The 72,089-nt window shown below is 41.5% G+C and overlaps 2 protein-coding genes and 1 long non-coding RNA gene across 4 annotated transcripts in view; 2 read left to right on the top strand and 1 right to left on the bottom strand.

The window, feature by feature from the left end:
• LOC139752609 (probable glutamate receptor) overlaps positions 1-9,383 on the top strand; it is a 17,499-nt gene extending 8,116 nt beyond the window's left edge. The window contains exons 6-11 of the mRNA XM_071668367.1: positions 6,767-7,076; positions 7,344-7,564; positions 8,162-8,342; positions 8,606-8,705; positions 8,846-8,975; positions 9,148-9,383. Coding sequence (XP_071524468.1) covers positions 6,767-7,076; positions 7,344-7,564; positions 8,162-8,342; positions 8,606-8,705; positions 8,846-8,975; positions 9,148-9,291 — 1,086 coding nt within the window. The 3' untranslated portion in view covers positions 9,292-9,383. The remainder of the gene's footprint in view (positions 1-6,766; positions 7,077-7,343; positions 7,565-8,161; positions 8,343-8,605; positions 8,706-8,845; positions 8,976-9,147) is intronic.
• A 17,323-nt stretch (positions 9,384-26,706) lies between these two features.
• On the top strand, positions 26,707-67,623 carry LOC139754153 (uncharacterized). Its single transcript, XR_011713841.1, has 4 exons — positions 26,707-29,236; positions 54,904-55,042; positions 66,700-66,830; positions 67,127-67,623. It is a non-coding gene; the product is annotated as an uncharacterized lncRNA (long non-coding RNA).
• Positions 34,777-67,781, bottom strand: Cda4 (chitin deacetylase Cda4). Of its 2 annotated transcripts, none has more exons than XM_071671300.1 (11): positions 67,638-67,781; positions 49,022-49,104; positions 48,541-48,658; positions 47,472-47,599; positions 46,447-46,652; positions 45,339-45,495; positions 44,525-44,666; positions 43,277-43,433; positions 42,102-42,194; positions 35,837-36,034; positions 34,777-35,311 (listed from the first exon to the last, which is right to left on the bottom strand). In XM_071671300.1, the coding sequence occupies exons 1-11, from the start codon at positions 67,678-67,680 to the stop codon at positions 35,173-35,175; spliced, it is 1,464 nt and encodes a 487-aa protein (XP_071527401.1). In that variant the 5' UTR covers positions 67,681-67,781; the 3' UTR covers positions 34,777-35,172. The 2 variants fall into 2 exon arrangements, with proteins under 2 accessions (XP_071527401.1, XP_071527390.1); XM_071671289.1 differs by having other exon boundaries at positions 34,777-35,314; positions 67,638-67,779.
• Positions 67,782-72,089: the final 4,308 nt, after the last annotated feature.

Genomic DNA, 72,089 nt, shown 5'->3' with positions numbered 1-72,089 from the left:
ATCAAACTTTCGCCTTCACAGAGGCATCATCAGATATCTACAAAAAAAGAGAGAAAAACTGCGTCACAAACCTTGGATATGAAATTTAAATCGTAAATAACATGTATATAAGAAACAAACTCGGAAAAAGAACACACTCCATTGGGCATAAAATGCATTGGAAAACACCCTGAGCGAAACAAAATAATAATATTATGAAGGGTAGGATGAGCTACAACCTAGATACAACATATGGATACAGAAATATAGAAAGGCTTACTGTACAGGAAACGCAAAAAAAAAAAAAAAAAAAAGTTCTAAAGAACATATAAAGAACAATCACGTCTAAGATTGTTCTTCTATGTTTCAAGTAAAGAAATTATGTTACGATTACCAGAAGAACTTTATCATTCATTATTAATGAAAGTTATGATACAACGATATTGAGGACGAGGTATCTACGCCTAATAATCTATGGATCACTACTTTGGTCGCGTAAAAGTCTCCTTCGCTCTCTATGTATGTATTTAGTGTATTCTCCTCCATGCGTGTGTTTTCAACTCCCATGATTTAACTCTGAGATGAATATTCTATTCATGCACAGCTATTCACAATGGAGTCTTCGTGATTCTCAACTTCTTTCTTCTCTCTTCCAGAGGAATATCATGGAACACCCGAGACTATTCACGCACACGATCTTCGCGGACCGCGCGAGGTTCGTCCAGATGTGGTTGTCTGGCATGTCCGTCCGCGACATTGGCCTGGTGACTGGCGCCAGCATGACCACCGTGTACAGGTGGATACACCGCTGGCAACGAGACGGACACGTGAACACTAGACATCACCGGTGCAAACCCCGTCTGGCGCGTGAGGTGGAAGTCTCGACATCCGTGCCATCGGCGATGCTATCCAGCTCGAAGAAGACACCAGCAGACATCTCTGTCAGCTCTCTTTACGCCGGGAGACTACCCACGCCTTTGGCCCATCCTCTGCCCAGGAGGAAGGAAATGGTGCTCAAGCCTTCGTATAGTGATGCTTTAAAGCTGTTTGCAGTGATCCAAAACCACAACCTCCGTTAAAAGTTTTGTATACCTTCAAAGCTTTCATCAGATCAGAAATAAAGAACATCTAGGCATAGAAATCACAGCTTAAGGTGTCGAAAATTTGGCCGTAGGTACTCAGTGTGCTTGTAGTGTAGGTCCTCTGTCATCAGAACTTGTAGCCACGACCAGCACCCGTTATGGACCACTAGTCGTAGCCAGATCGTACGACCAAGTACCCTAACGACCAGATACCCCAACAGCCAAGTACTTTAACGACCAGGTACCTTAAAATTCACAAAGAAGAATCTATGTAGCCTTCATTCTATAGCCATACTGACACTGACTATGGGTGACGAAGAAAAGTAGAGATCAGAGCGGAGGCAAGACATATGATTTCTTATGAAGACTTGTTTTAGGTGAAGGAAGGTGATGTGGCTTGTTGATCATAAGAAATCAATGTGTGTATCTATCTCTACTGAAATCTTTAGGGAAGTTTAATCAATAATAGGTATTCGTTGATGAAACCATTAAACCATTTTTAATGTTAAGAGTATCTTATTAACCTCTACCTTTAGACTCTACGGCAAAGCAAATATACATTAATTGTTACAAGCAAATGGTCGATATAAAACGGTGACAATAAACAACATGAGTAAGGGCTCCATCAAACAAAAGATTGTCATATTAATCATCACATTGATCATCTTAACCTTATGAATGGCATGATGTCCACATCACTCAGATCTCCCACAACAGCGGCTGCAGTGCCATATCTACGAGAACAAACTGCATCATCAGCTTATACTCTTTTACCACAATTTGTTTCCATTTCACAGGGAAATTAGCTCCTCCTTCCATCGTCCATCCTACACCAGCGGGTCGCAATATGCATTAAGAAAGCGACCAGTTCGTCTACCGCCACTGAGCTTCGGTTCTCAAATGATTCATCTGAATCTTCCTCTCAGTACAATGATTCTAAATCACAAGAGACATAACTGAAATCTTAGCTCAAGTAGTTTTGTTAAAGTATAATGGGCTAGTGAATGTAACAGTGTTGGAGATTCTTCACACAATGATCTTATCCTTAGAATATCGAATGGGCAAAGTCATCTAATTGTGTTAAATGTATGACAGTCTGTCAGTGTCTTAACACAAGTTATTCAAATAATTTGCACCTACGAATTTTATGTATCAGAAAACGTATTCTGAATGAAGATAAAGGAATATGTTATATGTCAGGGAGTGGCAAGTTTTTTTTTTTTCTATTAAATGAGAGGTTTTATCCAAATCAAAATGATACATACTTCAGTGCTGATGTTTGCTTTGAAAAACATACATTTAAACATCTCTTCCTCACTATCGTTTATCGGAACTTAGGAAATATATCGAAACATATGTTCACTTTTCGTATATGTCATTTAGCTTAAGGCGAAATTTTACGGTGAGATAATGGAAAATTCGATATGTTTCTGGTATGTCTATAAAGTGTTTATCAGTTTCTTATGGTAGGCGTTAGAGTATTACTTCATAGTATACCGCTCTCGGCACATCTACCCGTGTATCACAGAATCTACAACCCGCGACACATCTACCCGTGCATCACATAATCTACCAGCCGCGACACATCTAATCGTGCATCACATAATCTACCACCCGCGACACATCTACTCGTGCATAATCTACCTCCTGCAGCACATCTACCCGTGCATCACATAATCTACCACCCGCAGCACATCTACTCGTGCATCACATAATCTACCACGTGCGACACATCTACCCGTGCATCACAAAACCTACCACCCGCGACACATCTACCCGTGCATCACATAATCTACCACCCGCGACACATCTACTCGTGCATCACAAAGGTTTAATGATTTGTGAGTGTGTCTGGCTTTTATGTCGTTTTTGTATATATGAAGTTAAGAATTTGAGTCCTTCTACATTTTGTAGTAGACCTTGTCGTTGTCGGGGTAGATCACATGACGAAAGAAATATGAAACGAACGACATTAGAAAAAAGAAAAGTCAAAATAAGAAATACAAGGGGTACTGGTAGCAAATTTTGTGAATATTATGAAACAGAGGAATTCAGACAGCAACAGACCACTGAGTCCATTCGAATCTTTCTATAGTTGACGATCATTCACAGATACGCAATGTGTGTAACTGCAATATCATTCGTGTGGATTAAATCAGCCTCCTGCTTTAGTGGTGTTTGAATCAACAAACTCTAAGATAGTTCTGTTCGAAGCCTAGTCATATAGTATCTAGTAAGGAGTATCAGTACAACAATGAGAGAAGTGTTTGGTGAGAGTTCATATGTCATCACATCAAGAATTCTCATACTGATCATGTTTCTCCTCTCAGATTTTATCTATGGATATGTTGGTGACTCTGCCGTTACTGCTGATACTCCAAGCTGTTCCTATCAACCCGACGGTAGCACAACGACCGCATCGTCATGGTAAGTAGAAAGTCTTTAAAAAAAGAAAAAAAAAACAGACCTGTGATCCAATATTTTACCTCGGGACTTGCCTGCTGTGGGTAAGTCTGTCGTTGCATTTGATTGAGAATGTCGAGGCTGAGATCCCTCTCGACAAATGGTGTTAATACAAGCTACACTGACTTCAGCTACGATGATCACACACACTGAAGTGTTTTACGACTGTCCAACAGAGGAATGATAATGATGATGATAATGATAATGATAGTGATAAAAATAACAATAATAATGATAATGATAATAATAATGATGATAATAATAGCAATAATAATAATGACAATAATAATAATAATAATAATAATAATAATAATAATAATAATAATAATAATGATAATAATAATAATGATGATAATAATGATAATAATAGTTATAATGATAATAATAATAATAATAGTAATAATAATAATAATAATAATGATAATAATAATAATAATAATAATAATAATAATAATAATAATAATAATGATAATAATAATAATGATAATGATAATAATGATAATAATGATAATGATAATAATGATAATAATGATAATGATAATAATGATAATGATAATGATAGTAGAAATAATAAAGCTTTGACGTACCATGTAACACCTATTGTCTATAAGTGACAGCAAAAACAGACTCCATAATGTCTAGAGTTGTGCTTCAGGCCTCGCAATCACAACCACGGATATAACTGCTGTGCCGAATCTTTGTCCCGGCAACCGGTCCTCAGTTAACCCAGCTGTTCATCCTCCCCCATTTTCCTAACAGGTGAGCACGAAACACTGACATTAGCTGGAGAGGCGGTGGAAAGCGTCCTAGTAGCAGTATCATATCCACACTGCTCCATTTTCCTCTTCACAGAAGGCAGTACTTCACCCCCAACTGTCTTTAAGGTTCGTCTGTACAGACCTTATCATAACTATTTGCTAAACCTTCTGTCTGTGAGCATGAGATCTCTTTTGTCATTCATGTGAGTAGGTATTCTGTGTATAAGTATGCCACTTCTAGTATTTGATTCCCTTAAGGGAATCAGTCAGCTTCGGGCTCCGTGGGGAGTTGCGGTCTTCGAAGTAGTAGTGGACAGCCAAAACGTCAACGGTACGCAGGAGCAACTCTCCCTGGTGGTCGACGAAGCTTGGAGAGTAAGTCACTCTCATGTTCTTGACTAGGGTTCGTAAATCATTCGTGACTACGTAAGGTGTAGGTTATTCATGATATGGATGAGGAGAGGTCACTCATACATTGTATGAGATGAGTAGAGAATGCTTACGTTATTTCCAAGGCGAGAAAACTCCTTTCAAATCACTGGTAAAGAAATTACATCCATTCTCACATAACTGCCAGGGAAATGAGGACACACTTGCATAACAGCTGATGTAAACATCTCACTTATACATACTTGCTAAGATAGGTGTTATTGACGTACGTACTAATAAGGTTTATAGGTTAGTACGTCATTCGCACAACAGTTTTACGTCACCAGTTGCGTCAGTCGTTATGGTGTGTGACGGTGGTGGTGGTGAGCGACGACCCAGGCTTCCTCGCCGCCTTCGCCGACTTCTCCCTCAATGGCCGCCTCCTAGTGTGGCAGACGAGACTCCTCGTCGTCACCCGCCTGCCACTCCCGGAGCTGCAGGACCTGCAGAAGACCTTCTCGATGACGAATTCCATGTTACTCATCGTGGACAACACCACAGGGTATTGCAGATTACCCCCCTACGATAGTTATACAACCTCTAGATATATAAATAAGTAAATGAATCAAGAAACAAAAAAAAGACGTGAGGATGAATATAGTCTTGATATAATCTAAGAAAGAAATGTACTCAAGCGATGTTTATTTTCCCGATGCAAATTTGAGGATCATTATCTCGCAGGTGCAGTCTATATATACACCTGCCATACACATCTTACGATACCCCGGCATCGTATGTTGCCTCCTGGAAGCCCCGTCGGGGCCTCAGTCACGTCCATCTTCCACTCTTCCCTGAGAAGTTCGCCAAGTGAGTCAGCCCAGCTACAGGTTGCACTGATCACCAGGAAATTTCTTCGTGTATCATGGTGATAGGACAATGAAGATTTGCCATAGACACTGGAGCTTGCATTTTTTTTCAGAGTTACCATCCCAGTTCGCAACCGTAGCTGCTTTCATCGAAATGTACCGATAATGTTCACTAAGAATTATATATACAACGTACATTTCTATAAACAATATTACTCATTTCAGAAGGTGGACGTTTAACGAAGATTTTTTTAAAAAGTTTTGTCCATATCTGTTAGTTTTTCTCGGAGGATTAGGTTTGTATCATGGCCTTTGATAAGGATCTCTCCATAGTATGACATGTGTTTTTCTGCGCTCATGTCAATATCAACTTAATCAGCATTATTGATTAAACAACTCATTTATGAGTTCAGTTTCAAGTTCCGTTACCGCTCAAATTCTGTCAATCTTTGCCCCGTCTAGGAATCATCTAGATATACTACACCACTTCTCATATTTACCATTAACGCTAGAAATCTGTGAATTGAACTGCAGTCGATAAGAACTGTCACTCGACCTCAACAGATTTATCCAGCGTCCGACCTTGACAGTGACGATGCTGGAGTCGGTCATAGAGAGAGCAGTGATGAAGCCGGACCCGTCAGCTCCTGGAGGTCAGCGGCTGTGGTTCACTGGACCTATGGCCAACCTGCTGGGGGCAGTAGCTGAGAACATCAACTTCTCGTAAGACTTCAGTCTAGTAGAGTCAGGGTAATAAACGTAAGGACAGAAATGCTATGTTTCATGGTTCTGAGTGCGCAGTTTCGATTCCTTTGAATAGACATTCCCTGTACTGTTTTCACTTACCAGATTCGTGTATGTTCGTCCTCCTGATGGCACGTGGGGCATCAAACAAGCTGATGGATCCTGGTCTGGCATGATGGGAGTAGTGAGCAGGAAGGTAGGTTGTCTGGGACACACAGTGGGGCAAAGTGTCCCACTCACAGCTCACAGGCTGAAGTAAGCCTGACGTAATGTACCAGGCAGGACAAGCAGAGCAGGTGCTGTGTGGCAGTAATATGCGAAATGTCTGAAAATAATGATCATGATTCATAGCTAAAGGACCCTTGTAATGATTGTCTGTAAAGCCAAATTTCACCAGCTTTGAAGTAAGAGCCAAGGGTCCATGTATAGAGAAGCAGTACAACAGAGATGCTCTCCTTACTTCCTCTCTCTAAAATGATGCCCTCCATGTGACGGATGCCAACAGGAAGCAGACATCGGCCTTGGCCCCTTTGCTACGACTGAGAACCGGGCGGAGGCTGTCGACTTTATGTGGCCCATAAGGATTTGCAAAGCTAGGATAATGGCCGGCCGAGGGCGGCCAGAGGTAGACCCGTGGGGCTTCTTGTTGCCCCTGGCGCCCCTGGTGTGGGTGGCCATCCTGACGGCGCTGCTGCTGGTGCCGGCTACGATGTTCCTCTTGTCCTCCTGCTCCTCCCGAGAGAATAATTCTCCTGGTCGAGGTGGATGGAAGGTGGAGGACGCCTTCGGTCTGCTTCGTATACTGTTGCAGCAAGGTAGGGTTGTGCTGCCGTCCCTATCGTGTTTGTATACTTTGGTGAAGTATATCTGGATGTTTATATGGGTTTAATTTGTATATACATACCCAATTTATCGACGAGCTCGTAGGCAGGACGAATAGCTGGGTTGACTGCAGGCCGACAGCCGCGACCAGGATTCGAACCCATGTGGGTTCGACCCCGGGTGGCCCGTGAATGTGTTACAGTCAGCATTGCTAACCAAGCATGTTTTCATCTTGATTCCAGAGTTATCCTTTTCTTCAGACATCTCTGTGGCTGAGGGCTGGTGGTCGTGGGAGCAGCTGGTGTTGGGGGTGTGGATGATGATGACGCTGGTGTTAACCCGGAGCTACGCCGGTAACCTCATGTCCCTCCTGGCAGTGAGGCACATCCCCCATCCTTACCAGACACTTCAAGATGTGGTGGATGACCTGTCTGTAAATATGATATGGCAGACCAACTCAACCAGCAGGGAGTATTTTCGGGTATGTGACACTTTCCTCTAAATTTCTTAGGAAACCAGCTATCGAAGGCTACTGTGATGCTTTGGATTCTGACAGCAGTGAACGAGTAAGAATCAGAAAGATATACAGAGAGAAAATGAGTTTTTGTACCATTGAATCTAGCCAGGTTAATGCAGCCCCCCCATTCCGAGATTTTGCACAGGTTCCAAATAAAGAAATGGAAACATGTTCAGTGCGAGAAAGAGAATAAACACTGGAGAGGAGTGGAAGTGAATTCAAGTACAAAGCAAAAGAATAAATTGGCATAAGAGTGAGTAAGGTTGGGGAGTGATTAGAATTCATTTATGGAGGGAAGAATGAGCGTAGGTGATAGGAGAAATCCCTTAGGGTCGCCACTATTGACAAGGTAAGGGGGGATGTCCCACCATCTATGACTATCTATCGCGCCAGTTCATTATCAGCGGGTGTACCCGATAGAAAGAAATAGATACCATTGCTCTCTATATCGGCAAATGATTGCATGCTGATAAGCACTTGTACAACAATAAACGAATGAATTATGAGGAATAACCAAACGTCAGTAAGTAGTTCTATGAGCTTACAATGACCACTTTTAAGTCTGCAGAGTCTGGCATCTTCCGTGAGGTGGCCGAAGCAGAGACGGCAGGACGAGTCAAGTACCGGAGGCTGGCGGAGTACCCGAAGAGCGTGGACACCCTGGTGAGGCGGGGCGACCACGTCCTTATCGAAGCCGAGGCCGTCCTGACCATGATGACTGCTCAAGACTTCTCTCAAAAAGGTTCCCTCTTTGTTGAAGTGTCATGTCTATTATACGTACGTCGCGGGGATTAAGTATCACTGGTTTAATTGTCATACATTCACCTTTTTTCTACGGATGTTGATGGAATTCGGGCGATGTCGGAGACAACCACCGTACAAAACAGAAAAGCTGTAAGCGAAATCATGAATATCCGCTTAGATCCAGTTCCATATTAACCTCCCAGACCGTCAGTGATGCTCCTGTCATCTCATGCACACAAACTTCCCTCCTTCCTCCGCCAGGGCGCTGTGACTTCTACACGTCCCGAGATGGGATCTTGTCCTGGCTCATAACTGTGATTGCCCAGAAGGATAGCCCTCTTGGCCCTGCCTTAAGTGAGAGGTACTTGTCCCTCCCCACCCCAAGCGCAGCTACACATTGTGTATTTTGTTATTATATTGTGTGTTAGATTGTAATGTAATATACCTAGCACCTAATATACCCATGGGGGTATATAATGTATATGATATATATGATTACAGGATAATGCGAGTGACGGAGGCCGGGTTGTTTGAGCAGTGGCTTAGAGAATTCATCCCAAACTCTACCTCTTGTCTTCAGCCGCCGACTAAGATTCTGGTCAAGACTTCCCTCTCTGTCTCCAACATCTGGGTAATAACAGCCCCCCTCTGGCACAGTTCATTTGATCCTTCGATTGATTAACATCAGTGCATAAAAGAAACCTCGCAGATTAACTCCAGCTTTCACGGAGCTCCTCAAGTGACTCATTTCCCGGCCTTTCCTTTTGCAGTTGTGCCGGCTCATCTGTTTTCATCACTTTCAGGGAATGTTTGCAGTTCTTGCCGCTGGGAACGTGCTCGCTGTGTTGTTCCTGGGCCTGGAAATTCTCATCGATCGCATTCTTCTCTCTGAAAACCCCTCAACACGCGATTCGAACACCAGTGAACCAGTTTTGAATAAGGAGTGAATGAATCCCTGTTTAATCTGCAGATATAGACGCACTGTTTCTAAGAATGTCATTGCTCTCAAAATGTGTACAAAACCATAAAATAAAATAAAGATTCGGATATAATCCTTTGTGTTAATATAGTCACCATACCCCTGATTATTTATTTTCCAAAATAAAAGTTTCGTCTCCGATCACCTGTTGTTGTCTTTCCTCGTTTTGTTTTCCCACAACGAAACGAAAAACACTCCCTGGCAGGCAGGCAGCTACACGAGAAGGTAAGTGCTTTGAACCAATCACAGAATGGGTGAGGATTCTCCATGGAAAACATAACATTGGGCCACTGAGGTAGGGCAACTTCTTGACAATATGGACGTCATTGTTAGTGAGACGTTAAAGTGCTGGTACCTCCATAAACAAAGTAGCCAGTAGCCCCATTTCCTTGTCAGAGCCGTCTTGTGATTCCAGTCAAATGCAGATTCTCTCTCTCTCTCTCTCTCTCTCTCTCTCTCTCTCTCTCTCTCTCTCTCTCTCTCTCTCTCTCTCTCTCTCTCTCTCTCGTGCTTTATTGCTAGACCTAATGAACTGTTCCTGCGTCGCCGTGAACATCTCACATTGGCCCATCCACCCTATAAGCTTTGTGAACGAGAGTCAGCTTACCTTCCGGAATTCATTTCCTTGTGCCTGTTACACGTCTACTGCCGAAGAATGCTAAGCATGTTATACAAAATGCTTTGTACACTTTCATCGTCCTAAGGACGTTGAAACACGATAAGTTCCCAAGTGCACTTTCGTGTGATTATCACATCATCAGGGGAGATACAAGTAATATTACAGTCATTTGTTGTACAGGGAAGAGATAGATAAAAGAGTATAGATAAGAAAATATATATATATATATATATATATATATATATATATATATATATATATATATATATATATATATATATATATATATATATATATATACATATATATATATATATATATATATATATATATATATATATATATATATAGTTGTACTGGCCTACACACATGAATAAAAGTCATATATGACTACTGGAAACAAAGAATGCGTGACACGTAAAGAAACACTATGGAACTTTTTTTAATCTGCACACAATATACACATTCGTTGTCTATGGATGATAAATCATTTGGATTATCATATACGCATGATTTATATAATTCCTTCGGCAATAAGCGTAATTATAGTAGGCTTAATAAAATCTTAATGTAATCAGACTCACGTATAGGATATTCATTCTCTCTTCGGGTTATATGTATTTTGACAGATACTCAATTTCCTGAACATGTTAATTCTAAGAAAAACCCAAGACTGAATAGGTGAAGGTACTTTAAACCTTTTCCTTTCTGTGTGTGTATGTGTATGTCAGATGACCAGATGTGAAGCACATAGGGCTCATTGTTCATTCATAAAAGAACTGTTAATATTCGTATTTACGTAAGTACAGAACATCATCTGGTACCAGCTGCTAAAACCTCCGAGGCATATCCATAAGGTTACTGAGCGACATTCTTAAAATATTACCACTGACTTTTGTTTCGACACTCGGTATTGACTAGGATGCGTCATCAAAGCCTCACTCGCACAACGTGTCCAACTTAAATCCAGTAAAACACTCGAGCACGCGCTGGGAGGAGGAGATATCCAACTTTGTGATATTTAGGTTAAGCGACAGCACTCCCAATTACCTCGAAATACCAAGTGAAAGGTTTTTTTTGTTGTTGTTGTTTCTGTGTTTCAAAGAATAAGGTAGCGCCCCTGTGTTTTGTAGTAGTCTGTCAGTGATCATTTTCCAGATGAAAAAGCAACACTACAACCCCGCCTCAAGTTTGCTCAAACAAAGACATTTATAACATGTTATAACACAAGATTCTTTTTTCTTGTTTCGGAAGTTCGCTGCCGACGGAGAAAGTAGACATGCGTTGCCTCACTTTTTCCTTTAGAGGAAGGGGGGTCTGGAAACTTCAAACGCTATTGAGATTAAACGAAATTTTGCTATAGTAATCTGGCTCCAGTCAACAATGGCGTCTTGGGGATGGAATCAATAAGAAGTCTTAAGATGATAATGGAATGTATTATCCAAGAAATGCAACATCCGGATATCGAAAGGAATTTCGCACAAGATCCTCAACTATCATAGCTAGGTGGGCAATCTCCTTCAAGAAGGTGGAGGCCAACTAAAAGAAGCTGGTAGAGGTCTAACTTCCTTCGGGAAGTCGAGCTGACAGAGGTCTAACTTCCTCTGGGAAGTCAGTCTGATTGAGGCCTAACTTTCCTCTGGAAGTCAAGCTGATGGAGGCCTAACTTCCCTCGGGAAGTCAAGCTGATGGAGGCCTCACTACTTCCGAAAAGTCAGGCTGATGGAGGCCTAACTTCCTCCGAGAAGTTAAGCTGATGGAGGCCTGACTTTTTCCGGGAAGTCAAGCTGATGGAGGCCTAAATTCCTCCGAGAAGTCAAGCTGATGGAGGCCCAACTTCCTTCGAGAAATCGAGCTGATGGAGGCCTAACTTCCTCCGAGAGGTCAAGCTGATGGAGGCCTAAATTCCTCCGGGAAGTCAAGCTGATGGAGGCCTAACTTCCTTCAAGAAAGCAAGCTGATGCCTACTAGGTCTTTGTGATCCTTGACTGCGGGATGACCATGTCAAAATTCTCGTCAGTTTTGAAAACTTCATTTCAGAAAATAATTCCTCCCCTGAAAAACAGTAATGACAGCAATTGAGGGACAATGGTAGTTAATGACAAGTGGTGTTAACTATAGTAAACATGATAGTAACGACGATTGTGATGGCAATGATAATAATAATAATAATAATGATAATAATAATCATAATAATAATAATAATAATAATAATAATAATAATAACAATGATAATGATAATAGTAATGATAATAATAATGATAATAGAAATAAAAGTGATAATGATAACAATTATGATTATAATGGTAATGTAATAATGATACTTTCTTATGCTTGTTCGCAGTTTCCCACGTTTGTAAAGTAGCGTCAGGAGTAGAAGAACAATAGCCTCATTTTCTCGTATCTTCGGACAAGCATCATGCAGATCCTTTGGTGTTTCCCATATGTCATGGTTTAATTCACCAGCAGCGCGTCGCCCCCTGTGTACCACATCACCCTTGATCGTTCTATCAACTGCATGCAGAGCATCTCTCACTCCATCCTTCATACTCCACCACAGCGTCTCCATTTATGTCACGTATATATATTTTTGATAAATCACTCATCACTCATCCTTCTTCACATGTCGACACCATTTCAACACACACTGTTGAGCTCTCTTAATCAGAGCCTATGTGATACCTAGCCTAGCCCTTAATGCTGTCATTACTTTACACTTATAAATCTTTCCTCACACCCGAGATTGTCTACAAACAATTCTGTTCCAACACATTCGTTCATTCTTTTGCACTAGGTTCCATAACTCTCACTCATACACCTCCGTCTGGACTATTACACCTTCAAACGTATCTATCTAATTATAGGAATGACACTAATGATAATGATAATGATAATAATGATAATAATAATAATAATGATAATAATAATAATAATAATAATAATAATAATAATAATAATGATAATAATAACACCAACAATAATGGCGATAATGAAAATAGCAATAGAAATAAATACCTCACAATTACCACCACATCAAACCTAAAGTCTATGTTTTGATGGATATGTATATTCATAGTTATTCTCAGGACACTCTTTTTTTTTTCATACATATTCGCCATTTCCCTCGTTAGCGAGGTTTCCGTAAGAAGAGAGGACTTAGCTTTAGAGGGAATATCCTCACTTGGCCCCCTTCTCTGTTCCTTCTTTCGGAAAATCAAAAACGGGATGGAGGATTTCCAGCCTTCTCCGACACGCAAGGAATACATGAGAAGTATTCTATCTCCCTGTGCCCTGGAATAATCCTTAAGACACATGCCCAATAAAGTCCTGTCTATATTATCTCTCTAATCGCCTACTAGTAAACCAAGGGCATTGTGGTTCCCGTTCTTTGTGTTAACTCCTTACACCATCACTTCGTTTTCTCCTGCCCGCCACGTACTACACAATAGGTCACACTCAGTTTTGAACACATTTCCTACTTCTCTGTTGGGCGACGCAAATGTCATGTCATTCACGTAGGAAGAGGGGGTGGAGGGGAGGGGGGGCTTACTCTGGGCGATAATTTGCGGTATTGTCAGTTACCTGAAATATCACCTTAATGTTCTGTTCTGTTCTGTTCTCGCTGGGATTTTTTTATCTTTTTTTTTGGAGAGAGAGAGAGAGAGAGAGAGAGAGAGAGAGAGAGAGAGAGAGAGAGAGAGAGAGAGAAGGGGTAGGGGTGTGAGTACTTCATCTCACACTCTTCTCCTTCGCCTTCCTCGAGTGCTGCGTCAGTACAACCGAATATCAAGCTTTGGAGAAATATGTTCACCAGTGGAAGTAATGTGAACACGTTCACCCTCACCTGGGTTAATGATGTGGCCCGTCGTCCACCTTAGTAATACCGAGTGGTATCCACACCTCCTGGTATGCGTTCTGATACATATCTGCCCAACAGGTCTTCTTCAGATACGTGCCTAAACCCTGTGATGTTTATAGATGTGTTTGAACAAGGTATTGTTTACCAAAAGGCGTCCTAGCTACGTCTCTTCGTTGTATATTAACTGACTGATATATTTCTTTCTTGTGTCTTCCCTGATGATGTGATCATTACACGAAAGTGCACCAGGGAACTTCTCGTGTTTCACTTCTAAGTGGATGAAAAGGAATATATATATATATATATATATATATATATATATATATATATATATATATATATATATATATATATATATTCTTTTTCTTTCAAACTATTTGCCATTTCCCGCGTTAGCGAGGTAGCGTTAAGAACAGAGAACTGGGCCTTTGAGGGAATATCCTCACCTGGCCCCCCTCTCTGTTCCTTCTTTTGGAAAATTGAAAAGAAATAATGAGAGAGGAGGATTTCCAGCCCCCCACTCCCTCCCCTTTTAGTCGCCTTCTACGACACGCTGGGAATACGTGGGAAGTATTCTTTCTCCCCTATCCCCAGGGATAATATATATATATATATATATATATATATATATATATATATATATATATATATATATATATATATATATATATATCAGATTTGGGAAGAGCAGTGTGGTTTCAGAAGTGGTAGAGGATGTGTGGATCAGGTGTTTGCTTTGAAGAATGTATGTGAGAAATACTTAGAAAAGCAAATGGATTTGTATGTAGCATTTATGGATCTGGAGAAGGCATATGATAGAGTTGATAGAGATGCTCTGTGGAAGGTATTAAGACTATATGGTGTGGGAGGCAAGTTGTTAGAAGCAGTGAAAAGTTTTATCGAGGATGTAAGGCATGTGTACGTGTAGGAAGAGAGGAAAGTGATTGGTTCTCAGTGAATGTAGGTTTGCGGCAGGGGTGTGTGATGTCTCCATGGTTGTTTAATTTGTTTATGGATGGGGTTGTTAGGGAGGTGAATGCAAGAGTTTTGGAAAGAGGGGCAAGTATGAAGTCTGTTGTGGATGAGAGAGCTTGGGAAGTGAGTCAGTAGTTGTTCGCTGATGATACAGCGCTGGTGGCTGATTCATGTAGGAAACTGCAGAAGCTGGTGACTGAGTTTGGTAAAGTGTGTGAAAGAAGAAAGTTAAGAGTAAATGTGAATAAGAGCAAGGTTATTAGGTACAGTAGGGTTGAGGGTCAAGTCAATTGGGAGGTAAGTTTGAATGGAGAAAAACTGGAGGAAGTAAAGTGTTTTAGATATCTAGGAGTGGATCTGGCAGCGGATGGAACCATGGAACCGGAAGTGAATCATAGGGTGGGGGAGGGGGCGAAAATTCTGGGAGCCTTGAAGAATGTGTGGAAGTCGAGAACATTATCTCGGAAAGCAAAAATGGGTATGTTTGAAGGAATAGTGGTTCCAACAATGTTGTATGGTTGCGAGGCGTGGGCTATGGATAGAGTTGTGCGCATGAGGGTGGATGTGCTGGAAATGAGATGTTTGAGGACAATATAAGGTGTGAAGTGGTTTGATCGAGTAAGTAATGTAAGGGTGAGAGAGATGTGTGGAAATAAAAAGAGTGTGGTTGAGAGAGCAGAGGAGGGTGTTTTGAAATGGTTTGGTCGCATGGAGAGAATGAGTGGGGAAAGATTGACCAAGAGGATATATGTGTCAGAGGTGGAGGGAACGAGGAGGAGTGGGAGACCAAATTGGAGGTGGAAAGATGGAGTGAAAAAGATTTTGAGTGATCGGGGCCTGAACACACAGGAGGGTGAAAGGCGTGCAAGGAATAGAGTGAATTGGAACGATGTGGTATACCGGGGTCGACGTGCTGTCAATGGATTGAACCAGGGCATGTGAAGCGTCTGGGGTAAACCATGCAAAGTGTGTGGGGCCTGGATGTGGAAAGGGAGCTGTGCTTTCGGTGCATTATCACATGACAGCTAGAGACTGAGTGTGAAAGAATGGGGCCTTTGGTGTTTTTCCTAGCGCTACCTCGCACACATGAGGGGGGAGGGGGTTGTTATTCCATGTGTGGCGAGGTGGCGATGGGAACAAATAAAGGCAGGCAGTATGAATTATGTACATGTGTATATATGTATATGTCTGTGTGTGTATATATATGTGTACATTGAGATGTATAGGTATGTATATTGTGCGTGTGTGGACGTGTATGTATATACATGTGTATGTGGGCGGGTTGGGCCATTCTTTGGTCTGTTTCCTTGCGCTACCTCGCTAACGCGGGAGACAGCGATAAAGCAAAATAATAAAAAAAAAAATATATATATATATATATATATATATATATATATATATATATATATATATATATATATATGTGTGTGTGTGTGTAATTTTGATGCCATCTGCCTCAAAAGTTCTCTACCCTCCATTATCTTGCTTAGTGTTTCGCTTATTTTTCCTCAGTTTCTCCAACTGTGCACAATTGTTCGACGATATGCTTTCTTCCCACGAAGGTCTGTCGTGTCCTCCTGTTCAGGGGATGTACACCACAAGGATTGGCTAGGCTCGAACGGTGACGATCCCATTTGGAGCCGCAGAGAGGGTCTTTCATCTTCCCTCTCCTTACATGATCTGGAGCAGTTAATTAAACACCCATAGTTCCCCCGACCGTCACGAACCACTCTTCTAACACACATTTTTATTTTTTTTCCCCATCTCTAAACCGTCCCATTCTTCATGCACCCCTTTAGAATCCTAGGACCACAATCTTGTTTCTGTTGATTCTAACTGGGCTCGTCCATCCTCTAATCTCCTCCCCCCCAACCCGTTCCTTCCTCCCGGAACTCTGGCCCTCTGGGAGAGGTCAGAGGTTACCCCTGGTGCAGCTTCTTTACTGACTATCCCCCTTGGATGAATACTGCTTCTCTGGTCGGTATGCCTCGTATTGTGTCGAACGCACGGCAGAGGTTATGTTGGTTAGGATGGAGTCCTACCTCACATTTTCTTCCATGAATCTCTTCCCTTCCCCTTGGAACCCACTCCACTTTCATTTCTGCTCGGAATCATTGCAAAGCTTTTCTTCCAAGATCCAAGTTCATTTCCATGAAGAGATTGTGCGCCGATTTGACTTATTTTCTTTTGCTGGCAAATCTTTTTTGGTCTTTCAACAAAAGTACCTCATAACAATTTCAGTCATTCAACCTTTCCTCCTTGTGTCCGACCTGATCAGTCTTTTGCTAAAGTCTCTCTAACCGACAAAACCTATCTCTTCAATACATTTTCTTCTAACTCAACTTTGTCTGATTCAACTTCTAATCCTCTCTTCTAAGTGAACCTATGCCGTCTTTTATTTCTTCCTCGCGTAGAGTTATCCAAGGCACATTGCAAGTATTTCAATCTCTCGGATTTCCATATATATATATATATCTCCTACATGCACTTTTTCATTATCTCTGCCTCGCTTCGTACTGTTTCATCGAACACTCTCTCGTTCGTAAGTCTAAAAGATAAAGATAAAATCCTGGTGGTTAAGTGCTAGACATAATTCCTTTACCTACTTCATTTTATCCTCCGTAACATCCATTCCCATTGCTCGTACTAGACCAACCAAAGAACCAGCTTGGTCTACATAGTACATTTTGATACGCCACCGCATAATCCTTTGATACACCTTACGGATTGCAACTTTTCACAATGATCTCCCTTACCAAAAACCACAGAAGTCGCAGCCTTCTATAACCAGTCTTCTCTCTTCCAGTTCTACGTGTGTATGTATCAACAACCATGTGAAGATACATCAGTGAAGCACTGATATGCGAAAACTCGCTGGAAAAATGAACACAGAAGCTCCAAGCTATTGACTTGATTCCAGATTATTTTCGAAGATACAGAGACAACATGAACAAGACAATATGTACAAAACCAGACTTTACCACAGCTGAGGAAACAAGGAACAGTAGGTCTGAGAAATATAGAAAGATTGACCAGAACGGTAAAGTGACTCATCTTTCTACCCAGCAAAGGACGTCAGGTTAGTTTCTGCTTTCTTGATTTTGCCACATTTCAACAGAGATTTCATGAAGATAATATCTAAGTTATACATTCTTTCATTCATGTTTACGCTGCTGTTAACTATGATAAGTGAGGATTTAACAACAAGTCTTCCTATAAGTGACACACAAGGGTAAACAATTTTAATCCAACAAATAAGTTCAACATATAAAACGAGATCCCCAAAAATCAATAGGTCATAATTTCAAATTCCGTATATATATATATATATATATATATATATATATATATATATATATATATATATATATATATATATATATATATATATATATATATATATAAAGCTTAAAGTACACATTGAGCCATCGTTTCAGAAACAGGAAAATTATATACAAATGACATCTATGAATGAGCATTTTCAAGCATGTCTGAGGTTGTAAATATATTTACAATCGTCCATATGTATATGTAATTCACAATCCAGACTTAGAAGATTGTAGAGATATCTGAGTGGGATCAAGTCAAGGCTATTGATACATCCCATGAATAATGGCAAATGCTCTGCTCGTGGCGAGGCAAAATGGTCTGGGAGTTGACACGGCTCATCGCCAACCTAAAGGCCATGTTTGAATCAATTTATATGTTGCACGGGTGACGCCTTCCTCCGTCAATTTGCCGAGTATCAACGACATTTTCTGTGCTTGGGAGAACCATCGACAAAAACTCACCAAGAAAAGACTGCTCTATCACTCTCTGTAACCTAAAATGAATAGATTAATGACTGTCGATGACTTATTGATGATGAGGATGTATGTATGAAGCACGCAATCACCTTCCTTGAAAGGTTATGTATTAGACGCCTGTTTAAATATTTAGGTATCAGAAAATATCTCATGAACAAGTACTCAGTCCTCATGAGTTTATTGGCGACTGGAAGGAATTATTCTGACGTCAAAGAAACTTGGAATGGGTAAAAGGAGTCGGGAAAGAGGGTGGGGTGTAGGGCGGAGTCTATCTCACAACGACCAATCAGTCGCGTCGTTCGAAGCTTCGAGTATCGTGTTGTTGTTGTTTTCATTATTTTCCATTTTCGCGTCGAGGCAGCCGATGTCCTATCTTTCATCTATTTGTTGGTGAACAAGAAGAGATATATCTCGTTTGAGCTAAAGTAAATTTGGAATGATTTTGTGCCATGCGGGGGGGTGAATCAATAATGATGTGCTGAAAAATATAAGAATAAACAAAATAACAAGGAAGCCTTGGCAATTTTTCTGAGCCTACTCGGAGAAGAATAGATTAGACAAATGAGGGTAATATATATATATATATATATATATATATATATATATATATATATATATATATATATATATATGTATTTTTTTTTTTGCCGCTGTCTCCCGCGTTTGCGAGGTAGCGCAAGGAAACAGACGAAAGAAATGACCCAACCCACCCCCATACACATGTATATACATACACGTCCACACACGCAAATATACATACCTACACAGCTTTCCATGGTTTACCCCAGACGCTTCACATGCCCAGATTCAATCCACTGACAGCACGTCCACCCCGGTATACCACGTCGATCCAATTCACACTATTCCTCGCCCTCCTTTCACCCTCCTGTATGTTCAGGCCCCGATCACACAAAATCTTTTTCACTCCATCTTTCCACCTCCAATTTGGTCTCCCACTTCTCCTCGTTCCCTCCACCTCCGACACATATGTCCTCTTGGTCAATCTTTCCTCACTCATTCTCTCCATGTGCCCAAACCATTTCAAAACACCCTCTTCTGCTCTCTCAACCACGCTCTTTTTATTTCCACACATCTCTCTTACCCTTACGTTACTTACTCGATCAAACCACCTCACACCACACATTGTCCTCGAACATCTCATTTCCAGCACATCCACCCTACTGCGCACAACTCTATCCATAGCCCACGCCTCGCAACCATACAACATTGTTGGAACCACTATTCCTTCAAACATACCCATTTTTGCTTTCCGAGATAATGTTCTCGACTTCCACACATTCTTCAAGGCTCCCAGGATTTTCGCCCCCTCCCCCACCCTATGATCCACTTCCGCTTCCATGGTTCCATCCGCTGCCAGATCCACTCCCAGATATCTAAAACACTTTACTTCCTCCAGTTTTTCTCCATTCAATCTTACCTTCCAATTGACTTGACCCTCAACCCTGCTGTACCTAATAACCTTGCTCTTATTCACATTTACTCTTAACTTTCTTCTTTCACACACTTTATCAAACTCAGTCACCAGCTTCTGCAGTTTCTCACATGAATCAGCCACTAGCGCTGTATCATCAGCGAACAACTCACTCACTTCCCAAGCTCTCTCATCCACAACAGACTTCATACTTGCCCCTCTTTCCAAAACTCTTGCATTCACCTCCCTAACAACCCCATCCATAAACAAATTAAACAACCATGGAGACATCACACACCCCTGCCGCAAACTTACATTCACTGAGAACCAATCACTTTCCTCTCTTCCTACACGTACACATGCCTTACATCCTCGATAAAAACTTTTCACTGCTTCTAACAGCTTGCCTCCCACACCATATATTCTTAATACCTTCCACAGAACATCTCTTTCAACTCTATCATGTGCCTTCTCCAGATCCATAAATGCTACATACAAATCCATTTGCTTTTCTAAGTATTTCTCACATACATTCTTCAAAGCAAACACCTGATCCACACATCCTCTACCACTTCTGAAACCACACTGCTCTTCCCCAATCTGATGCTCTGTACATGCCTTCACCCTCTCAATCAATACCATCCCATATAATTTACCAGGAATACTCAACAAACTTATACCTCTGAAATTTGAGCACTCACTCTTATCCCCTTTGCCTTTGTACAATGGCACTACGAAAAAAATGTAATTACAAAGATCCGAACTACGGTCTATCTCCGTTCGTTCGGAGCTTCGAATATCGTTGTTGTTTTCATTATTTTCCATTTTCGCGTCGAGGCAGCTAATTTCCAATCTCTTGTCTATTTTTTGATGAACAAGAAGAGATATATCCCGTTTGAGCCAAAGTAAATTTGGAATAATTTTGTGCCATGCGGGGAGGGGGGGAATCAATAAAGATTTGCTGAAAAATATAAGAATAAACACAATAACAAGAAAGCCAGTGCAATTTTTCTGGGCCTACTTGGAGGACAAGAATAAATCAGACAAATGAGGGATATATATATATATATATATATATATATATATATATATATATATATATATATATATATATATATATATATATGTGTGTGTGTGTGTGTGTGTGTGTGTGTGTGTGTGTGTGAAAAAGATTTTTTTTTTTTTGTAATTTCAAAGATCCGAAATACAGCCTATCTCACAACGACCTAGCATTCGCGTCGTTTCGAAGCTTCGAATGTCGTGTTGTTGTTTTCATTATTTTCCATTTTCGCGTCGAGGCAGCCGATTTCCTATCTTTCGTCTATTTTTTGATGAACAAAAAGAGATATATCTCGTTTAAACTAAAGTAAATTCGAAATGATTTTGTGCCATAGGGGAATCAGTAACGATTTGCTGAAATATATAAGAATAAACAAAATAACAAGGAAGCCATGGCAATTTTTCTGGACCTACTTGGGGTACAAGAATAAATCAGACGAATGAGCGTAATATATATATATATATATATATATATATATATATATATATATATATATATATATATATATATATATATATATATATATATATATATATCTGAAAAAAGATTCAGTTTTTTTGCAATTACAAAGATCCAAACTACAAGCACAAAGTCAATGAAATTCTCGACAAATCTGAAAAACTTGGCTGCAAAATGTGTCTGAAAATTCACTTCCTTCACTCACATTTGAACCATTTTCCTGTAAACTCTGAAGAGTGTATGTGAGAAACATGAGGGGAAAAGGTTGCAGCAAGACATCAAAGCTGTGGATGAAAAAAAAAAAAAAAGATATCTAAGAAAGCGGGATTTAAGCAAGATGGCAGAGTACTTCTGGTCTGTGAAACGAGATCGCTCACAAGTGCAGGCCAGATAATGAGTAGGAGGAACGATGATTTTCCCCCAGAGGATCATTGATGATTGAGTATGTATCTGTCAAGCATCAATTGAATTCATGATTTACACTCTCTTTGTATTTCAGAGATTTCCTTGTGATAGATATCAATATCATATACATTTGTGTTCTTAGAAACTTCACTGTTCAAGTACAATGCATATCCATAATGTAATGCTTGTAAGAAAACCTGACGTGTTTGTTAAAAAGAAGAATGACTCCGTATTTCTATATATTTCAAATCGGCAGAGCCAAATTGTATAAAGCATTATAGAAAGATGATATAATTTGTTTCAAAATGCATGCCAGTGGAACTGTCCAGGGCAAGAGAAACCGTATAGTATAATCAATGTTGTGATTGTCAAGTGACCACCCTCATCCGTTGCACGTGTGACGTCACAGTCCCCCACCATTGTCCCTCCATGTTTACTCAGGGATGTTCACTGTTGATTCTGAACTTAAAACTAACTCTAGAAGTTTTGTCGACAAATGCCAAGGCAAGTCTTACTGGAAAACCTCGATTGTTAAAACCAGGTGATGATGATGGACACAACGTTTGCATTCAGTGTCGTTATGGAGGAGGTCACTACTTTAAGCCAATCCATTAAAGTTCTTTTATATGATTACTCTGACGGCAAAAACTGGAGACACCTTCATTTAGGTGAGACATTAAATTAGGATTTGTGATATTTTTAATAAATGATGTTTGGATATTTCATGTCAGATTCTCATTGTTATTCCAAAATGGAGTAGTTTCTTTATCCTACTAAAGTATCTCGAAGATGGGTTGGCCTTGAAGATGGGTTTGGGTTTCAGTATATTAGGTAAAATATATATACGTGGTAAAGTGCCTGTATAGTCATACTACAGAAATAGCTTTTGCAGTGTTATTTTGTTTTCCACTTTTAGTCTGATGTGAAGAATGATAGGTAAGATTGGTTGAGGTGGATTTGGATTTTCTTTGTTAAGTTCCGGTTTAGGTAATGATATTTGAGTGTGGGAGAAAGGACTCCTCTCACTTAGTAGAAGTACATTAGACGAGGGCCAAATAATGATATTCCCTCTAAGGCTCAGTCCTCTGTTCTTAATGCTACCTTCGCTAAAGCGGGAGGTGGCAAATATGTATGAAAGACAGGAAAAAAGAGATACATATATTTTTTTTTGGGGGGGAAAGGGGAGTGGGGAGGGCTATGATGACAAAGGGAAATGTGGCTTAAAGGTCAATGAAACACAAAGAAATCAGTAGAATCTATACAGCCTTTACCAGGTTTCTCTTGGAATCTAAGTATACCCTTATTCAATATCACTTTAAAAGTTAGGTTAACATTATGGTGTTTACATTCACTATCTTTGTGGACTGTTCATGGGCATGCTTTGTGATGTTTATTTCCACCCACTGCTCATAACTGATGGGGTGAAAGGAAGATGATGACAATACAGTTGGTGTATTTTGCCTATAATATTGAAAACCTGGGTGTATCTCAGCACTTAGGTTGGTGAAGGTTTTCATAGGTTCTACTGATGGCTATTAGTGTCTATGTGCTTTTATTCCACAATTTCCAAGACCATCTTAACTGTCCTTGCTGTCATTACCATTTGTATTATATAGGGAGGGAGTCCTACACTCGTGGGTTCCCTTCTCTTGAACTTTCACAATAATAAAATACAAGTTTTCAAATTTCTGTATATTGTCCACATTCCCAATCTCATCATTCAATTTATTCTATTCACCCACTACTGATACTGTATGCTGTAAAAGTACTATATACAATAGAATTTAGACAGCTACTAATGAGTTGGTCCTAACCAGGCTGTTTGATAAGAGATCAGAAACTCATAGTTAAGTGTGATTATACTAGGAAGATATATGGATGTTTAATAGAGAGAAGCATGTAAACTTTTATTCTAACCAAAGAGGTGCACTTGTGGACATGACAGTACTGCTTTGAACAGCTTGTAATTGGCAAAACATTCCATATATCAACAATTCACTTGAAAAATAAGAACTGTTTCATTCAGGAGCTTATATTCATTGCTATGGTTGAAATCAGACCACCGTGATATATGCTTCCAGTAGCTTGTTAGATCAAGATTAGTGAAACCCTCGATAATTTTGAATACTTGATTTAGGTCATCTAACCATCTCTCTTCTAAGCTTAATAGATTCAACTTACCTAATTGGCTCTTATATGATTTGTTCTCGGTATAGGATTTTGTAGCTTGCCTTTATATTCTTTCTATCCTGTTTATCTTTTTTAATATAGGGTGACCAAAACTGAACACAATATTCAAACTGGGGAGACACTAGTTTCTTGTTGAGAGTGAAGATGATTTCCTCGACTCAGATTTGAGAGCCCTACCCCTGAATCCAAGAATTTTGTGTGCCCTTTTTATTGTGCATTGCTTACTTGGCTTTAGGTCTATAGTGAGTCTTTTTTTGTCATTTACTTTTTGTGTGTCAACAGAATCCATAGCATAGCTTGCCTTTTTATTCTTATGGCCACTTCTGAGCCCAATCTGTGAGTTTATTAGTGTAAGTTTGAAATTGTAGACATTCAGTTTCTGTTGTAGATTCATTTTCCATCATAGAATCATCTGTGAATTGGATCATCAGTGCTTTCTGATATCATACAGTTTTACATCTGACCATTGTAAGGTTTAACTATTAATTACTACTCTTTGTTTATGGCTAGTTAGTTAATTTCCCAGCCACTAAAGAATAGCCCTCTCTCTATACCATGTGATGTAATTTTCATGCGTAACTTTATCAAATGCTTTTTGAAAACTTAAGTAGATGACGTAAGCTGATTTACTTTTACCAGACATGTTTACTATATCATAAAAGAAATCAAGCAAATTTGTCAGACATTAGCAAATTTGTTGGAAACCACACTGAGCATTGTTTGTTACATGGTAATCTTCTTAATGATTTACAAATGACTGCAAATTACAAATGATGGTATCCAGAAGTTTACTAACAACAGACTTTAACCTCCTGTAGAGTGCTTTTAATGATTTTGTCCATTGTGTTAGGCAGATTTGAGGAATTTTCAAATTCTTTTTTTCTTGTTGAATTGGAGGAAACAAGTTAAAAGATGAGAAAAAGAACATGTAAACCTCTCATTTAATAAGTTGTACAATAATAGAGAATGTATAAGACCTGGGGTCCCTCAATTGTAAAACTCAGTACCCAAACAGTCCAAATAGGTAATTACAGTCATCACACAGTATGACAAATAGATAAGCCAAAATTAGCCAAAATTTGTCAAAATAGTAGCTTATTCCTTCAAGATTGTGTTGTGTTCAATTGAGCTGGTAGAAGAGTGCTTTAGATAAAAAGGGAAAGATTTGTAGCCATTCAGAAAAAGTAATTTCTCCGTAGTATTCTCAACAGATCAGTCTCTTAAACTTCATCATACATTGTATAACCTCAACATTTTCTTATCTAAATTGAATAAGTTTATTTCTAATAGACAGAATTCATAGGATTTCTTACTCTGTAGCCTACTGCTGTATTCTATATGAGGAATGAAAAACATGAGTGCTGTTTTGATGACCTGAACTTACTTGGAAAAGATAAAGAGGTTTCCTAATTAAAACTTATAGAATTATTAAATACCAATTTTCTCTGCAACTACCTAAGGCTATAACTGACAGATTTCACTGTAATGAGGCTTATCACTTTTTCCTCAACAGGATTGTTAACATGTAGTAGTTGAGAGTAACACATTTAAAATTAAACAACAAATATTTTGCCTCTAGTTCTTGACTGGCATCATCATTTGTGGCTCACATACATTAAGTTCATAAATTTTATGTTAGCATTTTCATTCTTTATAACACAAAAGCTTGCCAGGATTTAAACCCATACAGGTCCAATCCTGGGCTGGCTAGTATGATCAATAATGATAACTGTTACATCACAGAGGCTCATGTGATGCATTTATTGACAGTTGACCATAATATTGAACAAGTTAATAATGAATGTCTTGTCATTATTTGGTGACAGTTGTATTAATCTTAAGGCTGGGCCAAGATCACTACCTAACTGTTGGTAGGGGCTGAAGTGTCGGCCAGCCGTATAACTGAGTAGACAATTGGGATAGTAGAATCTATGTTATTCTTATATATTTTCTAAGTTCAGTATAATGGCAAGTGTGCCAAAAGATTATAATGATGACAAGGTAGCACAACTGCTTTGGAGACATGTCATCACCATACTGGTTTTATCCCTTACTGCTATCTTACAAATGCATTTCCTCCGTATGTTTTATGTTCTTCTTGGGTAAATGAAGGCCTGTATCTCTCATTTCAAGGTTGTTTTATAATCCTTAGATGTTATTAGTTTCATGAGAAATAGTACATAGTTTAGATATGATGTATGTCAATGTTTGAGAGATTGATATGGTGTGAACACTTTATAATCTCTTTGACCTAAAGGGGGTCACCACGGCAAAAGAGTCTCCTCTACAGATGAACTCCAGTGCCACTTCTTAGCTTTTAGTGCCTCACCCTTAACTGGCACCTGGCAGAGGGCAACTTTAGTGCAGTGTTCATAGACTAAGGAGCATTATAGAGAAATCATTATTATTACTTGATTAACTTCGAATCATTTCCCTTATATATGTATATATATCAGACATTGTTCTGCCAACTCTTCTGAACATAACTGAAGCAATTTGGTTGGCATACACTGTTATTCTAGTACATTTAGGTATATTTTGGGGTTTTGTAAACTAAAGCAATTTAGATAGGGGAGAAAGAATACTTCCCACGTATTCCCTGCGTGTCGTAGAAGGCGACTAAAAGGGGAGGGAGCGGGTGGCTGGAAATCCTCCCCTTTCTTGTTTTTTTTTTAATTTTCCAAAAGAAGGAACAGAGAAGGGGGTCAGGTGAGGATATTCCCTCTAAGGCCCAGTTCTCTGTTCTTAACGCTACCTCGCTAACGCGGGAAATGGCAAATAGTATGAAAAAAAAAAAAAAACGTTGTTATTCTGATACCTCAAGATATATTTGAGGGTTTTGTCACACCCCTTACCACATTTAAGTATAAGGTATTAAAGGCATCATTGTTCAGCATAATTTTGCCAACATTAGCCAGGCTAGAAAGCAATGTGAACATATGCAGGATAGCACCATGCAGCTGCCAATTAAGTTTTTGTGTAAGCATTTTATTGTAGTTATTTTTCAGGAAGAGAGAGAAAAAGAAAAGGAAAAAAATTTATGTTGCATTTTGTAATCATTATTACACTTGCACTGATGTGAATTTTTACTAAGATGTTTTCCTTACAATTGAGTTAGTTATGATATTTATTTGCATTCCTTTTATTTACAATATACTGTACCTTAATTTATTTGCATCATTAAGATAAAGTTTTTTTGCATATTCTAATAATAATATTAATTTTATTTTATTTTGCTTTGTCGCTGTCTCCCGCGTTAGCGAGGTAGCGCAAGGAAACAGATGAAAGAATGGCCCAACCCACCCACATACACATGTATATACATACACGTCCACACACACAAATACACATACCTATACATCTCAATGTATACATATATATACACACACAGACATATACATATATACGCATGTACATAATTCATACTGTCTACCTTTATTTATTCCTATCGCCACCTCGCCACACATGGAATAACAACCCCCTCCCCCCTCATGTGTGCAAGGTAGCGCTAGGAAAAAGACAACAAAGGCCCCATTCGTTCACACTCAGTCTCTAGCTGTCATGTAATAATGCACCAAAACCACAGCTCCCTTTCCACATCCAGGCCCCACAGAACTTTCCATGGTTTACCCTAGATGCTTCACATGCCCTGGTTCAATCCATTGACAGCACGTCAACCCCGGTATACCACATCGTTCCAATTCACTCTATTCCTTGCATGCCTTTCACCCTCCTGCATGTTCAGGCCCCAATCACTCAAAATTTTTTTCACTCCATTTTTCCACCTCCAATTTGGTCTCCCACTTCTCGTTCCCTCCACTTCTGACATGTATATCCTCTTGGTCAATCTTTCCTCACTCATTCTCTCCATGTGACCAAACCATTTCAAAACACCCTCTTCTGCTCTCTCAACCACACTCTTTTTATTTCCACACACCTCTCTTACCCTTACATTACTTACTCGATCAAACCACCTCACACCACACATTGTCCTCAAACATCTCATTTCCAGCACATCCACCCTCCTGTGCACAACTCTATCCATAGCCCACGCCTCGCAACCATACAACATCGTTGGAACCACTATTCCTTCAAACATACCCATTTTTGCTTTCCGAGATAATGTTCTCGACTTCCAAACATTCTTCAAGGCTCCCAGAATTTTCGCCCCCTCCCCCACCCTATGATTCACTTCCGCTTCCATGGTTCCATCCGCTGCCAGATCCACTCCCAGATATCTAAAACACTTTACTTCCTCCAGTTTTTCTCCAATAATGATAATATTAATGTATATCCCATTAAGTGATTTCAGAGTTCATAGGCTTATAACTAAACAGGTTTTATTTGTGCTCATTTTGGTAGTTTGTTAGATTTGTTATTCAAGAAAATTCTTATTGAATAAAGATGATTCTTGAATTTTTGTGTCATCAATCAAAGCAGGTCTTACTTTGAAATTTTTATCTCCTACCCTGCCATCATATTCTATGTATTGTGGTGTCTGAGAAAAAGGATGTAGTAGCCACATGACATGATTTTCCCCTAAATTTCTGTATGAATAAGGTCACCTTTATATACCAGTGACACAAGCATAGATAATGCAATTTTATGTTAATCTTTTTAAGAGATTTTCACAAGTTCCATATCTCTTACAATCTCTGTATGGAACTATTTGCTTCATTCAAAAGCATGTCCATTTGTTTCGGATAAGATAATTAAAATAGTCGCAGGGACTACGAGTCTCCATAAATGACAATGCAGCTGTGGTTCCTGATGTTGTGGCATCAGAATCATAAAAGATCTGGTACATGATTTTCATTCTGAATCCAGTCCCACTTTACATCACTTCATTTATTCACGTATGCATACAGACAGGGTGTTGTCTCCTTAACCTCACTACTGTTGATACATTCACTTTTTATTTCCTAAGATTTAGAGCCATTGGTATTTTCATTAAAGCAGGTTATAGATCCTGTTCATTACTGGCAAATTCACATTCTTTATCAATAATGTATTCCATTATAGGTCTGTCTTTCGGATGATTGAGGTCTAACAAGTCTCGGTGAATTTCACGCCTGCACTGGCTGTACATTGCAATAATTCCCTATGAGGTAAGTGAATGCTTAGTATCACTGACCAGCCCTGCTCTTGGATATTTATTCAAGATGATGATATTTGGCCATTTTTCATGCCCCACAGTCTTTCATTTAAAACTTAGGGTTGAAGTAGAGAGCATAAATATGTCATGAGATATTGGTTCCCAGCATGTAAATTCATATGATTGGATGATAACTTCCTGGCAGTTATTCACATATTGCCATTCCAGTTTTGAATACCGATGTTGCACTGACAACATCAGAAACTTCACATGAAGCAAGTGACTTCTTGACTCATTTTTTTGCCTATTTCTTTTGGATGAAACTTATAAGGCAGGGCCTGTCATTTTATTTATTTAATTCCATTTAGCTCTGATGCTAGATTTTCATCTGTTGAATCAGTATGTACAAAACATTTTGCTCATGAGTATATTTTCAACTTTTAAATCATTATTTACAAAACATATTGCTCGCTTAGCAGTGGCATTGGATTTGGGACATGCCTTCATTTGTAAAAGTAGATACAAAGAAAATGATTTGTCCATAAAATCTTTGCTATTGCTTCATTGTCTTGAACCAAGTAACCATTTTCCATAATCAGTAGACTGGTTCACTTCATACTGAGTCTCTTCAAACATCAATATAAAACTCCTTAAGGTTGCTTTAGTTACTTTCGTACTGATGTTTACTTTTAGGGATAAATCTTGTATTACCTTTATGTGAATGTACATATTACTCTTATCATTGTGGTTAATATTGTCTTCTGTCTTTCTATCTATCTGTCTATATATCTATCTATCTATATCTCTGATACTCATTCCCTCCAGGAACTCCCATCAAGGGATGGTCATGGCAAAGGTCTCCACTCATCCCTGTCCTTACATGCCTCCCTCACGCCATTCCATGCATTCTTCCTCAGTTTCTCTCCCCCTGGTATTCCTCCACCTGATTTGCCCATGTCACAGGTGGTCTTCTGCTCACACCAACCCCTTTATTTGTACTATCATGCACTCTTCTTGTAAATCCCAATCTTGCATTCTTTCATCATGCCTAAACCACTTCAAAGTATTACGTTTCATCCATTCTACCACTCCACAATTCATTCCCCTTGCATTCTTTGCCATACCTTATCTCTCATACACCTTTTCATCTGTCTTCATTCCATCTAGTTACACCACATTCTCTTTTCAATAGTTCATTTCCACAGCTGGATTCATGAACTCTGTGCCTCATTCCACGTCCCTGTTTGCAGCATAGGTCAGATTTGGGAGGACTATGCTGTCCCTCAGTCCTCTCTTCACTTCCATACTTGCACCTCTACCCTTCATTATTCTATTAAGGGACCCAGTGACTCTTCTACCTTGTACTGCTGTCTCCCTCGTCTCTCCTTTTCAAATCCCCACATTTACCCAAGACAACTCCCAGATACTTAAATTCACTCTCTTCTTCCAGTCTCCCCCCCCCCCCAAAAAAAAAAAAAGAAATTATACACTTCACAATTTAGTACACTTTTTCCTTTCACTCTATATGGTTTTACAACATCTTTGTGCTGCTTTCTTAGACAATAGGCATTTCTTTATCTCTTCATTTCATCATTGTGAATTTGTTTTGGAATAAGACCATCTTCTATGCATTGGTATGTATGTACCCTCTACTGATGAAAGTTTTACTTATTTTTATTTTATTCTGTGTCCTTATTATTTTCATTTATGAAATCATTCCAGATTTCTTTTTCATGAGCAAGGTGAAGATTGTTAAAATTTGTAAGTCTAAGATCTGATATTTTTTGCAGCTTTCATGTTTATCTGCATCTTATCTTTTCTAACAAGGGTTTTGGTTGATTTTAAGATATGGCTTCTGGTTGTTCCATCTATGCATCTTTTGAAGATGTGTTTTTCGCTGATAACATCATCTGAAAAATCTATAAACTTGAAAGGTTGTGATTAGGTCTGCACTTACCCTTCTGTCTTCAAGTTCAAGGTTTCTTACCTTTTCCTGTAACTCAACCTTCATAATTTATGTATTGTAACTACTGTCACAATACATAATGTAAATTTTACTCTGTTCATTGATTATTATGTTTGTTTAGAATGTATAAGAATATATGCTTAATTAATTACCATATCAACATAGTTTAGTGATAGCTACTACCACTAGATGCCATCTTTTTGTTTTCGCTTTGGTGCAATACATTCAGCTCCTGCTCAAGAATGTTTCTTTTCATTCAGTCTGGATGCCAAGTTATTGTAACATAATGGCAGTGGTATCATTGAACCAGTGAGGCTATAATTTCATAGAGCAGCCTCAAGGAAGATGGAGATGGCATGGCAGTTTAATCATTTTGCAACTTGTGAGCTAACTTTAACATGGTTGTCTTTGTTATTGCTAGTGGGAAGCAACCTGATGCTTTCTTGCTATTCTGATCTTGAGTCTGGAAGTATACTCAACAGCAGGCAACATGGAAGGGAATTATAGTGGTGTGTATCAGCAGGGAATGGTGATGCAGCTGAAATGTCAAGTATAGGCCCCTCAGATGTCTACACTTACAAGCTTTGATGTTCAGTCGACTCACAGATTGAGTGACTGGAAACTGTGGCAATGGATGTTTGAAATCTATCCTATTTTGTTGAGAGGATGCAAAGCTGGAGATAATCAGGGTTTCTGTGTTTGTAATCTCTGTTGGTCTGGAGACTTTGAAGATAAGATAATGTCAGAAAATTTAAAGAAGTCATAGGTGGGTAGTAGTTAGTAGGCAGTCAGTGACCAGGGAGGTATATTTCCAGTACTACACGCTTGGGTGTCAGGAGGGTTAGTGATGGCTTCCAAATGTGCCCTCACTTCAATGGTTTTCAAGTTGCTCTCCTCAGACTTGGGTAGCTGTCTTTTCTTTGTGCATTACCCACATGTAGGCTACTTGCTTTCTGTCCACAAACATACAATCTCCTTGTCATACATACATACATGTGCTAGCCCTGCCTTTTGGCAAAATGGTAGGAACAACAAATAGAGGTAGTAGGTAAGAACACCTAGGCATTAGCAGTAGGTAGAAATGGAAGGTAGAAGCAGTAGTCAGAAATATTTGGTCAGAAGCACTGGGTAGAAGTAGTCAGTAGGAACATTTGGTAGGATCCTTTACAGAGTGCTATAGTTGCCCTCTGCTAGTGGCCTCTTAAGGGTGAGGCACTAAAGGCTACTAAGAAGTAGTACTGAAGTTCACAAGTTATGGAGACTTAATTGCTGTGGCCACCCCTTTAAGGAAGTTCCAGTTGGGAACAGGCGTCAGATATATGGATAGATAGGGTTTAACAGATACGTTTGAGGATTGTATGAGTGATGTATTATATTGCTTTGCAGAGCAACATGGCAAAATCATGTGGTTCATTATTGCAACATGGTTTATGGACAGGCTGATATTGGATATCAGGAAGGGAAGGATAAGAGAAAAACTCACATCTATCAAGGAATTAGTTTTCCACATTGCCATTGATACCATCTGACCACATACTTGACAAGTAAAGTAACAAGTGACACAGACCATCTGTCTATGAATTGGACAAGTGAAGTAACAAGTGACATAGACTGTCAGACCACGTACTAACAATGAAGTTACAAGTTGTGGTATAACCTAAGATGTGGCAACGTGACATGTGAGACATGGGAATGCTGTAGTTGTTGTTCTGTATGCGGGTGGAATAAAGAGATGCGCTAGCTGCCCACTGTTTTATATATCCAGATCCTGCAGATATATGACACGACACAAGTGACTAGGATCTGTACACTTGACAGGATCAGGACATGAACGAAAGTTTCAGAAGAGTTTCTTCAACTCTCTGTCTTTCCTTACCCACCCCTGCTCCACACAATTTGACAAATTGTAATCTTGGAATGTAATCATTAGTAACATTCCTTTTGTCTTGGAATTGATATGATTATGATTCCTTGGTCTTCCTAGAGGATGTGGAATTGAAATGACTACAATTCCTTAGAAAATGTAGAATCAATTCCAGTGATTATGATTCCTGATCACGATCACATTTCTGTTATGTAGGCTGTTCAAGACTTTCTCCGTAAAGGGTGAGATTAGTTTGTGGTTGATTTGAGAGGTTTCTCTTAATTATGTTTGTGTGTTCTTTGGAAGAAGGTATGTCATTGAAATGGGTCAGGAGTGCTTCATGAGTTGGAACTGGATTGGTGAGGTGTGGATCTTCTTAACCATACACCAGACTTGGTTGCTTTTGGTCAGGTTGCTGGTTTAGGTTATTCATGGAGCTATTATGAGTTTGGATTTGCTCTCTGATTTTTGCTGATGGCGAGGGGCTTGTATGAGCTGGTTTCTCATGTTTTATGAGGTGTATAACATGTGAAGAGAAGTTTAGGTTATATTTCTTCATGTGTCCTTTTTGCTGGTTTGGTTGGGGACGTTGATAAAGTATATGATAGCATGATTTAGGGATGGGAAATCATCTGTACTGAACTTTTGTAGTTTTGTTTCCATGGGCTCTGTGAAGCCTGGCCGCTATGCTTTTATGTAGTTTGTTTATGTCTTTTTGATGATTTTATGGATTGGGTGAACCAGGTGGAGTGTCATTAGGATGGGCAGGATCAGAGGACTCCGGGCAAGGTGGTCCTTGTGTGAAGGTTTAGTAAGCAGAAGGTGATGTTGCATAGATTGAGGATATTGAGAGGTTGCATTGGTATATGGGTAGTTCACCTCTTTGATCTTGGTTGTAAATGCTGAGCCAAGTGGTATGGTGGTCATTGAAACTGCTACACAGATAAGAGTTGGTTATGCTTGTGAGGTTTTGTAGTTGAGGAATATATCTGGAGGGGAGGTATGTAGGTGTTGATTGTGTTGTAGATGGTACTTTAAAGTTTACTTTTATGGGCTGTATTTCTAAGGTGTTTTCATTGTTTTATGGCTGCTTTGTAGTGTTGTTAGGTGTTGGAGAATAGTATGGTTTGGAGGACAAGCTTTAGAAATACTACTTGTTCTTGTTGTGTGTCTTCTCTTACAGTTGTGTAGTTATAGAAAGTTGGGAGGGACAATTTGTATCCAATGAGGGCTATGTAGACATTATGTTCTCAGTGTGTTTGTTCGTGATGGCATTGGCATTGAGTCACAGGATGTTAGTTTGTTGCTCGGACTCTGTAAAGCTGTAGGGTTTGTGAAGAGTGAGACTGAGAATATTATGCTGTTGTTTGTAGGGTGTTTGTATTGGGGCTGGGGGGCTGGGGTTGTGAAAGGTTTTGAGAGCCACTGTCCAAGTGGTTGCTGCTGATCCATTGCTCTTAGTAATCTTTAAATGGAAATGGTGCACTTGGAGCATTTGTTGTAGTTGCCTTATTGTGATGGGCATTTGTCAGAGGTTTACTGGTGGTCAAGGGTTAGAGTTAAACATCACCAGCTTGCTATAGTAGTTTGGAGATAACATTGGGGCCATCATATCTCAGAAGTGAAAAACTTGTCATAAAATATTTGGGTATGATCCATGGTCCAGTACAGCAGTTTGGAACAGCTTTGTGCACGTCAGATTTGCATGTTAATGAAACATACATTTAGTGATTTCTTTATTATAATTGACATTTTACTCCCTTGCATCAAAATTGATGAAAATGATGAAAGTTGATGTTTGTAAGATGTACCCTAATGGAGATATCATGAGGTGTCATATTATGACATATTGTGTGAAGCTCTTGTCCGTGACGCTTTTCAGAAGTTTCCTAGTTTGAAATTCTAGTTCGCAAGTCACATCTTCACACAGACCAATTGTTTCATCGTTAAAATCATCTCCTGTGTGTTTTTACTTACATAAATGTATTTAGTGCAGCTTTGGAAAAACATATGGAAAGCCAGGAATGCAAATCATAAATAGTATAAAAAAAGAAAAATTATCAGTTAGTCATATGGGCATGATGGTGGCTGGAGGAGTGGTAGGTAATGAAGAAAAGGATTAAGCTGCAGCTTCTAGGGGTGTGCCTTCTTCCCTGCCAGTTGAGAAGAATTGGTAGTTATCCCTCAGGCGTCCTTGGCCACTAGCATCCCACACCCATGGGTACACCTCAGGGCAGTTCCGGCATGTTACCATGTACCTGCTGAAAAAATATTATGAAATTGCTTCCACTATCTGAAGTCAACTCTACCATTTTCTACTTTACAATTATGCATCTCTCCCACCGGCAGTTCTTTTTACTCTTCTCCTTACTAGTAATCAAACCTTATATTTTACTTTCATGAAATGTGCATCACTTTTGGAATTCGCTATAAGCCATGGGGAGAGTCATTGCTGTACTCCACACCACCACCACCACCACCATGGGGACCCACCTTGAACCGTGGGAAGTCAGTGCTATACTCCCTACCACCACCACCATGGGAACCCACCTTCAGTCATCGGGAGAGTTTTTGCTGTACTCCCCACCACCATCACCACCATGGGGGCCCACCTGGAGCCACAGAAAGTCATTGCTATACTCCCCACCACCAACCCCATGGGAACCCACCTTGAGTCACAGGGAGAGTTTTTGCTGTGCTCCCCACCATCACCATGGGGACCCATCTTGAGTCACAGGAGGATATTTTGTTGTACTCCCCACCTACACACCATAGAGACCTACCTGGAGGCAGTGGAGCTAGTGTAGTTGTCGAACAAGGGTTTCAGTGTAAGCTTGCAAGACTTGGCCTTGGGACATGGTGGATCTGGGTAATATTTCTGTCGACAATCCCAAGGTTGGAAATTGTTAAGGACGTTAAGTTTCTGTGGCGTTGTAACCCACTGTAGAGCCTCTGTCACGGTTGTGTAGTACACATCGTCGCTGTTCATGAGAGGAAATAGAATCATTAATAGTCAGTAATGGTGTATTGGCACTAGTAATCCTCTAAGCATTACAGTACCAAACTTAGTGATCCTGTCAGTTTGGTCACACATGAATTACACTAACAAATTCTGATTCATGAAAAGAAATCAGCCTTCATGCTTTTATGGATGACCTATAGTAGTGTGAATTTATCTTGTTATGGGAGGTATTTATTGAAACAGGATGTACATGTGTGAGAGAAGTATGTGACATGCAGAAGAGATGTGGGCATGGGAGAAAAGGTAATGACTGGTGAGATGAGGAAGTTAAGTTGTTAGTGAGAGATATGTCCATAACTGGATCATCCAGCATTAGAAAAAGAAGGAAAGAGAAAGATCCTTTCCTTGAGTTTGTGCATACGGTGCCATGAAATATTCTAGTTTAATATAACAATTCAATAAAATATATTATCAACTTATTTAGCCTGCCACCTGATTAGTCTTCTTCATACCTTACCTATACAAAGGGAAGTCTGGTACATGTAAGTTCTCCAGTTATACTAGTAAACTCATACACATTTGCTACAAATGCAGATATAACAAATAACAAGATTATTTTTTTGTAAAATCACTTGTCAAAATGAGTCAACAGTTTTATTAGCCATATTTCCTAGTCAGGGTGTCAGATATGACTTATCCATATGGACTCCAGCTGAAAAACTCTGCAAACTTATACAGAGTCAAATGAAGACTTATAATGATGTGAAAAGAAACTTATCGTCCTTCTAGGAAGATAATGAAGGAATTAATATTTTCCTTCCTATCTTTACAGTTTTCCTGCCAAGACCCTTGTTTGAATCCGTTGCTGAGGTTAACTTTTTTTCCAGAGGCTGTTGCAGTCGTTAACCTTTTTTTTTCATTGAGGCTATTGCATGGGGTAACATTTTTTATCTGAGGCTATTGCAGAAGTTAACCTTTTTTTTACTAAGGCTACTGCATTGGTTAATATTTTCAGTCTGAGGATATTGTAGATGTTAAATGTTGCAGCGATGCTACCTTTTTTTATCTGAGGCTGTTGCAGCGATGCTACCTTTTTTTATCTGACGCTGTTGCAGCAATGCTACCTTTTTTTATCTGAGGCTGTTGCAGTGGTTAACCTTTATAATCTGAGGCTTTTCCATGGTTGACTATTTTTGTATGAAGCTATTGCAGTTTTTAACCTTTTTGATTTGAAGCTGTTGCAGTGGTTAAACTTTTTTATCTGAGGCTATTAGAGTGTTAATCTTTTTCATTAAAGATTGTTGCAGTGGTTACTCTTTTTATCTGAGGCTATTTTGGTGGTTTACTTTTTTTAGCTGTGGCTATTGCAGTGATTAACCTTTTTATTCTATGGCTGTTGCTGTGGTTAATCGTTTTAATCTAAGGCTGTTACAGTGGTTGACCTCCTTTATCTGAGGCAATTGCAGTGATTAACCTATTTTTTTCATTTGCTTAAAGTATACGTATGTAAGTAGGAGAGATGGCCAGAGAGCATTATTGGATTACGTGTTAATTGACAGGCGCGCAAAAGAGAGACTTTTGGATGTTAATGTGCTGAGAGGTGCAACTGGAGGGATGTCTGATCATTATCTTGTGGAGGCAAAGGTGAAGATTTGTATGGGTTTTCAGAAAAGAAGAGAGAATGTTGGGGGGAAGAGGGTGGTGAGAGTAAGTGAGCTTGGGAAGGAGACTTGTGTGAGGAAGTACCAGGAGAGACTGAGTACAGAATGGAAAAAGGTGAAAACAAAGGAGGTAAGGGGAGTGGGGGAGGAATGGGATGTATTTAGGGAAGCAGTGATGGCTTGTGCAAAAGATGCTTGCGGCATGAGAATCGTGGGAGATGGGTTGATTAGAAACATAAGTGAGTAGTGGAATGAAGAAGTAAAATTATTAGTGAAAGAGAAGAGAGAGGCATTTGGACGATTTTTGCAGGGAAAAAATGCAAATGAGTGGGAGACGTATAAAAGAAAGAGACAGGGGGTCAAGAGAAAGGTGCAAGAGGTTAAAAAGAGGGCAAATGAGAGTTGGGGTCATAGAGTATCATTAAATTTTAGGGAGAGTAAAAAGATGTTCTGCAAGGAGGTAAGTAAAGTGCGTAAGACAAGGGAGCAAATGGGAACTTCAGTGAAGGGGGCTAATGGGGAGGTGATAACAAGTAGTGGTGATGTGAGAAGGAGATGGAGTGAGTATTTTGAAGGTTTGTTGAATGTGTTTGATGATAGAGTGGCAGTTATAGGGTGTTTTGGTCGAGGTGGTGTGCAAAGTGAGAGGGTTAGGGAAAATGATTTGGTAAACAGAGAAGAGGTAGTAAAAGCTTTACGGAAGATGAAAGCCGGCAAGGCAGCAGGTTTGGATGGTATTGCAGTGGAATTTATTAAAAAAGGGGGTGACTGTATTGTTGACTGGTTGGTAAGGTTATTTAATGTATGTATGATTCATGGTGAGGTGCCTGAGGATTGGCGGAATGCGTGCATAGTGCCATTGTATAAAGGCAAAGGGGATAAGAGTGAGTGCTCAAATTACAGAGGTATAAGTTTGTTGAGTATTCCTGGTTAATTATATGGGAGGGTATTGATTGAGAGGGTGAAGGCATGTACAGAGCATCAGATTGGGGAAGAGCAGTGTGGTTTCAGAAGTGGTAGAGGATGTGTGGATCAGGTGTTTGCTTTCAAGAATGTATGTGAGAAATACTTAGAAAAGCAAATGGATTTGTATGTAGCATTTATGGATCAGGAGAAGGCATATGATAGAGTTGATAGAGATGCTTTGTGGAAGGTACTAAGAATATATGGTGTGGGAGGCAAGTTGTTAGAAGCAGTGAAAAGTTTTTATCGAGGATGTAAGGCATGTGTATGTGTAGGAAGAGAGGAAAGTGATTGGTTCTCAGTGAATGCAGGTTTGCGGCAGGGGTGTGTGATGTCTCCATGGTTGTTTAATTTGTTTATGGATGGGGTTGTTAGGGAGGTGAATGCAAGAGTTTTGGAAAGAGGGGCAAGTATGCACTCTATTCTGGATGAGAGAGCTTGGGAAGTGAGTCAGTTGTTGTTCGCTGATATAGCACTGGTGGCTGATTCATGTGAGAAGCTGCAAAAGCTGGTGACTGAGTTTGGTAAAGTGTGTGAGAGAAGAAAGTTAAGAGTAAATGTGAATAAGAGCAAGGTTATTAGGTACAGTAGGGTTGAGGGTCAAGTCAATTGGGAGGTCAAGTCAATTGGGAGGTAAGTTTGAATGGAGAAAAACTGGAGGAAGTAAAGTGTTGTAGATATCTGGGAGTGGATCTGGCAGTGGATGGAACTATGGAAGCGGAAGTGAATCATAGGGTGGGGGAGGGGGCGAAAATCCTGGGAGCCTTGAAGAATGTGTGGAAGTCGAGAACATTATCTCCGAAAGCAAAAATGGGTATGTTTGAAGGAATAGTGGTTCCAACAATGTTGTATGGTAGCGAGGCGTGGGCTATGGATAGAGGAGGGTGGATGTGCTGGAAATGAGATGTTTGAGGACAATATGTGGTGTGAGGTGGTTTGATTGAGTAAGTAATGTAAGGGGAAGAGGGATGTGTGGAAATAAGAAGAGCATGGTTGAGAGAGCAGAAGAGGGTGTTTTGAAAAGGTTTGGGCACATGGAGAGAATGAGTGAGGAAAGATTGACCAAGAGGATATATGTGTCGGAGGTGGAGGGAATGAGGAGAAGTAGGAGACCAAATTGTAGGTGGAAAGATGGAGTGAAAAAGATTTTGAGTGATCGGGGCCTGAACATGCAGGAGGGTGAAAGGCGTGCAAGGAATAGAGTGAATTGGATCGATGTGGTATACCGGGGTTGACGTGCTGTCAATGGATTGAATCAGGGCATGTGAAGCGTATGGGGTAAACCATGGAAAGTTCTGTAGGGCCTGGATGTGGAAAGGGAGCTGTGCTTTAGGGCATTATTGCATGACAGCTAGAGACTGAGTGTGAACGAATGGGGCCTTTGTCTTTTCCTAGCACTACCTCGCACGCATGAGAGGGGAGGGGGATGTTATTCCATGTGTGGTGAGGTGGTGATGGGAATGAATAAAGGCAGTGTGAATTGTGTGCATGTATATATATGTATATGTCTGTGTGTGTATATATATGTGTACATTGAGATGTATGGGTATGTATATTTGCGTGTGGGGACGTGTATGTATATACATGTGTATGGGGGTGGGTTGGGCCATTTCTTTCGTCTGTTTCCTTGCACTACCTCGCAAACACGGGAGACAGCGACAAAGCAAAATGAAAAAAAAAATGATGTTGTAGCTACTTTATCCCGGGTTTATCACATTTTGCAGCAACCCTGTCTCATGTTTATCATATTTCATAGCTATCCCATGTTTATAAAATTTTAAGGTGCTCTTGTCCCATACTTAGCACATTTTGTGGCTCTCTTTTCCCATACTTACCACATTTTGCAGTTGTTTAATGCCATAGTCCCACATTCATCATATATTCATGGCTCAATTATCCTGTGTTTAAGTTTGCCAAATTTCAGTGCTCTCTTGAAATGTATATTGTATTTTCCAGATCTCTTACCCCAGATCTATTTCATGGCACCTGTGTCCCATATTTATCATATTTCACTAATCCTGTCCCTTGTTTATCATATTATGCTGTTCCCGTATTCCACATTTATCATATTTTGCTGTTCCCATATTTATGAAATTTCACAGCATTTTATCTCATTTATTACATTCCATGGTTCCACCACTCTATTTTTATTACATTTTGCATCACATTTAACCCATTTTTCTCATATTTCGAGGCTTTCCCAATCCCATATTTTAATTGCAGCTCCTCCACCCCATATTTTATATTTCATGGCTCCCCTGTTCCTTATTTATATTTTGCCAAGTCCCAATCCCCTTTTTTTTATATTTCATGTCATCTCTATCCCATATTTATCATATTTCATGGAACCCGCTATCCCATATTGTCTCATATCGTGGCACCCTTATTCCATGTTTATTACATTTTGTAGCTTCCGGCTTATCTATCCCATATTTATATTTCACTGCAACCATATCTAATGATAATATTTCTTGACTCCCCTATCCCATATTTATTGCACTTTATGACTCCCCTTTCCATATTTATCACATTTAATTGATTCCTTGTTTATCACATTTCATGGTACATCTTTCCCTTATTTTTCACATTTTGCAGCACCACTTTCCTTTACTTATTATATTTCACAGCTCTTCTTTCCCATATTTGTTTCATGCTGTGGCAACCCTATTCCATATTGATCTCATTGCGGGGCACCCATGTCCCATATTCATCTTATTCCTTGGTTCCCCTTTCCTATATTCATATAATATTGCAGCTTCCCTATACTATTTTCATCTCAAGTAGTGATTCCCTACATCTCAGATATATTTCATTTTAACGCTCCTCTTTCTTCCTAAACCATCTACAGAGCTCCACCTTAGGAGGAGTTCAAAGGAGAAATAGGCAAATATTAGAATCAAATTCTGCAAACTATTAACATCATATATTAGACCAAGACTGGAGTATGCTTCTAATGGTTGGTTACCAAAGTTAAAGAGCATAGAGAATAACAGAGAAGGTCTAGAGGAAGGCTACAGAATTGACCGAAGAACTGAGAACAAAATTTGCTGCGAGGTTACATACCATAAATTTGCCTTCCATGGAAAAAGAGGAAGTGTTTTTTCAAAATCAGGTTGATGATGACAGTGAACAGCTCTTGGAAAGATGCACGATTTTCAGAAGTGCTTTTATTGAATCAGAGTGATAGATGGATGGAATATACAAAATAATGAATTGTGAATGCTGACAATGTATATAAGAGAGTTTGAAGTGCTGTATGGAAGATGTAACCCCGTGAGTGAGTCATAGGAGTGAGTGATAGGAGGTAAGCATCCAAAGAAGGCTCTCAAAGACTTCAGGTAACAACAGGTTGGAGCTGAAGTGTGAATAGGTAACTGCATAGTGAAAGAGGGTGTTCAGAAGCTGTTCAGGGAGTACAAGCACATCAACTACACACAGAAACAAATTGTACAGACTACTTACAATCTCATGGTGTAGTCGATGAACGTGTGGAGTGCACTTTCGAGCACTGGAGTTTGGAACCAGTTTGTAGTCAGTGACATCATATATGGTGCCCTGTGGACGTAAACAAGCTATAGTTATAAAATGAAGTGAACAGTTGGTCAACAGGTGATTCTTGGATGGCCAGGTGATCTGTAGGTCTGGGGATGGGGGGGTTGTTAGATGATTTCGGTGTTAGATAATCAGGTGACCTGTAGGTCTAGGTCATTGTTAGATGATCAGGTCTTGGTCATTGTTAGATGATTAGGTTACCTGTAGGTCTAGGTCGTTTTTAGATGGTCAGGTGATTTGTGATTTTGGGGTCAGTGATAGTTAGAGGGGTTACTTGTACATTGAGGTCATTGTTAAATGATGAGGTGACCTGTCAATCTGTGTGTTGTTGGTAGATGGTGAGGTAATATGGGGGTCATTATTGGATGGTGAGATGTCGGTTACATTGTCAGATGGTGAGGTGACCTGTAGGTGAGGGGGGGGGGTTTGTTGTTATATAGTGATGTGACCTGTAGGTACTAGGTCCTTGTTAGACGTTGAGGTGACCTGTAGGTGTGGGAGTCGTTGTTAGATAGTGATGTGACCTGTAGGTGTGGGTCCTGTTAGACAATGAGGTGGCCTGTAGGTGTGGGAGTTGTTGTTAGAGGATGAGGTACTCTGTAGGTCTTGAGGTCATAGTTCTGGGGCTCATTATTGGATAGTGAGATATACAAATACAAATACCTGTAAGTGTAGTGGTTGTGGTAAATTGAACTGTAGGATATGGGGGTCATGATAAGGTAAACTGTCAAATGTGAAGATCATTTTAAGCTAAAGTGTAGGGTTAGGTAGTCATGATGAGGTAAACAGTAGGATATGTTGGTGAGGAAGAGGTATACTTTAAGGTGTGGGGGTCGTAAAGAGGTAAGGCAAGGTGTGATTATAGGGAGAGGTAAACAAGTGGATGTGGGGGAGGGAGTCATGAGCATTAGGTGATGTAAGCAGTGACTGGTGATGTTGAGCACCAGGTGATGAAGTAGTGACTGTTGGTGATGAGCATTAGGTGATGTAAGCAGTGACTGACCAGTGGTTAGCAGCAGCTGATTTAAGCAGTGAGTAGTGAATGGTGTTGAAGAGCAGGTGTTGAGGATGAGTTTAAAACTTACCTGTTACCATTGTAGTGACGTTCGAAGTCAGCTATAAGCCATTCGACCACATCTGCTTCTTCCAAATAGTTGAGGACACACTGATCCAAGTATTGACAGAAACCTCCATTATAATTTCTGTCTTGATAATGTGAGTTCATGGGTAGTTCCCACACACCTGTTGACCAGGGAGGAACGACATGCTAAATCAGTCAAGTAAGTGTATGTACTATTTGGCTAACTACTTAATTAGGACGTTAGTAAAGTAAGTGCATGTACGTGGCTGATATACTTAATTAGGATATTAGTAAAGTAAGTGCATGTACATGGCTAACATACTTGATGAGGACGTTAGTAACATAAGTGTATGTACATGGCTAACATACTTAAGATCATTAGTAAAGTAGTTGTATGTATGTCTGTGGCATATCTGGTAAAGACGCGGATAAAGTAGGTATATGTACATGTCTGGCATATTTAGAAAGACCGTGAGTAAAGTAGGTGTATGTACATTTCTTCCACACTAAGTAAGGACATTGGTAAAGTAGGGGTATGAATGTGTGTGATATGCTTAATAAAGACATTAGTAAACTGCGTGTCTTACACATTTTGTAAGGACACTAGTAAAGCAGATATATGTATGTGTCTGATATATTTAGTAAGGATGCAAGTAAAGCAGGTGTGTGTAAATGTTTTAACATATTTAAAAAGTAAGTGTATTACTGCTTTACTGTACAAGGAGGAAGTTTTGTAGTCTTGGGGCAGTACTAGTATAGGAAACATAGCCAAACTAGTGTTAGAAACCCATCAAGACTAGTATGAGGAAGGCACCATCAGAGTTGTAGAGAGGGCATCGCTAGTGGCATAAGAAAGACAACAATAGGAGCGAAAGTGAAGCCAACAGTTGGAGCATAAGACAACAGTAGGAGTGTAAGAAAAGGCAATAGTAGCAGCATAAGCGAACACAACAGTCGGAGCGTACAATATCAGTAACAGCACAAGTGAAGACAATGGTAGAAATGTAAGACAACAGTAGGAGCATAAGAAAAGACAACAGTAGGAGTGTAAGAAAAGACAACATTAGGAGCATAAGAAAAGACAACAGTAGGAGTGTGAATAAAGACAACAGTAGGAACATAAGGCAACAGTAGGGGCATAGGTGAAGACAACAGTAGGAGCATAAGACAACAGTAGGAGCATAAAAATGACAGTAGTAGGTGTGTATGGAAGGCAGCAGTAGGGGGCGTAAGAACAGAGTTGGTAAATCACCTGGGAAGGACCTGGTAGGGCAGGTACCAGAGCGGCACTCATGTGGTATCTTGTAGTCCAGGGAGTAGGGCCATACTGGTGCTGTTGATCCTGGAGGATTGCTCACCGTAGAATCCCAGGTGAAGCCGTACGCACTCAACACCTGCCATAGTGGAATTGTCTATCAGTATACTGGGTTAGCAGTTTCCTACGATAATGAAATATCGCCGGGAACAAATGGAAGAAAAGGCCTCATTTTGCTCACATTCATTCTGTATCTCATGTGTAATGCACTGAAACCACAGCCTCCCTCATCACCCACACTCAGGCCTGGCAGACCTTTCTGTGATTTCCCAGGTTGCTCATTATACCCTCGTTCGATTCATTTAATGCACATTGACCCCCATATACCATATCGCTCCAGTTCACTCCATCCTGTTCATGCCTTTCACCTGTACCTCCCTGCTTGGTGTACCTGATACTGAGCTCCCCTGCCTGGTTTATCTGGTATTGTGCCTCCCAGCTTGGTTTACTTGGTACTGTTCGTCTTTGCCAGGTGTACCTGGTATTGTGCCTTCATACATAGTTTACCTGGTACTGTACCTCCCTGCCTGGTGGTTTACCTTGTACTGTACTCCCTACCTGGTGTACCTGGTCCTATGCCTCCCTATCTGGTTACATGGTACTGTAGTCCCTACCTGGTGTACCTTGTCCTATGCCTCTCTAGCTGGTGTACCTGGTCCTATGCCTCTCTATCTGGTGTGCCTGGTACTGTGCCTCCCTACCTAGTGTACGTGGTACCGCACCTCCCTACGTGGTACTGCACCTGGCTTACCTCGTACTGCGCCTCTCTGCCAGGCTTGAGATGAGGCCCTCGCTGACCCTTGATGTCCACCGCCCTCACTCCAGCAAAGTTTTGAAGGATTTCTTTCATGGTGACCATCTCGCCAATCCACACATCCTCACCCTCGTCCTCTAGGCCGCGTCGACGGCTGCAATAGTTCAACACACACAGTCAAATTGAATGTAAGGAACTCCCAAAATGGATCGTAGTCTACTATGAATCTATGGGTAAGACATGCAGTATTAGTTTATAATAGTGGTACAGTTTTCGTGTGATGATTTTAGTACGTGGGCGAGTGTACCACAGAATTGGCTGGAAACACCAGGTTTCTCGCATGCATTCTGCTGACTCTCCAAAAGCTTGCACTGCACCACAGTGACATGACAACAATCTGTAAGTGCGCGTGGTTACCCAGGTGTCCTAGGAGGTGGAGTGGGGTTTTCACCGGTGGAGCCGCATCTTTTGAACATTCTCTTATCATGTTTTTTTAATTCATGTAGGGTGTCTGTATCCAGCCATGGCCTCAGTCATCTTCACATCTTTTTGATAACAAATGTATTACCTAATTTCACATTATGTCCTTTGGTTGATTAATCTGAACATGGCTTGAAGAGATGTTTATCATACACCTAATTGATCTGTATTTTCAAAAACTTTAAAAGTTGTGGTGAGGTCAGCCCTCACTCTTTTCTCTCTTCTAAATTGGGCAAATTTAAAAAAGCCTCTAGCCTTTCTTTGTAACTCAGCTGTCTTAATCCTGGTACCATCTGAATTGACCTACTGGACCTTCTCTGTTAGCTCACAGTATTTCTTTAGGTGTGGTGACCAAACCTGAGAAACATATTCTAGTTGTGGCCTTATGTAGGGGGTATAGTTTGCTCAGTATTTCCTTATCCACATAGTAGACTCTTAGGTCCTTCCCACAGACATAATCCTGAAGCTTATTTCCTGCTGAATAATGATCATATTTGGGCTTTCTTTCCCTTCACCTCATCTCTGGTGTTTTCCAGAGTGGAAACACTTTTGAACAAGTCATTCAGTTCCTTTAGTGTGTGTGTGTGTGTGTGTATGTGTGTGTGTGTTTGTGTTCAGGAGTTACCTGATGGAGCCGACAGCGATCTCGTGGCCCCGACTGTAGTACTTCTCGACATGCTGGTAGTTGGTGTAGTCATGCGAGACGAAGAAGGTGGCGCGGATGGGGCAACCGTTGGGACTGGTTCGGTTGTCGAGGAAGATCTTATTGTAGGTCTCGAAGTTCAAATCGTTGATTGCGCCGTCAAACGTCATCATAATCATTTGCGGTGTCTGAAAATATAGGACCAAGGGGGAGTTAATGACAGAAATGAGGGGTCAGGTCAGGAGCGGAGGAGATAACATTGCTTGATGATATTGAGAGTGTGGTGACTTGAGAGGAGGTCAGGTCGTGACCAGGGGGTCACATCACCTATGATAAAGATAAGTGAGGACTCTAGCTGAGGATGACTGAGAAATGTTCAGGGCACCACCGAAGCTCATACCTACGACAGTGACAATGATGACTCCAGCTCATAATAACTGAGGGCGTCTGGTTACCTACCATTGGAGAGAACTTTATCTATGATAATGCCTGATGCCTACAGCTGATGAAGGCTGAGCGGGCAGGACAGTTCGTCAACGCCAGCAGAGAGGATAGAACAAAAGGACACAGTTCCTCGATACCAAATGAGAGCCAAAAACACAAGGGCAAACTTCGTCGACACCAAAGAAGAGCCTAGAACAAGAGGGCACAGTTCTTGGACACCAGAGTAGAGGCTATGCAAGAGGGCACAGTTCTTGGACACCATAAGAGAGGCTAGAACAAGAGGAGACTGCTCTTGGACACCGTGAGGTGATGAGAGGCTGAAACACAAGGGAAGAATTGCTCACAGAGAAGGAGAGGAAAGAACGTAAGTGTACTGAGAGACGTGAGGAGGATGCATTTCTCCAGCAACACTCAGTGGATCAATCTGAACCAAGAACAGGTGAAGTGATGGAAGTAGCAACTATTACAAAATCAAGTAGATACATAACAGTGAGATAGGGACAATATCGGGGTCTTCTCAAGGTTGGACAAAATAGGTAATACCTGTAGGTGAATGGACGTACCTCAGCAGGCTTGAGTCCACCAGGGATTTCGGTGCCATCATAGGAGCAGAAGCAGTAAGGCAGCAGGCACTCTATGGGGTCACATGGACCTGCCTCGTACGGATCAGGAGCCTTGGTTGTCTTCTCCTCTGTAATGATGATTCTGTCACAACCAAGCAGGCCGGGTTATACTGATGATAGTTTAGTGCTAGGTTATGCTTATGACAGTGTTAGTGCTAGGGTGTACTGATGTCACTGTTAGTGTTAGGTTATACTGATGACAGTGTTAGTGCCAGGCAGGCCAGGCTACACCATACTGTCCCCCGAAACATGCTAAATGATCGCCATATGGAAAGAGTCTATGTTAGAGAAATATTAATGATAGAAATATAGACTTAGTAAGAGAAATATTAACGATAGAAATATAGACTTAGTAGCGTGTAAGATAAACTACGATAAAGTAACAGATATGGTAGAGGTACGACAGGAGATAGCAATGGTTAGGACAGATAATACAAGACCAACATATTAATGGTTGATAGATATATTCAAAGGTGCTGAGAAGGAGACTGACTTCAGCCATGCAATCACTACGACATAACAACACAAACAGGACACACTGACAGTGTAAAGAGTCAGAGACAGTTTTAAAGGCAAGTAGAGACGGTGATGTTATCCTTACTAACAGTGAATCAAATCGGGCCTGCCCGGGGTCGATCCCACAGGGGTTTGAATCTTGGGCACAGCAGCCGTCCCACACCCAACCCAGCTGTTCATCCACCCTGCGGGGCTGGTTGATAAGTGGGATCCTGGCTTTAGCTTTCATGTGTGTGTGTGTGTGTGTGTGTGTGTGTGTGTGTGTGTGTGTGTGTTGTCACTTAAGAATAAAGACATGCTTCACATATAAAAGTTAAGAGGCGAGGCAATGTAGACATAAAACTCTACCTAGCACACACACACACACACACACACACACACACACACACACACACACACACACACAGACTAAAACGTTACAGTCAGACGCACATACAAACAGGCACATTTACAGCCAGCATTAACAGGTACCAACAGACAATAAGGTACGTACCCTCAGGTTGTGGTCCACATTTGAGGCTAGGATCTTTGCTATTGACGCACATATGTTTGGATCCGTCATACAAACTGCCTTCTGCGCATGTTCGGCGGTAGGCGTTACCCCCAACACACTGTACGAAGAAAATTCTGGAGGTTACTGTAGGGACCCGAGTGGGGGGTAGGTGGACAGGATGATGGAAGGCATGTGGACAGGGAGAAGGTGGAGGAAGACAGGGGAGTGGAGACCAGGTGGCCAGGATCGTAAAGGGCAGGGGGACCAGGGTTGCGGGGGGGAGATTGTGTTTGGAAACCCCCTCCCCCCATAGTGCACGGTGGTGGAGACCTGGGCCTGGGAAAGGGAGGGTGGTAGTAGATACTAATGGGGCTGTTAAGTAGATGCTATGGGGGCTGAGAGAAAGAGAGAGGGGGGGGGAGGCCTGGGAGAGGGAGGATGGTAGGGGACAACCATGGCGTTGGGAGAAGTTAAAACTCACCTGGTAGAAGACTTTACAGTTTTCCTCACTCGCGAACTGGCCCTCTGGATATGGACAGGTATATGACTGGCCCTCAGTTGTACCTGAAATGCAAAACACTTGTTACTCGTGAGACATCGCTGGGAGTACGCTGCTCTTTACCACATCATTGAACCTGATCAAAGGTGAAGATTGACGAGAAAGAATGCAAAGGAGAGCAACAAAACTAATTCTGTCACTCGCAAAAGAAGCTCTGCGGTGGAAGACACTCACACCCAAAATTGTTCTCCCTGAACAGTTCAGACTCCGAGATGACCCAATAGAGAAGTTTTTCAAAATGTCAGATGATGACGTTATAAGAGAATTTCGTCTTACTAGGTAAAACGTGATGACCAGAAGCAACAGTATGAAAGTAATAAGATGTCATAACAACTGGGGCTAAAGTTAATTTTCAGCTTTATAGTTGTAGAAGATTGGAATGAACAACTTCCTGATGTATTTAGATATATGAAGATTAACATTACCTTGAAAGCATGGCTTGACAAAAAATTCAGTGATGCCTGTCATCAAGAAATGATCCTATTTCAAGAGAGAAATAGTTTTAGAGTCAATCGATATAAAAGAAAATTGACTCGTTATATTTCTGTTTCATGGTTCAGCTCCTCCACAGAACCCCACAGTAGAGAGAACTTTTCCCTCTTATACTTTCCTAAATACGAAAGGTTACATGGCAAGATATTCCATACATTTTCTCCAAAAGTTCATGATGTTTATCATCATCTCCTCCCCATACCCACAGCTGGCTCTTTGAGCCAGAGGGAGTGGTGGGTGGGGAGATGTGCATGGCTCCCCTGTCTCTAGTGTAAATAAGATCATGACCACACGAAACCTCGTCATGAATCATCAGGTCTCCAGTTATTTGTCCTTCCCATGTTATTATACCCCGTACATTACTCATTGTCCAAACTCTCGAGATGTTCTTAATCATACTCGTAGTCTGATCCCTCTGCCTCTGATCCCTCTGCCTCTGATCCCATACCTCCATTGTATACTGATACTGTATTGTGTAATCATACTCGTAGTCTGATCCCTCTGCCTCTGATCCCATACCTCCATTGTATACTGATACTGTATTGTGTAATCATACTCGTAGTCTGATCCCTCTGCCTCTGATCCCATACCTCCATTGTATACTGATACTGTATTGTGTAATCATACTCGTAGTCTGATCCCTCTGCCTCTGATCCCATACCTCCATTGTATACTGATACTGTATTGTGTAACAATACTGTATTAATTACTGGTACAGTAATACACAGTGTTACACATTCGTACAGTGTTACATACTGGAACAATGTTTTATATTTATACAAGTATTGAATGCTGGCATACAATTATATACTGATAGTATTGTATATTAGTACAGTATTACATTCTGGTATAGTATTATACTGTATATCTTCATGTACTAGTGCAGTATTATATGGTGTTGTAGTATGTAATACTGGCACAGTATTATTTAATTTTATAGTATTATATACATGTGTACCATAAAATACTTATACAGTATCATATAATGGTACAATGTTATGTACTAGTTATGTTAAAGTGATTCTGTAGCATTTACTGAAACATTGGTATATATTAGTACAGATAGCATTGTATATTAGTACATGTTATATACTGGTATAGCATTATATATACTGCTATAGTATTTTACACTGATACAGTGTTGGTTGGTAGGTGTATGATACCTTAAGTGGTTGAGGCTGTGGTCAGTGGGCTGTACATTGCGCCAAACGACCTTGGTCTCTCACGAATTCGTAAGTTTTGTTACCTTTTTTTTTATGTGTATAGTTTCCCCCTGGGCAGTGGTGGTTCAAGTGAAGTACTTCCTTTGTGGCCAATAGAGCGGCCCGCAGGCGAGGCATCCACTCTCACATTCTGGGACTCATTCACAGAAAACTTGGTTGCGCCTGGAGTACTCCTAGGGTACCCCCCTTCCCCCCTCCAATCCCTCTTATTCGTGTAGAAAATGGGAAAGCAGTTGATGCTAATGGATGATAAGGCAGCGTGAATCTTTTCTTTGGAAAAAAAAACAACTTGACCACAACCTGGACGGTTGTTGTAGTTGTTCTGTACCAAGTTGTTTTCTTTTTTAACACTGGCCAAGATGTCAATATTGTTCTGTACCTGGTTTTAGTAGTTGATCAAGACACCTGAACACCTGTATTGTGTACCAGGTTTGCCAGACTATCTTTGGATGTTGTAGTTTCCCTGGTTCACTAGGTACAACCAGCGTTAGTTGTAGTTTCAGCAGACCGATCCCTTAAGCAAGTTTTAACGACGCTTGTAAAAAAAAAAAAAAGTGGAGTATTTTGAAAACGAAAGAATTTTGATTGCCCCAAATTGTAAGGATAGATATCGGTTGCTGATCATTTTAATTCCCCGTGTTGGGAGGTGGCTATTTCTGTTGTAATATCTTGTGAGCTCATGTAACTGTCGACCTTATATCGTAGACCTGACGTAACGTTTGTAGTATATCGTAATATTACGACTTACTGAAGAAATGTTTTTACCCTGACGTAACAGGTGGTATTTCGTAATAGTGCAGCTTATTGAATAGCGATATTTTACCTTTTATGTAATGTTATGTATTTGCTAAGGATTGGACTGTTCACGGGCAGTAATGTTTGTTGGCATCAAACTTGTATCGAAAAAGATCATGTTTCGTGGCCACTTAATGTGGTGAGATTTGGCCAGTAATAATTATGGAACTGTGATAAAATGAAGGACCATAACTAACTTGCCCTATCCTCAACTACCTCAGCTTTTTTTCTTTCCGAACATCTGGACTAATTTTTTTCGTGTTCGAGTGTGGCGTTAGCGTCAAACATGAACTATTGCTGACGTCGTTGTTGTAGAGTTCTTGAGGTGAGTGAGGCTATTGGAGAGACACCTCCAGATTTGTCACGAAAGAATCCTTTAACCCCAGCCAGTTTGGCAGTATGGCCTTAACAGTACATGACCAGTTATCAGCCCTGGCCAATCCCTACATGACCAAGGTATGTATGTCTGCGACGGACCTCTGTACCCGGTCCTTATGGTACAGTACTTTGGGCAATACCCTGGCCTGGTCACTTCCTGCTTGGCCAAGGTATACGATGTCTGTGGCTGGCCCTTGCAGTACGGTACGATGGCCAGTTCCTGGTTGGCCCAAGGTATGCCAGTCATGGAGAAGGTTGGCACGTCTGCGGTTCACCTTGAGTATCACCCTCGTCACATTTACTGCCCTGGGATCAGCCATGACTTATAGCGTCTCTCACCTGCTAAAAAAAAACTGGAAGTGTTACATTCCTGGGTCGTTTTAGATCCAGTATTTGTCTGTATGGAAGAGTGAGGCAAGGTGTGTCGTGTGGCCACGTTGATATACAAATGAAGTTTTTAGTAGTTTTGCGACACCTGAACATACCCCCCCCCCCCCCTTCCCCCAATCTGTGTCGCACCTGAACATACCCCACTCCTCCAGTCTGTTTTGCACCTAAACCTACCCTCTTCCACTCTGTGACGCACCTAAATCCACCTCCTCCCAATCTGTGTCGCACCCGAACCTACCCGCTCCCAATCTGTGTCGCACCCGAACCTACCCGATCCCAATCTGCGTCGCACCCTGAACCTACCCGATCCCAATCTGCGTCGCACCTGAACTTATCCCTCCACATGACACTCAGAACCTACCCTCGACCGTGTGGTGCACCTGAACCTGTCCTTCACCATGTGCCGCACCTGAACCTGCTCTCCGCCATGTGCCGCGCTTGAACCTGCTCTCCGCCTTGTGCCTCACACCGAGATCCACATATTTTTTTCTTTTTCTTTTTTGCCGTCTTAGATTTAGATACAATGAACAAGCGAAGTAGCCTTGTACAAGCAAGTAAAGTAGTCGTGTAGCCTTGTATAAGCAAGCAAAGTAGTTGTGTAGCCTTGTATAAGCAAGTAAATTAATCGTGTCGCCTTGTATAAGCAAGTTAAGTAGTCGTCATCCAAGCAAGTGATAGATATACGACGGTCTTCACTTCAGCCAACACGTTTAGATAAGAACGGTCTGGGGTGTTGCCATACTGTGCATCATCAGCTCACAGTCTCTTTGTCTTTACTGAAGGTTTGTTTAGTAGTTTGTAAATTATTTCTGTGATGAATACATGTAATAAAGATAGTAAATAACTAAGTAATGTTAGGTTGTTGAGTATGGCATTCATATATATTGTTGAATAGGGTTGAGGTATATGCGAAGAGAATGGTGTCTGCTGCCAGAAGGCCAGATTGTGGAATTTCCTTCGTGTGATGTAACACAGATTGTCTCCTTCGCTCATGGCATGCATTGGTACGTTGGGCGTGGTTTCCTTGGACCGTTTCACATGCCCTGGTTCATCCCATTGACAGCATGTCGTCCCCTTGTAAACTACATCGCTCCAGCTTGCTCTATCCCTTGCGCGCCTCGCACCCTCCTGCATGTTCAGGCTCCGCGCGTTTTATGCATTGTTCACTCCATCCTTCCAACTCCTCCTTGTGTTCCCCCTTTTCCTTGTTCCCTTCATTCATGACATATATACCCTCTTTGTCATCCTTTCCATATGTCCACACACTACACACTATTTCAGCACACCCTCATCAGCTCTTTCATACATACTCCTCCTACAACCACACTTTTCTCATACCCTGTCATTTCTTATTTGTTCAAACCCCCTCACGCCAGATATTGTCCTCAATCATGTCATATCCAGCACATTCACCCTGTCATTTGCATTTTTGTCTAAGGACCACACCTCACATCCATATAGCACTGACGGGAATATTATACCATCAAGAATACCAATCTTTACCCTCTCCTTCACCCACCCTATGGCTCCAGCTCCCATGGTTCCATTCGCTGCCATATCCACTCCCAGGCATCTCAAACACTCCCCTTCCTGTAAGTTCTCTCCTTTCAGTCTTTCCCCAACTAATCTATCTGTTTTCACTGCTAAACCTAACAACCTTACTGTTATTCACATTCACTTTCAACTTCTACACAAACTCTAAGACTCAGCCACCAGCTTCGCCAGCTTCTTCTGGTTCACGCTCATATCTGCCACCAGCGCCGTGTCATCAGCAAACAACAGCTGACTCACCTCTTAGGCCCCGCCCCCCTCCAACACAACCCCCTGCAGACTGTATACGTGCTCCTCTCTCCAAGACCTTTGCATTTACCTCCCTCACCACCCTATCCAGTAAGAGATTAAACATCCATGGCGACATCACACACCGCTGCCGCAAATTTGTCCTCACTTGGAACCAGTCACCCTCCTTTCTGCTTGCACACACACCTCACTCTCGTTAAAACTCTTTAGTGCTTTCTTTCCACATCGCCTTTTCCTGAGACCTTCGACAAAGCATCTCTTTTAACCCTCTCCAATGCTTTCTCCAGGTCCATAAATGCCACATACAGATCCCACTGTTTCTCTTAAGTATTTCTCACACACATTCTTCAAAGCAAACACCTGATCGACAAAGTATTTCTCTCACACCCACACATTCTCCATAGCAAACACCTGATCTATACATCCTCTAGAACCCTTGAAACCATATTGTTTACTCCCGAGTCTGATACTCTGTGCATGCCACCACCCTCTCAATCACCACTTTCCCGTACAACTTAGCATGCTTCGCTCAACAAACTTACACATCTGTGATTCGATTACTCAGCTTTGTCCCCCTTTCCCTTTTATTTATCACTATTATTATTATTATTATTTTTATCATTATTATTATTATTATTATTATTATTATTATTATTATTATTATTATTATTATTATTATCATTATTATTAATATTAATATTATTATTATTATCATTATTTCTATAGGGTTCGTGCAGGCTTCGATTCGGCACTCCACCCAGGAACGGGAGAAATGCTGAACAGTTCCGAGATGAAGCGATCCTCCTTTACGTCCAGTGGGATTGACCTCCTTGTCTGTGTGGCAAGCAGCAGCAGACGAAGTCAGGTAACATCCCCTCAAGTCACTAGTTACTTTACATGATGTAGAACCCTTCGAGGTCATCCATGTTTTAGTTGCAGTATTATTATTTGACCCGGATGACAGTCCTCGTATGCGAGAATGACAGGGTCGGAAACTGTTGAAGAATCACAACAGGGAAGGATGTGTACACAGTGGAACGCCACCGGCTGAGAATTCGTGTGAAGCCTTTTGAAACATTTTGGTACGAGTTGAACACGGCAGACGATGCCTTATTGCGCTCAGCCTTAAAGTTCACAATCCTGTACTCGAGGTGCCGCCTGAAGGAGGGACGAAACCACACTTTCTCCTGCAATTTTTTTTTTTCCCCTTAACTTTCACTCTCTCTCTCTCTCTCTCTCTCTCTCTCTCTCTCTCTCTCTCTCTCTCTCTCTCTCTCTCTCTCTCTCTCTCTCTCTCTCTCTCTCTCTCTCACACAGCAGGGACACACAGACTGCGTCGCTGCTCGTCTCCCTCGTCATTTTTCACTTATTTTCGTCCCGACCTGCGGTGAATGCACTGTGCATTCATTCCTGCCCATCCTGCGGGGCGATTGTGAAAGAACTCATCTAAATAGGTCCGGGATGTGAGGGGTCGCAGGGATGAGGTATAATTGCCAAAGTTACATGATGGTGGCAGGTCGAGTAGGGGGATATTTGATCCCTACGAAGGGATGGGAATCTTTTACCGGTGTGTGTTGTAGGATGGGAATCGTCTCTTGGCATTCAATGCTACCGCCAGTGTAGCCACGGGGGTTCCGGAGTGTCACGGTATTTCTGTCGTTTATAGTGTGTGGACAACTGTACATTGGGGTGTGGGGGGATGGTACCCTTCAGGCTAGGGGGTTAAGATCTGCTGATCATGTTTCTAAAACCGTCGTATCCCACAGTATATGACACCTGGGTGTAGAACCATTATATATGACACCTGGGTGTAGAACCATCATATATGACACCTGGGTGTAGAACCATCATATATGACACCTGGGTGTAGAACCATCATATATGACACCTGGGTGTAGAACCATCATATATGACACCTGGGTGTAGAACCATCATATATGACACCTGGGTGTAGAACCACCATATATGACACCTGGGTGTAGAACCATCATATATGACACCTTAATGGCTATATAGTACCATCATATCCTACATCATATATCATCATACATCATATTGGTATTATACCGCATGCTTCAATATGGAGATTATAATCATGTGTCTAGATGACACCAACTGAATGTGTGTGTGTGTGTGTGTGTGTGCCTGCCTTAGGTAGGCACAACATGTCATGATAGTTGAGGGAACGCTGGCCATTGTGTGAAGCAAAGGCACCAACTGCCAAGTGTTTTGTGTGTGTGTGTGTGTGTGTGTGTGTGTGTGTGTGTGTGTGTGTGTGTGTGTGTGTGTGTGTGAGCCGCGCGGACAATCGTGGTTTATCCTACACATCATCATTATTCCCTACACGACTGTTGTCTCGTACCCCCTATAGACAGGTACACACATACACGAAGGAGGAACGTCGTTTCATTTGGGTAACGTAAGGAGGCTAATGATAACTGTGGAGATGGAGGAGGTTGCCTTTGGGGGATAGTGAAGGGGAGGGAGGGGGTGTGGGTCTGTCTTTACCCACCCAGTAAACAAAAGGGGAGGAGGAGGAGGAGGGGAGGAAGGGGGGGGTTGTAGACCAGACATGCCACCACCCATCAAGGTCATCCACATCGTCACACACCCACCCCCCCAACAGCGAACCCCACCCGACCCCAACACACCTCAGTTAGATGACAAAAAATGTATATATATGTATATATATATTTTTGTAACTCAACTTCACACTGGAGAGAACATGAATTATGTACATTTTTTTTTATATTAAATCGTAGAACGGTGGAAACAAATGTCATATAAGCACAAATGTAACATAATGTATGTCTCTCAAACTTGGGACATTTCTCGTAGTTTATAGGATAGTGTGAGGTGTTGGTGGGACACGTGCCGCAGACATGCTCAGTATGGAAACCTTGGGAGAAGGAGGAGGTGGAGGTGGAGGTGGAGAAGGAGGAGGAGGTTAATATGGCATCAGCGTGGTGGACGAGGATCATCCGTTCCTGGTACAGGAGCCGGTCTTGTCCGCCCAGCCAGCCACCTCGCCTTTACCCGCTCCTCCAGAACATTCGATTGCCTCACATCCCCCCCCCCCCACGCCCCTCAACCACATAAGCGTTAAATCATTTACCGTTGTATCCGTTGTATCTTGGCAGTGAATATCACGCTTACGACTATTCCTTTCTCGATTGTTTATTGCCATTTATTTGTTAGTATCAACAAGGAATGTTGTTTGATAGACAGACAGACAGACACCCACACACACACGCGTACACCAACGTGTCTATGTGTATCAATATTTGTTTATGTACCTATTTATGGAAACTTGTTAGCGTACGTGGGGTAATATTGGTCAATGTGTACATATGTATTGACCTATTGGGATGTTAGGGGGAGTGGGTTCCGCGCTGGCCAGGCCGCCCCACACCTCTTGAACCTTACCATATAACTTAACCTTTAGTACAGTTAGCACTGAATTATCTTAAGTTCCTCGTTCAATACTGTGGTAATACACATGTCATGTAGTATGTGGTTCTCTCTTGCCATCTTGGCAAACATGTGTTGGCTTCAACATCATCGGAATGTTCCTGAAACTTCAGGGTTGTGTGATCAACTCACAACTTGTTGTTGTGTCTTCCAAGGTAGACTGTCTTCCTGCAGCACAGGTCGTGGGATGAAGAGCTGGTAGACTGAGTCTACCCACAAGCACAGGTAGTGCAGGAAGGAGCTGGTAGATTGAGTCTTCCCACAGCCATTGTGGTCAGGAACTGGTAGACTGAGTCTACTCACAAGCATAAGTAGTGCAGGAAGGAGCTGGTGGATTGTCTTCCCACAGCCATTGTCGCCAGGAACTGGTAGACTGAGTCTACTCACAGCAGAGGCATTGCAGGAAGGAGCTGGTAGATTGAGTCTTCCCACAGCCATTGCGGCCATGAACTGGTAGACTGAGTCTACCCACAGCACAGGCAGTGCAGAGAGGAGCTGGTAGATTGAATCTTACCACAGCCATTTTGGTCAGGAACTGGTAGACTGAGTCGACCCACAGCACAAGCAGTGCAGAGAGGAGCTGGTAGATTGAGTCCTCCCACAGCCATTATGGCCAGGCACTGGTAGACTGAGTCTACCCACAAAAACTGAGTCTACCCACAAGCATAGGTAGTGGGAGATGTAGCTCGTGTCCCAGGTCTTGGCACAGCTTGAGGGAGTTGAGAGTGGAGGGAGGACGAAGCGCCCCTCTCATCCCCCTGGTTTCCCAGGAACGCTTCGATACATTATGAAATTTCTCCTCCGCTCTCCTCGGCCTCCCTGACCTCTACCCTTGTCCTCAGGTCCCTCTCCTCCGCCGCCCCTGCTGCTGCTGCGCCACCCCTGAGCCGTGACCTATGAAAGTGACCCCGAGACACCGAGCGGTACCCGCCGTCCAGACAACTTTCCACTGGGGAGGCGTGACCCAGGGAGCTAACGTTACCAGTTGGCGGACTTACATGATGTTCCCAGTGCCACGCGGAATGATGTCACAGGTCGTGTAATGTTGACTCTGGTCACCTTTGTTATATGACCAGTCATACATTAGCGGAGGGGTTGGTGGGGGGGCTGTAGCTGGTGGGCTGACCTGGCAGGACGTGAACCCTGTGGCTGGTGGCTGACCAGGCAGGGAGGGGGCCCTATTGTCGATGGCTGACCTGGCAGGACGTGAACCCTGTGGCTGGTGGCTGGCCAGGCAGGACGAGGGCCCTGTTACTGATGGCTGACCTGGCAGGACGAGGGCCCTGTTGTCGATGGCTGACCTGGCAGGACGAAGGCCCTGTTGTCGATGGCTGACCTGGCAGGACGGGAGCCTTGCTGGTGGCTGGCTAGGCAGGAGGGAAGCCCTTTTGCTGGGGGCTGACCAGGCAGGAGGGGAACCCTGTGGCTGGTGGCTGATCTGGCAGGACAGGAACCCTGTGGCTGGTGGCTGATCTGGCAGGACGGGAGCCCTGTTGCTGGTGGCTGGCTAGGCAGGACGGGAGCCCTGTGGCTGGTGACTGACCTGGCTGGACGGAAGCCCTGTGGCTGGTGGCTGGCCTCACTAGATGTGTTGCACTCCCATCTTAAACCTCATTTCCCAAATATGTACCAGTTACGCTTCTCATCAGGGCCGGTGATGGCACTCATCTCTGCATTACAAACATCGATTTGCCGCGCTTGTGAGATGGCGCTTGGAACAGACCAAGAATGGCTGCATTCGCTCACATCCATTCTGTAGCTGTCTTGTGGAGTGCACCGAAATTACATCGTATTGTCCACACCCAGGCCCGACAGACACTTCCGTGGTTTTCTCCACCACTTCACATGCCCTGGTTCAGTCTGTTGACAGTACGTACGTCGGCATCTGTATACCGCATCTTTCCAATTCATTCTATTCTGTGCACGCCTGCTTGTCCAGGCCCCGATCAGTCAAAATCTTTTTGCACCATCCTTCCATCTCCAATTTGGTGTCGTCTTTTTCCTTGCCTTCTCCATTTTTGACACTTATATTTTCTTTGTCAACCTCACTTCTTTCAGCCCATACATATGTCCATATTACCACACCTCTTTCTTACCCTTTTATTGCTTACTCAATCAAACCACCGCAGACACTAATTAAAGTTAAACATTCATTTGGAACACACACACACACACACACACACACACACACACACACTCTCTCTCACACATATCTAAAAAGCCTTTGCCTTACATCCATAAAACACCGTTGGGACTACCATACCTTCAAACATACCCATCATTATTAACGATAACAACCCCTCTTTCCACATTCCTCAGTGCTCTCAAAGCCCTCGCTCCCTGACACACCCTATGTTTCGCTTCTATTTCCCTGTTTCCATTTGCTGCTTTTCCACGCCCAGGGATCTAAAAATGCCTCAATTCCTTCAGATTTTCTTCATTTTCTCCAACCTTTCACGTTGCCTGTGTGAAACTAATAACCTTGCTTTTACTCACATTTACTCTAAACTTTCTTTTTCACACCCCTCTCAGACTCAGTCACCAGCGTTTGCAGTTTCTCTCCCGAATTTGCCACCAGTGCTGTATCATCAGCAAACAACAACTGACTTACTTCCTCGGCCACAACACTCCTTACAGACCGCATACTCGCCCTTCTCTCCAAGACTCTTTCAGTCATCATATACATGTATCCCTCAACATCTTGCATAAACAATTTGTCCACTCCAGTTTAGAATATGCCTCACCTGCTTGGTGAAATACCCAAAGAACACACAAAACATACAAGAGTTAATACTAAAAAATCAACCACAAACTGTCCTCACACTTAAACAGGAAGGTCGTGAAAATCCCAACACAGAATCCACCCAGAAACTGCCCACCCACCCTCCACTCCCACTGATAAGAGCAGTGCAATCTAAACCTTAAAAGAACTTTAATACTGAAGGCCCTTTGGATATACCAAACGTTCACGTGGAACGATATGTCCCATGTGCAAGCCCAAGCACCTACAGATATTTTCCTAGCTACACAACAAAATCCCCTAACGCCTGGAAGCTTGCCAGCATAATACTATACTGAAACTCTCCGAACCACACCCAACTCCCCAATCCTCCTTCATCCTTTACTCCCTCAGTGCCCAAACTCTGCGGAAAACTGACCCACATCAGAGTCAGACCAAATATACCACTCTCACCCACTCAGACTCAAACGCTGTATCTCCCCACGCTGAGCTTATATAACATATCCCAGATGGCTTCAACAACCCCCGCTCCCGCACAGAACTTGTGGCAATAGATATCAGCAAAGCATTCGACACTGTTCCCTTGCTCCTGAGGCAAATGATGGTCTACCACTGTTTGTGAGTGTTCATGAGGCAAATGATAGTGACTATTATAGTGACTGTCAGTGAGGATTATGATAATCTACCATTGTGATAGTGATTGCTCATGAGGCAGCAGATAGCTGTCGTCTAACGTTAACCTTGATAGTGACTTCCTGAGGCAAGTGGTAGTCGTCTACCACTGTGGTGGTGGTGACGGTTCAAGAGGCAGGTGTACCACCTTGGTAAGTAACTCGCAACAAGTAACAAGTGTCCCGTTAGGAGAAGCAAGCCAACCCCCTACCCCACTCCAACTCCCCCCTTCTGCAAGGACGTCAGGTTTCACAAGAAAAGGAACAAATCTTCTTGCACTCATACACGTTTGTATACATTCACCCATGTATGCACACATACATATACAGACACGTATAAGCAGCAGGAGTGTAGGTATATGTGTGAGACAGACATGGGAGTCGACATTTGGCCTAACCGTTGGCAGAATCCCCATCTGACGAGATAAATAAAGGAGACCAATTGTATGCAAAGGAGACCATTTGTATGCTGGCAATTATCTGAATAGCTTTTAAGTATATGACTACAGAAAGATTTAAGCCACCTGTTCACGTCCAATATAAAGGCATAACTAGAACATGCTTCTCTGGTTTGATCACCGCCACTAAAGAAGTACAGAGAGCTAATGGAGGAGGTCCAGAGGAAGGCAATAAAATTAGTACCAAAATCAAGAGAGCAAACAGGGAAAAGCTGGAGGCCTTGAATTTGTACATCTTGGAGGAGAGAAGAGTGAGGGGTGACCTGACCTTAACCTTTTAAGTTTTTAAAAGATTGGTAGAACAACCAGTGAACATAACATGAAATTAGGTGAGAAACTTGTGAAAAAAGATGTCAAGTATTGATATAGTATAATGTTGATCGTAGGGGCGACCTTACGACATCTCTCAAGTTTTTAAAACAGATCATTTGACGTGACCAGTGAACAGTTCGAGGGAGATACAAGGATAGAACAACAATGCTACCTGACATGAAATTGAGCAAGAAATTTACCGATGAATATAAAGAGTACTTTTATAGTCCAAGAGTGGTGGATGGATGGACTCGAAAAATGACTGAGGACATGGTTAAGAGATGGGACCACGCGTGTGTGATATCCCCTCCCCGTACAGTACTCTACCAGTCAAGTGTAATGCACCGAAACCTGACCAGACTCCACTATACGCAACCAGGCCCGCACCACATACCCCCTCACCCCCATATACGACCAGGCCCCCACAGACCTTTCCATGGGTTTCCTTGACCGCTAAATGTGCCGTGGTTCAGCGCGCTTCGCACCCTTGTGTATTTTCAGGGCCCTTAAAGACAGTGACACGCCCTTCCACACATTCCCCAGTGCAGCCAAGACTTTCGCCCCCCTGACCCACCGTATGGTTCACTTCAGCCCCCATGGTTCCATTCCTACCGTATCTATTCCCAGGTATCTAAATCACTCCTCTTCCAAGTTCTCTCCTTTCAAACTCGCACTCCAAAGCATCTTTCACTCCATCTGGCCATCTACTCCTTGATTGTTCCTCCTTTCCCACTAGGTGACTCCTCTGCTCTCGGCAGAGAAATATAATTCATGTCCATGGAGATGGTGGTAAGGATTGGGAAGAAGTCGCCCCGTCCCTTGAAGTTAAGCCTTCTTTCCTCTGGGCAAAAAGGGTCTTCTTCTGACACAACGTTTCCATATTTCCAGACCATTTCAGCACACACTATTAAGTTCTCTCTCATACATACTCCTTTTACTGCCACGCCTTTCTCTTACCTTATTATTTCTTGCTCCCTACGCCACATATTGTTCTCAAACATTTTATTTCCAACACATCCACTTTCAGATTTACATATTTGCTTAAGTCCACGCCTTGCATCCATACAGCACTAATATATACCCATCCTTTCCCTTAAAGACTGTGACACGCCTTTCCACCCGTACCTCAGAGTAGGCAAGACTTTCACACCCTATGATTCACTTCACCTCCCATGGTTCCATTTCTACCGTATTTGCTCCCAGGTATCTTAAAACACTCCTCTTTCAAGTTTTCTCCTTTCTAACTCACACTCCAGATGATCTTTCTCTCTTCACTGATAAACCTAATAACTTTGTTTTTATTTAAATGTGTTCTCAACTTTCTCCACACACACACACCAAAACTCAGACACCAGCTTCTGCAGTTTCTCGCTCGAATCTCCGACTAGCACCGTGTCATCAGCAAACAATTGACTAACCTCCAGGACCCCACCCACCCCCAGTGGACTGCATACTACTCACTCTAAGACTCTTTTATTCACTATCTTCAGCACCCCATCCATAAATGAATTAAAGAGCTATGGTGACATCGCATAGCCCCTGACGCAGACCCACCTTCACCTGGGCCCATCCCCTCCTCTCTTCTTACTCGAAAACATGCCTTACTGTCTAGATAGAAGAAAGTCTTAAATGCTCCTGGCAGCTTTGCTCCCACGCCATGTATTCGCAACACCTTCAGTGGAGCTGCTTCATCAACCATATCGTACGTTTTCTGCAGATCCTTAAACACCGTCTTCAGGTCCATCTGATTCTCGAAGTATTTCACACACACACACACACACACACACACACACGCGCGCGCGCGCGCGCGTTCTTCAAAGCAAACACCTGATCCACACATCGTCTACCAATCCTTAAAACCATATTGTTCCTCTCCACTCTAATGCTCAGTACATGCCACCACCCCCTCAATCACCTGATAGGACTGTCTGAGCGTGGCTAGAAGTGGCAGATGGGGCTGTCTGAACGTGGCTAGGGGTAGCAGATGGGCTGTCTGAGCGTAGCTAGGATGGCAGATGGGGCTGTCTGAGTATAGCTAGGAGTGGCAGACGGAGCTGTCTGAGCATGGCTAGGAATGGCTGATGGGGCTATCTGAGCGTAGCTAGGAGTGGCAGACGGGGCTGATTGAGCGTGGCTAGGAGTGGCAGATGGGGCTGTGTGAGCGTGGCTAGGAGTGGCTGTTAGGGATGCTAGATAGGTTAGGAAGGATCATCATGACCCACCTAACCTAACCTTTACTCTTGTTGCTTGCCATTTCCAGCACGGTATTTTGATGACCTGGATCTTTGATACGTAGTGTTAGATCCAGTGACAACATCCAGGTCAGCACAGGTGATTGTTGTTGGGTGTACACATATACGTCTACTTTTTTAAGGTTGCATTTGCTGAACAACATCGAGTACTTAAGCGTTGCTAAAAGTTTAATGCCACGGTGAACAGAAAGTACAATTATACCGATTGCCGGAATCATAGAGGACGTATGTGCTGCTCAAATAATGAAAACTCGTTCAAGATCAACACAATGATACATATGTAGATTTGGTTCTGTGAATAGGCACGGGGAATGTCCCCAGGCAAGGCTGACACTGGAAAGTAGAAGGTATCCAAATGGAAGAACTGATCGCAGTCTAACAGCAGAAGACATTCATAGCTGATAAAGGATTATGGTCCACATGAAGAAGCGGTTAAAGACTATTTTCCAGTGATGGATGTTGCTGCTTCTTGTGTACGGCTTTAATGACCCCAAGCAGTTGAAAGCACTAGAACCCAACCATCCAAAGCCAATAATAAATGGGGTCTCATGGTTCGGGGTTTGGACCCCTGATAAGGTCTGATGTTTTTAAGTGACTGCCTTATGAAACTTGTTTATGAAACTTGTTTATTTAGATGGGAATCAATGATTAATGCATTGGTATTCACCTGTGGTCAGAGGAAGGTTTGAGGAAATTCAACTGCGGGAAGATGTAGTGAGGGTAAGAAAGGACGAGAATCACACCTTGGAAGAGATGATAGTGCAGACTGACCTAATCCGCGACAGCTGTATGTATGTATGTATGCATACGATGGCTGTGAAAACGCCACATGGTTCATGTCACCTACAGTAGTGTAGGGCTTTTGGCACACGGCTACATATCGTTATGATTCGGTGGTAAACAAATGGAGTGTATGGTGTAAGCAAGTGGTGGCAGGTATTGGATCCATATGAAACAAATTGTGGCTGAAGAACTTATAAAAGTGTACATAAATAGATGGTAGGATAGAGATGTATACGAGTGTGGTAGGTAGGTAGGTGCTAGGTTAAGTGTACACATCTACCTCTGACGTGCAAAAGCTTCTGAGGGGTTTTATTGGCCAAGACGTTTGTTTAAAAAGAAAAAAAAAAAAACGCTTGGAAAAACTGCAAATATCTGTGGAACAGCAAGTTACTTTAGGAAATACACGTGGAGTTGTCTTGAAAAGTGAAGGGGTTTTAAGGAATGGTGATGGTGGTTTTGCGAGGTTTCAAGAAGAGAACTGGGCCAAGGCCAGGGGATATAATTATTATATCACTCCGGTGCAACATGTACAGAGAACTAGCAGAATCAGTGATCAGCTTCTCATGTGAAGGAAGAAGTTAAAACTTCATTATGTGGAGTATATGGTCGATAAACTCGGTCCTTTGGTATATGGTTGATACTCTTATCTTCGAGTATGTGCTTGATAACAGTACTTTCTATTATTTGGTCGATATACACTAACTTCTATTATATGGTCGTTACAGTCAGTCTTCTACTGTATGGTAGATGCACACTGTCTTCTACATTTGGTCAATACACTCTGCTGGTATATGTTCGCTAACAGTATCTTCTATTATACTGTCGATATACAGTCTTCTGTTATATGGTCGATACATAATGTCTTCTGTTATATGGTCGACACACTTATCTTCTGTGATATGATCGACAACACTATCTTCTGTTATATGGTCGAAATGCACTGTCTTCTGTTATATGGTCGAAATGCACTGTCTTCTGTTTTATGGTCGATACACTGTTTTCTATTATGTGGTTGATGCACACTTTCTTCTTTTATATGGTCGATACACTGTGTCTTCTAGCATATGGTTGATACCCTCTGCCTTCTGGGAAAAAAAAAAAGCTAACAAACAGAGAAGTACAAGTAGGTGACCCCAATAAGTTGGAGATCCATGGAAGACGAAGATTACCACTGGGAGAACAATGGGAGCAATACCCAAACGCCTTGTAAAATCCCCGCACATTTTTGTTACTGTATATCTTATTCTGGAAGTACAACGACCCCCTGGTGTCTCTTGCATATATATATATATATATATATATATATATACTACATACAGACGGTAGAGAAGATATCATTATCAGCTGAATACTCTGAATGATACGACAGAGAATTGCGTAACGTTTCCACTCGACGACAGACACGCGATGTGGAGGGCATTAAATTAATGATGCCACAAACACGCTCGTGTGTTTAGACACCATTAACGATACATGCTCGGGAGCAGGAGGTGACCTTACTGGACGTTATCTCATTTTCCTTATTAGTAGCGGGGCGCTGTGCCGGCTCCCTGGTGGGGGGGCTTAACACTTAAGTATTGACCAATTGTTCCTTGAGATGGTAACGTAGAAATATGGCAGGTTTTTGAGCTAAAGGTGTCTGTCTAAAATTTCTCCCAATATTTATATTTTTTTCCAGTTATTAGATCATCCATATTTGACATGAGTTTTAACATTTCATTTGTTCATTATGTTCCATGAGAATATTACACTGGTACATGTTCTACGGTTACATTACATTTGTACATGTTCTGCGGTTATATTACATTTGTAAATGTTCTACGGTTACATTACAGATGCCGACGTCACATACAGGGGCAGGTCTCCCCTTCATTAGGTGACCATGGGCGAACAAAGAAGTGTTAAAAATGGCGATGCTTGATGAAAGGGAAAGTTTACACCTCTGCACATTCCATCATTCTCCCAGGTTTGGTTATTGTTTGTTGTACCAAGTCTCTTCTAACTTTTTCTTTACATCTAACGTAGTTATTTATTCTGTCCATGATATAATTGAGGCATAACTATCGTGTGTGTGTGTGTGCGTATATATATATATATATATATATATATATATATATATATATATATATATATATATATATATATACTGATGTTTGCACGATGTGAGGAACCTGGCTGAGCCAGAACGAGTCCAAACCTACATCTTGAATTATGCACAAACCAAAGTGCTCTCATTAATGGCTTTTTCTAATCTCCTTGAAGGTTCAGAGAAGTCTGAATACTGATCAGATACGTCGACGGGTCGTCTGAGCAGGAGATTTATATATATATCAAGAGAACAGAAGTCGTCTACCTGGCCTTTCAAGGCCAGCACCTCCTTTAGGAATTATATAATTCCCCTGTAATATAATCAAGCAGTTGTTAGCACACGGTAGCAGATTATATTAAGGCATAACTATCGTGTATATCGTGTTTTTCAACATGGAGTGAGCATGGTGAGAATATCGCTGGCTGCTTCAGTTCTCGATATTTAGCAGGTATGTCCGGGGTGACGCTTGGTGTTCGTAGTCTCCGTCGTAATTCTTAACTTTTGTGGTACACTTTATATTTTTTGACGCGCTTCGCCACAACTTCCAAGTCATTTACATAGTCAGGGATAAAGATAAATTCAGCAAGGTGATACGGTCAATAGGAGACCGCTACAGATAAGCACACTAGCGACACGCTACACACAGAAGAAATAGTAATATAAAACTTGTGGTAATTTACTGACCTAAGACGAAGAGGAGGAGGAGGGTAGAGATGGTGGTGATCATGGTGAGGGTTGGTGGGTGTCTGTGGCTCGGCCAACACTCTCACTTAACGGACCGCCTTTTGGCTCCGCCCCTCCACTATCCCGGCCTCTCACTACCACAACTTTACACTACAACTTTATGGTCCTACCCTCACCTTTATGACAACTGCCTTTGAAATTACCTTTTTTTTTTACTCCAACACTCAATGAAATGTCAAGATACTGTTGTGGGATGAACTATACTTTTAAAAGCAATGCACTACAAAAACTCTTTCCATCAGGTCTGGAACACCATATCCATCAAGTATGGAACACTATGTCCATCAGGTCTGGAACACTATTTCCATCAGGCCTGGAACACTATATCCATCAGGTCTGGAACACTATATACATCAGATCTGGAACACTATATTCATCAGGCCTGGAACACTATATCTATCAGGCCTGGAACACTATATCCACCAGGTCTGGAACACTATTTCCATCAGGTCTGGAACACTATATCCATCAGGTCTGGAAAACTATATCCATCAGGTCTGGAACACTATATCCATCAGGTCTGGAACACTATTTCCATCAGGTCTGGAACAGTATATACATCAGGTCTAGAACACTATTCATGACACTTTATGATGTTATTGTTACCATTGATTCTTGTGTAAGTTGACATGTAACGTCTTCCACTTAGACCTACCCTTTTTTTGTAATGCATTATGATTAATAGTGTCAGTACAGACGCATTAGTTACAACGACCAGAGAAATCATTTATATATATAGAATACTCGTGCTTCCGTCGGTGCAACACAGACTAACATATGGTTACCTCTGCATACACTGTTTCTCTTTTGACGATCGCTAAGCTGGCATTCCTGTTGGACGTAGAATTGTACAAAGTCTTGGATAATGATTCCATTTCATGTTTATATGGTACTGTAACCATGAAAAGCGAATAAATGGTGATGTTGGTAACTGTACGTGAGGGTGTAGCGAGCCAGTCACCAGAACCAGACACCTAGTTGACCTCATAACCTGCCTCTCTCCTTCACTGTACTAACATTGCCATCCCCCTGACTTTGCTAGTGTCCTCCTCACGTATACTGTACGTGGGATACCTACCATCCTCATGTATACTCTACATGGGATACCTAACATCATGTGAATACTGTACTTGGGATACCCGATATCTTCATGTGAATCCTGTACATGGGATACCCAACATCCTCATGTGAATACTGTACTTGGGATACCCAGCATCCTCATGCGAATACTGTACTTGGGATACCCAGCATCCTCATGTGAATACTGTACATGGGATACCTAACATCATGTGAATACTGTACATGGATACTCAGCATCCTCGTATGAATACTGTACTTGGGATACCCAGCATCATGTGAATACTGTACTTGGGATACCCAGCATCCTCATGTGAATACTGTACATGGGATACCTGACATCATGTGAATACTGTACATGGATACCCAGCATCCTCATGTGAATACTGTACTTGGGATACCCAGCATCCTCATGTGAATACTGTACATGGGATACCCAACATCCTCATGTGAATACTGTACATGGGATACCCAACATCCTCATGTGAATACTGTACTTGGGATATCCAGCATCCTCATGTGAATACTGTACATGGGATACCCAGCATCCTCATGTGAATACTGTACATGGGATACCCAACATCCTCATGTGAATACTGTACATGGGATACCCAACATCCTCATGTGAATACTGTACATGGGATACCCAGCATCCTCATGTGAATACTGTACATGGGATACCCAACATCCTCATATGAGTACTGTGTATGGGATACCCAACATTCTCAGACGTTTATTGTGCAGGGATACAACTATCCTCATTTGTATGTTGTACATGGGTTATCCACCGTCCTCAGGTATATAGTGTACATAGATTACCCTCTGTCCTCAGGTGTACACTGTATATGGCATACCCTCTCCTCAGATGAATACTGTAAATTGGATACTCACCATCTTCATGTAAAATGTATATGTTATATCCACTACCCTCAAATGTGTACCGTACATAGTATATCAACTACCCTCTGGTGTATACTGTGCATGGATACCTACCATTCTCAGGAGTATACAGTACATGGTATATCCTATCCTTATATGTATGTTGTACACTGAATATTCACTATCCTCATGCAAAATGCACGTTATATCCACTATCCTCAGATGTATATTGTACATAGTATACCCACTATCATCTAGTGTATACTGTGCATGGTTACCCACCATTTTCAGGTGTATAACACCTTGGAATCGTGGGTATCCATGCACAGTATACACATGAGGATATTGGGTATATTATGTACAGTATACATGAGGATAGTGGATATAACATGTACATGGTATATCCTATCCTTATATGCATGTTGTACATTGGATATTCACTATCCTCATGTAAAATTTGTTATATCCACTATCCTCAGATGTATACCATACATAGTATACTCACTATCCTCTGGTGTATACCATGCATGGATACCCACCATTCTCAGGTGTATACAGTATTCCCTATCCTTATATGTATGTTGTATATTGGATATTCACCATCCTCATGTAAAATACGCATGTTGTATCCACTATTCTCAGATGTATATGGTACATGGTATACCCAATATCCTCTGTTGTATACCATGCATGGATACCCACCATTCCCAGGTGTTATACACCTGAGAATGGTGGGTATCCATGCAGAGTGTACACCATAGGATATTGGGTATATCATGTACAGTATACATTGGGGATAGTGGATAGGATATATACATATACATGGTATACCCTATCCTTATATGTATGTTGTACATTGGATATTTTCCATCCTCATGTCAAATGTATGTTATATCCACTATCCTCAGATGTATACTGTACGTAATATACCCAATATCCTCAGGTGTATACTGTGCGTGGATACCCACCATTCTCAGATGTACATAGTACATGATATACCGTATCCTTATGCGTATATTGTACATTGGATATTCACCATTCTTGTGTAAAATGTATGTTATATCCACTATCCTCAGATGTATACCATACATAGTATACCCACTACCCTGTGGTGTATACCGTGCATGGATCCCCACCACTCTCAGATCCATATAGTACATGTATGTTGTTCATCAGATATTCACCATCCTCATGTAGAATGTATATATTGTATCCACTATCCTCTGATGTATACCTTACATAGTATACCCACTATCCTCTGGTGTATACTGTGCATGGATATCCACTATTATCAGGTGTATATAGTACATGGTATACCCTATCTTTATATGTATGTTGTACATTGGATATTCACCATCCTTTTTGTATATTGTACATGATATACCCACTATCCTCAAGTGTATTCTGCACATGATATACCCTTCTTCCTCGGGTGTATACTGCACATGAGATACCCGCTATCCTCAGATGAATACTATACATGTGGTGCCCACCATCTTCATGTATTCTGTACATGGGATAACCACCATTCTTGGTGTTCACTATACATGGTTTATGCATCAGCCTAAAAAGAATACTTAGGATACTCTCTATACATAGGTGTATGATGTTCATGGGTTAACCACCATCCCCTGGTGTATAGTGTAGAGGGGATATGCATCATCCTCAGGCATTTTTTGTAAATGGGATACCCACCATCTTATACTTAGGTATATACTGTATATACTATACATGAGATACGCGCCTTCCTCAGGTGTATTTTGTACATGAGATAAGTGCCATTTTCAGGTGTATACTGTACATGGGATACCCATCATCCTACTGTATATACTGTACATTAGATATCCAATATTCTCAGGTGAATACTCCTCATGGGATACCCACCATCTTCAGGTGGACACTGTAAATAGTATACCCCATCTTTAGATGTGTATTGTTCTTTGGATATCCATTATCCTTTGATGGATATTGTGCATTGTATACCCCTTGTCCTCAGGTGTATTCTGTACATGGGATGACCACCTCTTAGGGCTTATACTGTACAAGATATACATTCCATTCTCTAGTGAACACCGCACAATGGATACCCATGATCCTCAGGTGTTTAATGAACTTGGGTTACATACCATCCTCATTTTTACGTATACTCACATTGATACTCATCATACTCAAATGTATGCTGTAATTAGGTTACCCATCATCCTTAGGTGTTTAGTGTACATGGTGTACCTCAGGTATTTAGTGTGCATGGTATACCCCATCTTCAGAAGCATACTGTACATAGGATACCATCCTCAGATTGATACTGTGCATGGTATATCCATAATCATCATGTATATACTGTACATGCCATCCTCAGTTGTATACTGAACATGGAATACCCACTATCATCAGGTTACCCTTTGTATTGGTAACCCACCATCCTCAGTTGTACAC

The sequence above is a fragment of the Panulirus ornatus genome, chromosome 2, assembly GCF_036320965.1.
Source record: "Panulirus ornatus isolate Po-2019 chromosome 2, ASM3632096v1, whole genome shotgun sequence".
Taxonomy (NCBI): Eukaryota; Metazoa; Arthropoda; class Malacostraca; order Decapoda; family Palinuridae; genus Panulirus; species Panulirus ornatus.
This window is presented reverse-complemented; position numbering and strand designations above follow the sequence as displayed.

Coding starts and splice junctions, on each gene's coding strand:
- Cda4 (XM_071671289.1), bottom strand. CDS start 67,680: ATGATCACCACCATCTCTACCCTCCTCCTCCTCTTCGTCTTAG. Junction 43,434..44,524: donor CCCTACCAGGTCCTTCCCAG/GTGATTTACCAA, acceptor CCTGGTCAACAG/GTGTGTGGGAACTACCCATG. Junction 36,035..42,101: donor ATCGACTACACCATGAGATT/GTAAGTAGTCTG, acceptor TCTCATGAACAG/CGACGATGTGTACTACACAA.